The sequence below is a fragment of the Pogoniulus pusillus genome, chromosome 43 (genome assembly GCF_015220805.1).
Source record: "Pogoniulus pusillus isolate bPogPus1 chromosome 43, bPogPus1.pri, whole genome shotgun sequence".
NCBI classification, from domain to species: Eukaryota; Metazoa; Chordata; class Aves; order Piciformes; family Lybiidae; genus Pogoniulus; species Pogoniulus pusillus.
In genome coordinates, this window is record NC_087306.1 from 1,149,745 (window position 1) to 1,216,959 (window position 67,215).

Sequence of the window (67,215 nt, forward strand, 5' to 3'; positions counted from 1 at the left end):
AGAGCCAAATGAAACCCAAATCAACCCCAAATGAAGCCAGCCCCAAATGAGCCCCAGACCACAACCCCAAATGAAGCCAGCTCCAAATGAGCCCCAAACCACAACCCCAAACCAGCCCCAAATGAGCCAACCCCAAACCAATTCCAATCGAAAGAAACCAACCCCAGAACGACTCAGCCCAGCCCTGACCTGGGTTCAGTCTCACCCCTCCAAGCACTAAGCCCACATTGACCCCCCCCCCGGACCCCCCAAACCTCAATCCCCAAACAGCAAAATAAACCCCAAACAATTCAAAAGCCCCAAATCAGAGCCCCCCCCCAAAAACCCAACTCAAACCAACCCCAAATAAACCAACAGCTTCCCCAAACCAACTCCACCCCCCCAAAACTCAACCCCCCCAAAACTCAACCTCCTCCAAAACACATCAAAAGCTCCTCCCAAACACCTCAACCCCCCCAAACAATTCCAACCCCCCCCAGCAATCCCACACCCCCAAACACCTCAACCCCCCCAAACAATTCCAACCCCCCCAGCAATCCCACACCCCCCCAAACACCTCAACCCCTCCAAAACACATCAAAAGCTTCCCCAAACTTCTCCACCCCCCCCCAAAACAACTCCACCCACCCCCCCCATGACCCCTCCCCACCTGCAGCCTCCTCAGGAGGTTCCAAACCAGTTCCAATTTTTCCCTTTCCTGCCTTTTTTTCACTCCTTGTGTGGTTTTTTTTCCCCCCCTCTCCTTTCCCCCAACCCTCACCTGGACAAACAATTTCCTTCACGATAGATAAAAACAGGGACCCCCCCCTCCCCCTCCCCCATCCCTAAATTCTCCTCCCCCCCCCCCAAAAAACCAAACCCCAACCAACCTCCCCCCTCCTTTGTGTTCGTTGTTTCTATGTTACAAGTTGAGGTAAAGGAAATAAAACAACAAAGCAAAACGAAAACCAAACCCGGAGTGGGTTCGCCCCCCCCCCGCCCCCCCCCGAAAACAACCACAAACAACAACCAAAAAGATTTCACCCACAGAAGAGCTGCACAAAAATACCAACCACGGGGAGGAGCTTTTTGTCCTTTTTTTCTCTCCTTTCGAACCCAAAACTGAGACCCAAGGGGGGAGGAGGAGGAGGAGGGCAGAGAGGAAAAGGTTTTTTTTGGGGGGGGGGGGGGGTTGGGTTGGGCTTTGAGAGATTTTATCTACAGCTTTTTGCCTAAAACCCACGAACGATCCACAGGGAGCTCAGGGTGGGGGCTGGGGGGGGGGTAAAAGAAAGAAAAACCAACCCAAAATTGAGCCTTTTTGTGGTGATTGTTTGTTGGTTTCGGGGGGGGGAGGATGGGGAAAGGGGGGGGGGAGGGGTTGGGGTTTGGTCACATTTCCATCAGCTCCAAATCGGCGTCCTCGAAGCCGTAGAAGGACTCAGTCTCACTCTCCCCCTCGAAGAGCTGCTGGAGGACCCCAGGGTCTGTGGAGTCTTCAGCTTGGGTCCTCCTCCTCCTCCTCCTCCTCCTCCGCTCCTCCTGCCCTTCCAGCAGCAGGAGCTGCTCCCCGCCCCGCGGCGCTTCCTCGTCGTCCTCCTCCTCCTCCTCCTCGTCCTCCTCCTCCTCGGCCAGTTTGAGCTGCTCCTCCAAGGAGCCGATGAGCTCCTCCTGCATGTCGGCGTTGCGGGCGGGGGAGTTGGCGGTGCCGTCGGGGCCCGGCAGGACGCTGGCCACCAGGAACGACTGCTGGACCAGCTCGGGGGAGTCACTGATGACCTCCAGCACCTCTGCCAGCCAGCACAGCACCAGCTGCAGGAGGATGTCGGAGTCGCAGGCCGAGTCCAGCAGCAGCAGCTCCTTGGCCTGCTCCTTCCACTTCTTGTGCAGGAAGTTCTTCACAGTCCTTTTGATGCAGACGTCCAGGGGCTGGATCTTGGCGCTGCAGCCGGCGGGCACCACGGCGGGCAGGGTGCGGGAGGCGCTCAGCAGGGCCAGCACCTCCTCGGAGAGGTGGGAGCGGTGGCAGTCCAGCACCAGCATGGCCTTGCTGCCGTGGCACCGGGCGTGCCGCCGCCACACCCGCGACGCCCACACCTGCATCGCCTCCTCCTCGCCGTAGCCTTCCTCCCGGGCCTCCAGCACGATGGAGTCGGGCAGGCTGGCAGGCTGCCGCAGGCGCCCGCGGTAGAGCACCAGGGCGGGCAGCAGGCTGCCGTCGGCCAGGATGGTGAGCAGGACCTCGCACCAGGGCTCGCCGGCGCCCACCGTCTGCAGGGCGTTCTCCTTGCGGTCGTCGCTGCTCAGCACCTCGGCGTCCAGGAAGAAGGAGAGCTCGTCCATGGCGGCGATCATGGCCAGCGGCAGGTCCTGGGTGTGGATCTGGCGCTGCACGAACTCCAGGAAGCAGCCGGCGCTGCCCTCCAGCTCGGGGGGCAGGGGGTGAGCCACGGCCCGGCGCGCCGCGGTGCCCAGCCGGTGCCGCAGCATGAACCGCACTGCCCACTCGTAGGAGATCTCGAAGCCTCCCTCCAGCGAGCGGCCCAGCTTGGTGGCCTTCTGGAAGAGGCTCTCCTCGTTGACCGGCAGCTGCTGCTCCCGCTGCGTCAGCACCCACTCGGCCAGCTTCTCCTCGGCCTCCAGGCTCAGGTACTTGCCCTCGGCGCCGGCCCCGCGGTCCTCCTGCCGCGCCTGGAAGCGGCGCAGCCAGCGGCGGACGCGGCGCTGGGGGCTGCGGAAGTGCTCCGCAGCCTGCTCCGTGCCGCAGCAGAGGGCGAAGAGCACCACCCGCAGCTTCCTCACCGACAGCGGCTCCCGCCGGGCCCCCGCCCCCGCCTCCGCCGCCTCCCTGCCCGACGGCGCCGCCGCCGCCGCCTTCAGCCCTTCCTCCTCGTCCTCCTCCTCGTCCTCCTCCTCCTCCTCTTCCTCCTCCTCTTCGTCGTCCTCCTCCTCCTCCTCCTCGGGGCAGACGGAGGCTCTGCCGTAGGGCTGCGGTGCCAGCTGGGGCTGCAGCTCCTCCTGCGCAGCAGCCGCGGGCTGGGCAGCAGCTTTGCCCGGGGGGTAGGTGGGACAGGGGGGCCTGAAGCTCCTGTCCTGGGGCTGGAGGTGCCTTGGGGGCAGAGAGCACAGCACTGCTCAGAGCCCGCAGGGGCCGAGCCCAGTGCCCCCCCGGGGACAGGCTCGGGGAAGAGCTTACCTGGAGTGTGGCACCCAAGAAGGCCCTGGGGGGGAAAGCAGAACAGGTCTGAGCCTGGAGGGCAGCAGGAGTGGCCCTGGGCTGCCCCACGGCACCCTGCAGGAGCAGCAGAGGCTGAGGCAGGGCCGGGCTGGGGCTGGGCGAGCTCAGAGCTGCCTTCGACCCCAGCCCCTGCCTGAGCCCACTCCAGCGCCTGGCACCGCCGGGCAAGGGCACAGCCCAGCAGCCATGCCAGGGCAGCCTGGCACAGCTCCTCGTGGACACCAGTGAGGAGAGCTCAGAGGGTCCCAGCATGGTGGGCAGGGATCTCTGGAGGGCATCTCCTGCCCCCCCCCCCCCAGCTCCAGCAGGGCACCCACAGCAGCCTGCCCAGGGGCACAGTGCCCAGGGGGGTGGCAGCTCTGCACACAAGGAGGCTCCACAGCCTCTGAGCAGCCTGCTCCAGGCCTTGGCACCCTCACAACAAACAACTTCCTCCTGCTGCCCACAGGCAACCTCCTCAGCTCCTCCTGCTGCCCCTTGGCCTGGCCCTGGGCACCACTGAGCAGATGCCAGTCCCAGTCTTTTGCCCCCCACAGCCCCTTCAGCTCAGACCCCTCTGGGGCTGCTCTGCTGCAGGCTCAGCCCCAGGGCTCAGCCTCTGCTCCCCCCGGAGCTGCTCCAGGCCCCCAGCACCTCCCCACCCCCACTGGGCTCTCTCTGCAGCTGGGCACAGCAGAGGGCAGCAGAACCTCCCCTGCCCTGCTGCCCACTCTGCCCCATGCCCCCAGCAGACCCTTGGGACCTTCTAGCCCTGGGGGCACCTTGCTGGCTGCTGGTGAACCTCCTGCCCCCAGCCCACTCTGCCCAGGTCCCTGCTGCCCCCAGCCCACTCTGCCCAGGTAGGTCCCTGCTGCCCCCAGCCCACTCTGCCCAGGTAGGTCCCTGCTGCCCCCAGCCCACTCTGCCCAGGTCCCTGCTGCCCCCAGCCCACTCTGCCCAGGTCCTTGCTGCCCCCAGCCCACTCTGCCCAAGTCCCTGCTGCCCCCAGCCCACTCTGCCCAGGTCCTTGCTGCCCCCAGCCCACTCTGCCCAAGTCCCTGCTGCCCCCAGCCCACTCTGCCCAGGTCCCTGCTGCCCCCTGGCCACTCTGCCCAGGTCCCTGCTGCCCCCAGCCCACTCTGACCAGGTCCCTGCTGCCCCCAGCCCACTCTGACCAGTTCCTTGCTGCCCCCAGCCCACTCTGCCCAGGTCCTTGCTGCCCCCAGCCCACTCTGACCAGGTCCCTGCTGCCCCCAGCCCACTCTGACCAGTTCCTTGCTGCCCCCAGCCCACTCTGCCCAGGTCCTTGCTGCCCCCAGCCCACTCTGACCAGGTCCCTGCTGCCCCCAGCCCACTCTGACCAGGTCCTTGCTGCCCCCAGCCCACTCTGACCAGTTCCTTGCTGCCCCCAGCCCACTCTGCCCAGGTCCCTGCTGCCCCCAGCCCACTCTGACCAGGTCCTTGCTGCCCCCAGGCCAATCTGCCCAGGTCCCTGCTGCCCCCAGCCCACTCTGCCCAGGTCCCTGCTGCCCCCAGCCCAATCTGCCCAGGTCCCTGCTGCCCCCAGCCCACTCTGCCCAGGTCCTGGCTGCCCCCAGCCCTTCCCTGCTGTGCTAACTCAGCCCCTCGCAGGCTCTCCTCGGAGCCCAGCAGCAGCTGCTGGAGGCCTCTGGCTGTCCCCAAGGCACAAAGATGTCTCCTGGGGACAGAGGCTCTTGGCTGGAGCCCTCTGCATCATCCTCTCCCCGGGAAGGTCTCCGCAGCGTTTCCAGAGCTCAGCGGCTCCATCTCCATAACAAAGGAGACTCACTCAGAGCCTCCCAGCAGCTGCCCGAGGGCTACAACTCCGAGCCCTGCCCCAAGCTGAAGGAAGCTCTGCCAGCCCCTGCAGCCCGGGGCTGAGCTGGCACTGCCCCGCAGAGGAGCCCTCCGCAGCTCTCACCTCGGAAGATGATGTTGCTGAACTCGTGGGATGGGTTGAAGACCAAATGCTCAGCCATGGAGTCCCCCTCGGATGTGACAAAGAGGCAAGAGGAGCAGGACAGCTTCACACCGCTGCGAGGGGGGAGAGAGCAGGAGGGGAGAGGAGGAGGAGCTGAGGAGCAGTGGCAGGCATGAAAAGATCCCCAGGAGGAGCAAAAGGACTCCCCCAGGAGGAGCAAAAGGACCCCCCCAGGAGGAGCAAAAGGACCCCCCCAGGAGGAGCAAAAGGACCCCCCCGGGAGGAGCAAAAGGACTCCCCCAGGAGGAGCAAATGGACCCCCCCAGGAGGAGCAAATGGACCCCCCCAGGAGGAACTAAAGGACCCCCCCAGGAGGAGCAAAAGGACCCCCCCAGGGCTTGTGAGCAGTGTCCCCCCCGAGCTCTAGAGGTTCCCTCCCGCTGGGAGGCAAAGGGAGGCTCAGCCACAGCCCCTGCCCGACACTGCCTTAGGATCCCACCCACGGCATGGGCTGGGCTGGGAGGGGGCTCAGAGCTGCTCCAGCTGCAGCCCTGCCGTGCCCAGGGGCACCTCTCCCAGCCTGGCACTGGAGCAGCCACAGCCTCCCTGGGCAGCCTGTGCCAGGCTCTGCCCACCCTCACAATTCCTTCCTCCTCTCCCAGCTCAGAGCCATTCTCCCTCCTCCTGGCACTGCCAACCCTTGCCCAGAGTCCCTGCCCAGCTCTGCTGCAGCCCCTCCAGGCCCTGCCAGGCTGCTCTGAGCTCTCCCTGCAGCCTTCCCTCCTCCAGCCTCAGCAGCCCCAACTCTGCCAGCCTGTGCCCATCCTGGTGGCCTCCTCTGGTCCCTCCCCAGCAGCTGCAGCTCCTTGTGCTGGGGGCTCCTGGTTACAGCTCCCTCCCAGCTGCAGTCTGCCCTGAGGCTTCTCTGCAGCCCTCTCCCTGCTGCCCACCCTCACCTCCCCCCCGGCCCCAGAGCTCCTCTCGCTGGAGGTGATCCCAAGGCCCCCAAGGAGCAGAGTGGGAAGCCCAGAGTGGGCTGGGGGCTGCCCCCCGGGGGGCTGAGGTTGCCCTTACCAGGCAGTGTAGTTCTTGAACAGAGCCAAGTACTTGGGGCTCTTCCGAGGGACGTGGTTGCTGCCGGGGGGGGGAGAAGGAGGTTAGGAGGAGCCCAGCTGGGGGGGCTCGAGAGGAACACAGCTCAGAAAACCCAACCCAGGGACCCAGGCAGAGCCCAGCTGGGGACCCGCAGGGGAAATGTGGGTCTGAAACCCCCCCCAGCCCCCCCAATGCTGAACAACCTCCCCCAGCCCCCCCAGTGCTGAACAACCTCCCCCACCTGAACAACCTCCCCCAGCCCCCCCAATGCTGAACAACCTCCCCCAGCCCCCCCAGTGCCTGAACAACCTCCCCCAGCCCCCCCAGTGCTGAACAACCCCCCCCAGCCCCCCCAATGCTGAACAACCACCCCCAGCCCCCCCAGTGCCTGAACAACCTCCCCCAGCCCCCCCAGTGCTGAACAACCCCCCCCAGCCCCCCCAATGCTGAACAACCACCCCCAGCCCCCCCAGTGCCTGAACAACCTCCCCCAGCCCCCCCAGTGCTGAACAACTTCCCCCAGCCCCCCCAGTGCTGAACAACCTCCCCCAGCCCCCCCAGTGCTGAACAACCTCCCCCAGCCCCACAGGGTCTGAACAACCTCCCCCAGCCCCACAGGGTCTGAACAACCTCCCCCAGCCCCCCCAGTGCTGAACAACCTCCCCCAGCCCCACAGGGTCTGAACAACCTCCCCCAGCCCCCCCAGTGCTGAACAACCTCCCCCAGCCCCCCCAGTGCTGAACAACCTCCCCCCTTGCAGCCATGGGGAGCCCTCAGCCTCCTCTTCCTCACACTAACCAGCCCCAGCTCCTTCAGTCTCTCTTCACTAGATTCACTCTCCTGCCCCCTCCCCACCTTCCTCACCCTCCTCTGCCCTCCTGCCCTTCCCCACCTTCCTTACCCTCCTCTGCCCTCCTGCCCCCTCCCCACCTTCCTCTGCCCTCCTGCCCCCTCCCCACCTCCCTTCCTCCTGTCCAGCTCAAAGCTGAGCACAGAAGCACCTCCCTTGCCCTGCCTGCCCTGGGACAGCCTTGTCCCTCCTGGGCATGCAGCCACTTTGCTGTGCCCTGATCACAGAGTGCCAGGGGCTGGCAGGGGCCTGCAGAGCTCACCCAGTGCCCCCCTGCCAGAGCAGAGCACACAGAGCACACCCAGGCAGGGTTTGGCTATCTCCAGAGGGAGACTCCACAGCCCCTGGCAGCCTGCTCCTGGCTTCTGCCACCCTCCCAGGGCAAAGTTCCTCTTCCTGTTCCCATGGCACTTCTGTGCCTCAGCTTCCACCACTGCCTCTGCTGCTGGCATCACCCAGCAGAGCCTGGCACCAGCCTGGCACTCACCCTGCACATCTCAGTAGCCACTGCTGGTCACCTCTCAGTCCCTCCTCTCCCAGCTCCCAGCCCCAGCTCCCTCAGGCTCTCCTGCAGAGCTGCTCCATTCCCTCCAGCACCTTTGTGGCTCTCTGCTGGGCTCTCTCCAGCAGCTCTGTGCCCCTCTTGGACTGGGCACCCAGCACTGGGCACACAGCTCCAGAGGTGGCCTCAGCAGGGCAGAGCAGAGGGGCAGGAGAACCTCTCTCACCTACTGCCCACAGCCCTGCTAATGCTCCACATGGTGGCATTGCCCCTCCTGGCCCCCAGTGCACACTGATGGCTCATGGGCACCTCCCACCCACCAGCACCCCCAGATCCTTCCCCCCCTTTGCTGCCTTCCAGCAGCTCAGTCCCCAGCCTGTCCTGCTCCCTGGGCTTGTTCTTGCCACAGTGCCAGGCTCTGCCCTTGCCCTTGCTGAAGTTCATTCAACTTCTCCCTGCCCACCCCTCCAGCCTGGCACAGCCTCTTGGTGTGGCAGCCACTGCCCCCCACAGCACCACAGAGTGGAGCAGGCTGGAGAGGACCTCTGAGACCTCCCCCAGCTCCTTCTGATGAACTCAGCCCTGGCACTGAGTGCCTCCTGCAGCGTCCTCTGGAACACCTCCAGGGCTGGGCACTGCACCCCCTCCCTGGGCAGCCATCCCAGTGCCAATCACTCTCTCTGCCAACAACTTCCTCCTAGAATCCAGCCTGACCCTGCCCTGGTACAGCTTGAGGCTGTGCCCTCTTGTTCTGGCCCTGGCTGCCTGGCAGCAGAGCCCAACCCCACCTGGCCACAGCCTCCCTGCAGGGAGCTGCAGGCAGCAATGAGCTCTGCCCTGAGCCTGCTCTGTGCCAGGCTGCACCCCCCCAGCTCCCTCAGCCTCTCCTCACAGGGCTGTGCCCCCTCCCCAGCCTTGCTGCCCTGCTCTGGGCACCTTCCAGCACCTTGTAAACTGAGGGGCCCAGGGCTGGGCACAGCACTCAAGGTGTGGCCTGAGCAGTGCCAGCCCAGGGGCAGCACTGCCCTGGTCCTGCTGGCCACACTGCTCCTGGCACAGGCCAGGATGCCATTGGCCACCTGGGCACACTGCTGGCTCCTGTTCAGCTGCCACCCAGTGCCCCCAGGTACCCCAGCTCGGTGCCATCAGCAACCCTGCTGTGCCCTCACGCATCTGAGCAGAGGTGGTGCCAGGACTGCCCCCTGGGACGGCTGACGACCCCCAGCAGCCCCCAGCCCCACTGCTGCCAGCTGGCACCGCCTGGCAGCCCCTTCTGGAGGGCACCTACTTGATCATGTGGTTGGCGTAGGCGCGGGAGCAGCAGGTGCTGTAGCGGCAGAGGGAGCAGTGCACATAGGTGGGGAAGTGGTTGGGGAAGTCTGGGATCTCGAAGCTGCACTCCAGGCAGGTCTGCCTGCCCAAGGCGCTCCTGCGGGCACGGCACAGGCGGTCAGCGCCGCCAGGGGGCGCCAGGGGCGGCAGCCAGACAGCCCCGGGGGCAGCGCCGCAGGGCACCGCAGCTGCTGCCCCCTGGCACCTCCTGCGCCCCCCCGGGCAGCCTGGGCCAGGCTCTGACTGCTCCTGCCATGGGCACTGCACCACCCCCTGGGCAGCCTGGGTCAGGTCCTGACTGCTCCTGCCATGGGCACAAACTGCTCCTCATGGCCACCCTCTGCCATGGGCACTGCACCACCACCCTGGGCAGCCTGGGCCAGGTCCTGACTGCTCCTGCCATGGGCACTGCACCACCCCCCTGGGCAGCCTGGGTCAGGCCCTGACTGCTCCTGCCATGGGCACTGCACCACCCCCCCTGGGCAGCCTGGGCCAGGTCCTGACTGCTCCTGCCATGGGCACTGCACCACCCCCTGGGCAGCCTGGGTCAGGTCCTGACTGCTCCTGCCATGGGCACTGCACCACCACCCTGGGCAGCCTGGGCCAGGTCCTGACTGCTCCTGCCATGGGCACTGCACCACCCCCCCTGGGCAGCCTGGGTCAGGCTCTGACTGCTCCTGCAGGGCACAAACTGCTCCTCATGGCCACCCTCTGCCATGGGCACTGCACCACCCCCCTGGGCAGCCTGGGTCAGGCCCTGACTGCTCCTGCCATGGGCACTGCACCACCCCCCCTGGGCAGCCTGGGTCAGGCTCTGACTGCTCCTGCAGGGCACAAACTGCTCCTCATGGCCACCCCCTGCCATGGGCACTGCACCACCCCCCCGGGCAGCCTGGGTCAGGCTCTGACTGCTCCTGCCATGGGCACTGCACCACCTCCCCTGGGCAGCCTGGGTCGGGCTCTGACTGCTCCTGCCATGGGCACTGCACCACCTCCCCTGGGCAGCCTGGGCCAGGTCCTGACTGCTCCTGCTATGGGCACAAACTGCTCCTCATGGCCACCCCCTGGCATGGGCACTGCACCACCCCCCTGGGCAGCCTGGGCCAGGTCCTGACTGCTCCTGCAGGGCACAAACTGCTCCTCATGGCCACCCCCTGGCATGGGCACTGCACCACCTCCCCTGGGCAGCCTGGGCCAGGCTCTGACTGCTCCTCTTGGCCAACCTGACCCTCCCCTGGGGCACTCTGAGGCCATTGCCTCTCGTCTTGCACCTGGTTTCCTTTGGTGCCTCCATGCCAGGCCCAGCAGCCCCAGCTGTGCCCTCAGGCTGCAGCTGCAACATGGAAGAAGGAACCCAAGAGAACACAAAGGCCTCAGCCTGGGCCCAAGGAGCAGCCCAGGGCTGGGCAGGAGCCCAAAGAGCAGCCCAGGGGCTGGGCAGGAGCCCAAGGAGCAGCCCAGAGGCTGGGCAGGAGCCCAAAGAGCAGCCCAGGGCTGGGCAGGAGCCCAAGGAGCAGCCCAGGGGCAGGGCAGGAGCCCAAGGAGCAGCCCAGAGGCTGGGCAGGAGCCCAAGGAGCAGCCCAGAGGCTGGGCAGGAGCCCAAAGAGCAGCCCAGGGGCTGGGCAGGAGCCCAAGGAGCAGCCCAGAGGCTGGGCAGGAGCCCAAAGAGCAGCCCAGGGGCTGGGCAGGAGCCCAAGGAGCAGCCCAGAGGCTGGGCAGGAGCCCAAGGAGCAGCCCAGAGGCTGGGCAGGAGCCCAAGGAGCAGCCCAGAGGCTGGGCAGGAGCCCAAGGAGCAGCCCAGGGGCTGGGCAGGAGCCCAAGGAGCAGCCCAGAGGCTGGGCAGGAGCCCAAGGAGCAGCCCAGAGGCTGGGCAGGAGCCCAAGGAGCAGCCCAGGGCTGGGCAGGAGCCCAAGGAGCAGCCCAGGGCTGGGTAGGAGCCCAAGGAGCAGCCCAGGGCTGGGCAGGAGCCCAAGGAGCAGCCCAGGGCTGGGCAGGAGCCCAAGGAGCAGCCCAGGGCTGGGTAGGAGCCCAAGGAGCAGCCCAGGGCTGGGCAGGAGCCCAAGGAGCAGCCCAGGGCTGGGCAGGAGCCCAAGGAGCAGCCCAGGGCTGGGTAGGAGCCCAAGGAGCAGCCCAGGGCTGGGCAGGAGCCCAAGGAGCAGCCCAGGGCTGGGCAGGAGCTTTGGGCTGCTGAAGCTCCTCTGCTGCTCCTGCCTCAGGCTGTACCCCACAGGGCATTCCCTGCACCCCTTCAGCTGGGATTTACTGGGGCTGAGGCTCTCCTGGCACAAACTTTCCTCGGCATGTGGGAGGACAAGAGGTGCCCAGTGCCCAGGATGGGTTCCCAGCCCTGTGCCACCCCCTGCCCTCCCCTCCCCTCCCCTGGGCTGGGGCTGAGCCAAAGGTTCTGACATTTTCTTGACGGCTCTCTTCTGGACGCTCCTCGGCACGGGAGGGTACATGAAGATGGGCTGGGGGTCAGCAGAAGATGCCAGCAGGTTGGAGTCGTGCCCAGCACCCTGGGGCATGTCGTTTGAAGAGTTTGGCACTGTCCTGGGTTGTCCTCTTGATGCCCTGATTGTAACCTGCAAGGGAAGGACACACAGAGAGGGGCAGAAGGGATCCACGGCCACGCCTGGGCTCCTCCTCAGACTCTGAGCAGAGAACCAACAGGGCACAGCTGTGCCCACCCAGGGCAAGCAGCAAGCTGGGGGACAGCTGAGCTGAGCCCAGAGGGGCCTGTCTGGGACCAGTCCATCTCCTCTGCCAGAGCAGGGCACACAGGAACACATCCAGGGGGCACTGGAAGCCTCCAGAGGTGGAGACTCCACAAGCTCCCCGGGCAGCCTGTGCCAGGGCTCTGCCAGCTCCTCCTCATCCTGGTCGAGCTGATGCCCTTCAGCCCTTGGCACCACTGAGAAGAGCCTGAGCACTTCACCTCCTTCCTGCCACCAGCTGCCTCTGGTGCCAACCAAGCACTCACAGACACAGCCCAGCCCAGCCAGGTGGAACCCAGCAGGGACTGGCTTGGAAGGGACCTTTCCAGACCAGCCAGGCCAAGCCCCTGGGGGGGTTGGGTTCTTTTTAAGGCTAAATCTTGGGATTTGAAGACCTCTGCCACGAGGAGAAGGACAAAGAGCTCCAAGGAGCTGCTTCCTTGGAAGGAGCCTGCAGCAGGCCTGGGAGCTTGCCAGGCAAACATCCTGGGCACAGAGCAGGAGCTGCAAGGCAGAGTCTGGGGCAGGAGAGGTGAGCCAGGGGCTGGCATGGGCCTGAAACCCAGGACCTGAGGAGTGTGGCAGGGGAATGTGTCTGGAGCAGGGAGGGATGCAGCTGGGTTAGGGAGTGAGGAGCTGAGGAGTGTGGCAGGGGAATGTGCCTGGAGCAGGGAGGGATGCAGCTGGGTTAGGGAGTGAGGAGCTGAGGAGTGTGGCAGGGGAATGTGCCTGGAGCAGGGAGGGATGCAGCAGGGCTGGGCAGTGAGGAGCTGGCAGGGGAATGTGTCTGGAGCAGGGAGGGATGCAGCAGGGCTGGGCAGTGAGGAGCTGGCAGGGGAATGTGCCTGGAGCAGGGAGGGATGCAGCTGGGCTGGGCAGTGAGGAGCTGGCAGGGAAATGTGCCTGGAGCAGGGAGGGATGCAGCTGGGCTGGGCAGTGAGGAGCTGGCAGGGGAATGTGCCTGGAGCAGGGAGGGATGCAGCTGGGCTGGGCAGTGAGGAGCTGGCAGGGGAATGTGCCTGGAGCAGGGAGGGATGCAGCTGGGCTGGGCAGTGAGGAGCTGGCAGGGGAATGTGTCTGGAGCAGGGAGGGATGCAGCTGGGCTGGGCAGTGAGGAGCTGGCAGGGGAATGTGCCTGGAGCAGGGAGGGATGCAGCAGGGCTGGGCAGTGAGGGTCTGTGGCTTTTCAGATAGCATCAGGTTAAAAGGGACCCTCCAAGGGCATCCTGTCCAAGGCCCTGCCCTCAGCAGGGACATCTCAAACCAGGTCAAGCTGCCAGGGCCACATCAAACCTGCCCCTGGATGTCTCCAGGGTTGGGGACCTCAAGCCCAGCCCTGGACAACCTCTCCCAGTGCCTTCCCCACCCTCATGGAGCAGAACTTGTGAAGCCCACCCCCGCTCCAGAGCCCTTCCTCAGCCAGCACCTGGGAGAGGCAGAGCAGAGCTGCAGCACCCCCTGAGCCGGGGGGCAGAGCTGCTGGGGCTGGCTCGGGGCTGCTCACCTTGGTGCCAGGCTTCAGCCCCTCCAGCTGCTTGGGCTTGCGGAAGGTTTTGTGGTGCTGCAGCTTGTGCTCGATCTTGTCCTTGGCGAAGAGGAACTGCAGCCGGCACTTGTTGCAGTGGTAAACGCTCTTCTTCTGCGGGGGCAGGCCGGGGGCAGCTCCAACCTCGCCCTCCGCGGGGCCAGGGCAGCGCTGCGCCCGCTCGGTGCCCTCCAGCCCCTGCTCGGCGCCCTCCAGCCCCCACCAGCGCCCTCCAGCCCCTGCTCAGCTCCCTCCAGTCCCTGCTCAGCTCCCTCCAGTCCCTGCTCGGCTCCCTCCAGCCCCCCCAGCGCCTTCCAGCCCCTGCTCAGCTCCCTCCAGCCCCCCCAAGCTCCCTCCAGCCCCCCCCAGCGCCTTCCAGCCCCCCCCTCAGCTCCCCCCAGCCCCTGCTCAGCTCCCCCCAGCCCCTGCTCAGCTCCCCCCAGCCCCTGCTCAGCTCCCTCCAGCCCCTCCCCGGCTCCCTCCAGCCCCCCCCAGCGCCTTCCAGCCCCCCCTCAGCTCCCTCCAGCCCCTGCTCAGCACCCTCCAGCCCCCCCTCGGCTCCCCCCAGCCCCTGCTCCCCGGGCACACACTTGGCTCCCTTGCTCTGAGAGCCCTTCGGGGAGCCCTGGGACAGCTCCGGTTGGAGTGGGCTCAGAGCTGCTCCAGCCCTGCCGTGCCCGGGGGCATCTCCCCCTGCCCAGGCTGCCCAAGGCCTCACCCAGCCTGGCCTGGGACACCTCCACGGAGGGGACAGCCACAGCCTCCCTGGGCAGCTGTGCCAGGCTCTGCCCACCCTCACTCCACTATTCCTTCCTCCTCTCCCCTCTCCCAGCTCAGAGCCATTCTCCCTCCTCCTGGCACTGCCAACCCTTGCCCAGAGTCCCTGCCCAGCTCTGCTGCAGCCCCCCCAGGCCCTGCCAGGCTGCTCCCAGCTCTCCCTGGAGCCTTCTCTCCTCCAACTCTGCCAGCCTGTGCCCATGGCAGAGGCTCTGCAGCCTCTGCCCATCCTGGTGGCCTCCTCTGGACCCTCCCCAGCAGCTCCCCCCCGTGCCGGGGCCAGCAGCGGCTGCAGTGCCGCAGGGGGGGGCTGGGCAGGGCAGGGCTGCAGGGTGCCCTCCCTGCCCTGGCACCCCCGGGGCCGTACCTGGTGCCGCATGAAGTGCTGCTGGAAGGCGTTGCCGTTCTTGAACACCTTGAGGCAGTAAGGGCAGAGCAGGTGCCGGGTGTCCTCGTGCACCAGGCGGAAGTGGCTCTCCACCTCCGCGTACAGCGAGGAGCGGTACTGGCACACCTGCAACGGCGGGCACGGCGCTGGCACCGCGGGCACGGCGCTGGCACCACACCTGACCCCCCTGGGCACGGCGCTGGCACCACACCTGCCCCCCCCCGGGCACGGCGCTGGCACCGCGGGCACGGCGCTGGCACCACACCTGCCCCCCCCGGGCACGGCGCTGGCACCGCGGGCACGGCGCTGGCATCCACACCTGCCACCCCCGAGCACGGCGCTGGCACCGCGGGCACAGTGCTGGCACCCACACCTGCCACCCCTGGGCACGGCGCTGGCACCGCGGGCACGGCGCTGGCACCCACACCTGCCACCCCTGGGCACGGCGCTGGCACCGCGGGCACAGTGCTGGCACCCACACCTGCCACCCCCAGGCACGGCACTGGCACCCCCGGGCCACCCTGCCCCCCAAACCTGCTACCCCCAGGCATGGCGCTGGCACCCCCGGGCCGCCCCTGCCCCCCACACCTGCCACCCCCAGGCATGGCACTGGCACCGCGGGCACGGCGCTGGCACCCCCAGACCCTGCCCCCCACACCTGCAACCCCCGGGCCCGGAGCTGGCACCCCCGGGCCGCCCCAGTCCCCCACACCTGCCACCCCCAGGCACAGCGCTGGCACCCCCGGGCATGGCACTGGCACCCTGGGCACGGCGCTGGCACCCCTGGGCCGCCCCTGTCCCCAAACCTGCAATCCCCAGGCATGGAGCTGGCACCGCGGGCATGGCGCTGGCACCCCCGGGCCACCCCTGCCCCCCACACCTGCCACCCCCGGGCACGGCACTGGCACCCCCGGGCATGGCACTGGCACCGCGGGCACGGTGCTGACACCCCCGGGCCGCCCCTGCCCCCCACACCGCCAGAGCTGCTCTCCAGGGAGCTCACAACCGGGGCTGGGAGGTGAGCTCCGAGAGGATCCAGTCCAGTGCCAACCCATGCCCACCATGGGCACCAAACCCTGGCACCAAGGGGCATGGGCACAGCCATGGGCACTGCAGCAGCTCCCTGGGCAGCCTGGGCCAGGCCCTGACCACTCCTGCAGGGCACAAATGGTTCCTCGTGGCCAACCTGAGCCTGCCCCGGGGCAGCCTGAGGGCATCTCCTCTGGGCTGGCACTGCCCAACCCCCACCTGCCTGCAGCCTCCTGCCAGGGAGCTGCAGAGCCCAACGAGGCCTTCCTCAGCCTCCTCTTCCTCAGCCTCACCACCCCCAGCTCCCTCAGCTGCCCCTCCCCACCTTCCTTGCCCTTCTCTGTGCCCTCTCCACCCCTCAATGTCCTCCTGGCACTGAGGAGCCCAAACCTTCCCCCAGGCTTCCAGCTGTGCCCTCCCCAGTGCCAGCCCAGGGGCACAATCCCTGCCCTGCTGCTGCTGCCCAGGACAGGCTGCTGGTGCCCTTCTTGCCCAGCTGAGCACCCTCTGGCTCCTCTCCAGCTGCTGGCACCAACTCCCCCAGGTCCTTTCCCACAGGGCAGTCTCCTGGCACTGGCCCCAGCCCGGAGCCTCCCTGGGGTTGCTGTGCCCAAGGGCAGGTCCCAGCCCTTGGCCTTGGTGAACCTCCCCCCACTGCCCCCAGCCATGGCTGCAGCTCCCTCTGCAGAGCCTCCAACCCTCCCACCCAGCCTGGTGCCACCTGCACCCCCCCGAGGGGATGCCACTTTGCTCTGTGGCCTCCCCCTCCTGTCAGCTCCCCTGGGCCAGGGCTGCTCTGGCTGAGTGCAGGGCAGAGCTCTGGTGCCAAGCTGCAGAGCTGCTGCTGCAGGGCCCCTGTGGGTACCTGGCACACGTAGGGCATCTCCCCGGGCTTGTGGGTGTCCTTCATGTGCTGCAGGAACATGGGCTCGCTCTCGAAGGCCCACTCACAGATCTTGCACTTGGCTGCAGGGCAGAGCACAGCGCTGGCAGCTGGCACACAGCCAGGCTGGCAGAGGCTGGCAGCGACCCTCCGAGCTCAGCCCAACCCACCCTGGTCCTGCAGGGGCACCCAGGGCAGCTCCAGCCGGGCTGGAAGTGGAGGGAGCTGGGAGCTGGGACTGGGGAGGCAGCTGGGAGGGTGCAGGGAGCTGAGGCTGGAGGGAGCTGGGGCTGGGGGGGGCAGGGAGCTGGGGGGGGCAGGGTAGGTGAGAGTGCTGGGGGCAGGGCAAGTGAGGGTGGGGCAGTGCAGGTAGGTGGAGGCAGGGTAGGTGAGGGGGGGGCAGGGCAGGTTAGTGTGGGGCAGGGTAGGTAAGAGTGGGGGGGGGCAGGGTGAGAGGGGGGACAGGGCAGGTGAGGGGGAGCAGTGCAAGTGGGGGCGGGGGCTAGGGCAGGAGATGGGGGCAGGGCAGGGCAGGGCAGGTTGGGGGGGGCAGGGCAGCTGGGGGGGGGGCAGGGTAGGTGAGAGTGGGGGGAGCAGTGCAAGTGGGGGCAGGGGCCAGGGCAGGAGATGGGGGCAGGGCAGGGCAGGCTGGGGGGGGGGGTTGCAGAGCAGCTGTCCCAGCCCCCCCTGCTCCCAGCATGGGGGAGGGCTGGGAGGGACCTTCTGGAGCTCCCCCAGCCCAACCCCCCCCTGCTCCAGCGGGGCCCCCAGGGCAGCCTGCCCAGCAGGGCCCCGGGGGGCAGTGGCCGGGGCAGGGCTGCAGAGCCCAGCAGCGCCGGGGGGCAGTGGCTGGGGCAGGGCTGCAGAGCCCAGCAGCGCCGGGGGGGCAGTGGCCGGGGGCAGGGCTGCAGAGCCCAGCAGCGCTGGGGGGCAGCAGTGCCGGGGGGCAGTGGCCAGGGCAGGGCTGCAGAGCCCAGCAGCGCCGGGGGGCAGTGGCTGGGGCAGGGCTGCAGAGCCCAGCGGCGCCGGGGGGCAGTGGCCGGGGGCAGGGCTGCAGAGCCCAGCAGCGCCGGGGGGCAGTGGCCAGGGCAGGGCTGCAGAGCCCAGCAGCGCCGGGGGGCTGTGGCCGGGGCAGGGCTGCAGAGCCCAGCGGCGCCGGGGGGCAGTGGCCGGGGGGCTGCAGGCTGCACTCACTGGTGGACTCGTAGGGGCTGTGGACGTTCTCCAGGTGGCACTGGAGCTGGAAGGGGGTGGGGAAGTGGCGGTAGCAGTGCTGGCAGATGCTGTGCACCTCCACCTCGCCGTTCTGCTGCTCCAGCTCCACGTGGTGCTTCATGTGGTTCATGAACCTGGCGGGCAAAGGCGTCAGGAGAGGCCCCGAGGCCGGCGGGGAGGGGCTGGGGCTCGGCAGGGACCCTCAGCACCGCCCGCCCCCGCCCCCGCTCCCGCCCCGGCTCCGGCACCGGCACCGGCACAGGCACCGGCACCGGCACCGGTACCGGCACCGGCACCTCCCGCAGCTCAGCCTGCGGCAGGCAGAGGGACGCTCAAGCACTGCACCCCCAGCACCACTTCACCCCAAGCACCACTGCACCCCCAGCACCACTGCATCCTCAGCACCACTGCACTCCCAGCACCACTGCACCCCCAGCACCACTGCATCCTCAGCACCACTGCACCCTCAGCACCACTGCACCCTCAGCACCACTGCACCCTCAGCACCACTGCCCTCCAAGCAGCACTGCACTCCCAGCACCACTGCACCCTCAGCACCACTGCACTCCCAGCACCACTGCACCCTCAGCACCACTGCACCCCCAGCACCACTGCACTCCCAGCACCACTGCACCTCCAGCACCACTGCGGCCCCAGCACCACTGCACCCCCAGCAGCACTGCACCCCCAGCACCACTGCACCCTCAGCACCACTGCACCTCCAGCACCACTGCACCCCCAGCACCACTGCATCCTCAGCACCACTGCACCCCCAGCACCACTGCATCCTCAGCACCACTGCACCCTCAGCACCACTGCACCCTCAGCACCACTGCACCTCCAGCACCACTGCACCCCCAGCACCACTGCATCCTCAGCACCACTGCACCCCCAGCACCACTGCATCCTCAGCACCACTGCACCCCCAGCACCACTGCACCCCCAGCAGCACTGCACCCCCAGCACCATTGCACCCCCTGCACCACTGCCCTCCAAGCAGCACTGCACCCTCAGCACCACTGCACCCTCAGCACCACTGCACCCCCAGCACCACTGCACCCCCAGCACCACTGCATCCTCAGCACCACTGCACCCCCAGCACCACTGCACCCCCAGCAGCACTGCACTCAGCTCCGGGCCCAGGAGCAATCCTGCTCCTCAGCCACTGCGTGGGACAGCTCCAGGGGCTGAGCTGCTGCCTGCAGCTGACAGAACGACCTGGGCAGGGCTCAGGCTGGGAGGGAGCTCAGAGCTGCTCCAGCCCTACCGTGCCCAGGGACACCTCCCCCAGCCCAGGCTGCTCTGAGCCTCACCCAGCCTGGCCTGGAGCACCTCCAGCTTGGGGGCAGCCACAGCCTCCCTGGGCACCTGTGCCAGGCTCTGCCCAGCCTCACTCTCACCAGTTTTTCTTCTCCCCTCTCCCAGCTCAGAGCCATTGTCCCTCCCCCTGGCACTGCCAGCCCTTGCCCAGACTCCCTGCCCAGCTCTCCTGCAGCCCCTTCAGCTACCTCAAGGCTGCTCTGAGCTCCCCCTGAGCCCTCTCCCCGTGGCACAGAGCAGTCCACTCCCTTACCTGATGTTGTTCTTTAGCCTCTTGGTGCAGTGAGGGCACCTGAAGGAGGTTGGCACCTTGGGGAAGTTGAGGAGCTGGTTGACTTTGCCACCATCCCTGCCGTAGTAGAAGTCATCCACCAGCATGATCAGCTTGCTCTGGGTGGAGTCCACCAGGGCCTCGCTGGGCTCTGGAGCCTTGGCAGGAGGGGACAGGGCAGGGACAGGGGTGGAGGAGGGTGCAGGAGCCAGCGCTGGGGTTTTGTCCGGGGAGGGAGGTTTGGCAGCCTGCAGGTTTGCTTCGGACTCTGGAGACTTCCTTTTCCTGAGGAACTTCACCATCTCGGGGCAGCAGTACTGCAGGGGGGGCAGAGCAGGCACTGAGAGCTGCCAGCAGCTGTGCCCACCGCAGCCCCCAGCCCCAGCAGCAGCCCGAGGGCCCCCGGGGGGGCTGGGGAAGGAGGACCCAGACCAGGACCCTCATCTGTGACCTGCAGGAGGGCACTGAGCCTGCAGGGAGGGCAGCAAGCTGGCAGCAGGTGTGGATGGGTAAGAGGGCAGGAGGGCTCTGCAGAGGGAGCTGGGCAGGGTGGGCAGATGGGCACAGTCCAGTGCCAGCAGCTGTGATCAGTCCAAGTGCCAGGCTCAGCACTTTGGCCACAGCAGCCCCAAGCAGTGGTACAGGCTGGGGACAGAGTGGCAGAGAGCAGCCTGGGGGCACTGTTTGGCAGCTGAACAGGAGCCAGCAGTGTGCCCAGGTGGCCAAGAAGGCCAATGGCATCCTGGCCTGTGCCAGGAGCAGTGTGGCAGCAGGACCAGGGCAGTGCTGCCCCTGGGCTGGCACTGCTCAGGCCACACCTTGAGTGCTGTGCCCAGCCCTGGGCCCCTCAGTTTAAGAGAGCTGTGGAGGTGCTGGAAGGTGCCCAGAGCAGGGCAGCAAGGCTGGGGAGGGGGCACAGCCCTGTGAGGAGAGGCTGAGGGAGCTGGGGGGGTGCAGCCTGGCACAGAGCAGGCTCAGAGCAGAGCTGATTGCTGCCTGCAGCTGCCTGCAGGGAGGCTGTGGCCAGCTGGGGTTGGGCTCTGCTGCCAGGCAGCCAGGGCCAGAACAAGTGGGCACAGCCTCAAGCTGTGCCAGGGCAGGCTCAGGCTGGATTCTAGGAGGAAGTTGTTGGCAGAGAGAGTGATTGGCACTGGGATGGCTGCCCAGGGAGGGGGTGCAGTGCCCACCCCTGGAGGTGTTCCAGAGGAGGCTGCAGGAGGCACTCAGTGCCAGGGCTGAGTTCATCAGAAGGAGGTGGGGGAGAGGCTGGACTCAGAGGTCCTCTCCAGCCTGCTCCACTCTCTGCTTCTGGCCACTAAATGCCACTTTGTTTGCTACCAAATGGCACTTTTGGGCCCCCAAATGCTCCCTTTTGCCCTCAAAGGCTCTTTTTGACCACCAAATGTCACTTTTTTGCCATCAGTGCCACCAAATGCCACCTGTTGGCCACTAAATGCCAAGGGGTTGGCTGCCAGGTTGGACTCCAGCATCTTGGAGCTCTTCCCAAGCTGCTTCCCTCAGTGATGCTCTCACTCTGTGGCTGCTTCCTGCTACCCAAGGCTAGGACTGGGTCCAGCCCCTGGCACCAGCAGGGGGTAGAGCTGAGGCCCTGCCAGGGAAAGGCCTCCAGAGGCCTCTCCTGGTGGTGCTTTTGCCTTCCACTCCTGAAGCAGCAGACACTGCCCAGCAGCTGCTCTGCTCAGACCTCCCCTGCAGTGCTGTGCCCTGCTCTGGAGCCCCCAGCAGGACCTGGAGCTGCTGGAGAGGGTCCAGAGGAGGCCACCAAGATGAGCAGAGGCTGCAGAACCTCCCCTGTGGGCACAGGCTGGCACTGTTGGGGCTGCTGAGGCTGGAGAGGAGGAGGCTCCAGGGAGAGCTCAGAGCAGCCTGGCAGTGCCTGCAGGGGCTGGGCAGAGCTGGGCAGAAGGGCCTGGGGGGGTGGCACAAGGGGCAGTGGTTTGGAGCTGGAGCAGGGCAGAGCTGGGCTGGGCAGCAGGAGAAGCTCAGCACCAGGAGGGCAGCAGAGCCTGGCCCAGGCTGCCCAGGGCTGTGCTGCAGCTCCCAGCCCTGGGCACGTCCAAGCTGTGGCCCTGGGCAGGCTGCTGGGGCTGGAGCTGTCCCTGCTGGGGGCAGGCTTGGGCAGGCTGAGCCTGGAGGGGCCCTCCCTGGTGCCAGCTCTGGAGCTCAGAGGTCACTGCCACACCCTGGGAGGTCACTGCCACACCCTGGGAGGTCACTGCCACACCCAGAGGGTCCCTTGCACCCCCCAGAGGGTCACTTACACACTCCAGGGGTTCACTCCCACACCTCAGGGGGGGTCCCTCTCACACCCCAAGGTCACTCCTACACCCCAGGGTCCCCCCCCACACTCCAGGGTCACTTACACACCCCAGGGGTCCCCCCCACCCCCAGCCCCCCCGGGTCACTCACACCCCCAGCCCCCCCCCCCCCCGGGTCACTTACACACATGTGCCCCCCCCCCCCCCGGGTCACTTACACACATGTGCCCCCCCCCCGGGTCACTTACACACATGTGCCCCCCCCCGGGTCACTTACACACATGTGCCCCCCCCCCCCGGGTCACTTACACACATGTGCCCCCCCCCCCGGGTCACTTACACACATGTTCCCCCCCCCCCCCGGGTCACTTACACACATGTGCCCCCCCGGGGTCACTTACACACATGTGCCCCCCCCCCGGGGTCACTTACACACATGTGCCCCCCCCCCCCCCGGGTCACTTACACCCATGTGCCCCCCCCCGGGTCACTTACACACATGTGCCCCCCCCCCCGGGTCACTTACACACATGTGCCCCCCCCCGGGTCACTTACACGCATGTGCCCCCCCCCGGGTCACTTACACACATGTGCCCCCCCCCCCGGGTCACTTACACACATGTGCCCCCCCCCCCGGGTCACTTACACGCATGTGCCCCCCCCCGGGTCACTTACACACATGTGCCCCCCCCCCCCGGGTCAGTTACACACATGTGCCCCCCCCCGGGTCACTTACACACATGTGCCCCCCCCCCCGGGTCACTTACACCCATGTGCCCCCCCCCCCGGGTCACTTACACACATGTGCCCCCCCCGGGTCACTTACACACATGTGCCCCCCCCCGGGTCACTTACACACATGTGCCCCCCCCCGGGTCACTTACACACATGTGCCCCCCCCCCGGGTCACTTACACACATGTGCCCCCCCCCCCCCGGGTCACTTACACACATGTGCCCCCCCCCCCGGGTCACTTACACACATGTGCCCCCCCCCCCCCCCCGGGTCACTTACACACATGTGCCCCCCCCCGGGTCACTTACACACATGTGCCCCCCCCGGGTCACTTACACACATGTGCCCCCCCCGGGTCACTTACACACATGTGCCCCCCCCCCCCGGGTCACTTACACACATGGGCCCCCCCCCCCCCGGGTCACTTACACACATGTGCCCCCCCCCCCGGGTCACTTACACACATGTGCCCCCCCGGGTCACTTACACACATGTGCCCCCCCCCGGGTCACTTACACACATGTGCCCCCCCTCCCCGGGTCACTTACACACATGTGCCCCCCCTCCCCGGGTCACTTACACACATGTGCCCCCCCCCCGGGTCACTTACACACATGTGCCCCCCCGGGTCACTTACACACATGTGCCCCCCCTCCCCGGGTCACTTACACACATGTGCCCCCCCTCCCCGGGTCACTTACACACATGTGCCCCCCCGGGTCACTTACACACATGTGCCCCCCCTCCCCGGGTCACTTACACACATGTGCCCCCCCGGGTCACTTACACACATGTGCCCCCTGAGGGCCTCGGTGACTCGGAACTGAGCCTCGCACCTGGGGCAGACCTTTCTGCCGCCGTCCTGCAGGTCGAAGGTGGGCACAGGATTGGAGCTGACTGCAAGAGAGAGGGGCAAGGGGGGAGGCCTCCACCTCAGCAGCCTGGCACAGCCTCTGCCAGGCTCGGGCAGGGCCGGGCAGGGAACGCAGCAGCTGCTGCCCAGGCTGGGAGGGGCAGGAGGGCGCCAGGGGCTGGAGGCTGCGAGGGCAAAGGAAGAGCTCAGGGCCAGGGGAGGGACTCAGGGGTCTGAGATTGGGAAGCAAAAGGAGGGGAGGGAGGGACAGGGACAGGGACAGGGACAGGGACAGGGACAAGGACAGGGACAAGGGCAGGGACAGGGAGAGGGACAGGAGCAGGGGCAGGGACAAGGGCAGGGGCAGGGACAAGGACAGGGACAGGAGCAGGGGCAGGGGCAGGGGCAGGGACAGGGACAAGGACAGGGACAGGGACAGGGGCAGGGACAGGGACAGGGACAGGGACAAGGGCAGGGACAGGGGCAGGGACAGGGACAGGGACAGGGACAAGGGCAGGGACAAGGGCAGGGACAGGGACAGGGACAGGGACAGGAGCAGGGGCAGGGACAGGGACAGGGGCAGGGACAGGGACAGGGACAGGGGCAGGGACAAGGACAGGGACAGGAGCAGGGGCAGGGACAGGGACAGGGACAGGGACAGGAGCAGGGGCAGGGACAGGGACAGGGACAGGGGCAGGGACAGGGACAGGGACAGGAGCAGGGGCAGGGACAGGGACAGGGACAGGGGCAGGGACAGGGACAGGGACAGGAGCAGGGGCAGGGACAGGGACAGGGACAGGGGCAGGGACAGGGACAGGGACAGGAGCAGGGGCAGGGACAGGGACAGGGACAGGGGCAGGGACAGGGACAGGGACAGGAGCAGGGGCAGGGACAGGGACAGGGACAGGGACAAGGACAGGGACAGGAGCAGGGGCAGGGGCAGGGACAGGGGCAGGGACAGGGACAGGGACAGGGGCAGGGACAGGGACAGGGACAGGAGCAGGGGCAGGGGCAGGGACAGGGACAGGGGCAGGGACAGGGACAGGGACAGGAGCAGGGGCAGGGACAGGGACAGGGACAGGGGCAGGGACAGGGACAGGGACAGGAGCAGGGGCAGGGACAGGGACAGGGACAGGGACAAGGACAGGGACAGGAGCAGGGGCAGGGGCAGGGACAGGGGCAGGGACAGGGACAGGGACAGGGGCAGGGACAGGGACAGGGACAGGAGCAGGGGCAGGGACAGGGACAGGGGCAGGGACAGGGACAGGGACAGGAGCAGGGGCAGGGGCAGGGACAGGGACAGGGGCAGGGACAGGGACAGGGACAGGGGCAGGGGCAGGGACAGGGACAGGGGCAAGGGCAGGGACAGGGGCAGGGGCAGGGACAGGGACAGGGGCAAGGGCAGGGACAGGGGCAGGGGCAGGGACAGGGACAGGGACAGGGGCAGGGACAGGGACAGGGACAGGGGCAGGGGCAGGGACAGGGGCAGGGGCAGGGACAGGGACAGGGACAGGGGCAGGGACAGGGGCAGGGACAGGGGCAGGGACAGGGACAGGGGCAGGGACAGGGACAGGGACAGGGGCAAGGGCAGGGGCAGGGGCAGGGACAGGGACAGGGGCAAGGGCAGGGGCAGGGGCAGGGACAGGGACAGGGACAAGGACAGGGACAGGGACAGGGGCAGGGACAGGGACAGGGACAGGGGCAGGGGCAGGGACAGGGACAAGGACAGGGGCAGGGACAGGGGCATGGGCAGGGGCAGGGGCAGGGGCAGGGACAGGGACAGGGACAGGGGCAAGGGCAGGGGCAGGGACAAGGACAGGGACAGGGACAGGGGCAGGGACAGGGACAGGGACAGGGGCAGGGGCAGGGACAGGGACAAGGACAGGGGCAGGGACAGGGACAGGGGCATGGGCAGGGGCAGGGCCCAGCCTGGGCAGTGCTTGGGCTGGAAGGGGCCAGAGCTGCCCCAGGGCTGCTCCAACCCAAAGGCTTCCTCTGCCTGGCAGTGCCTGGAGGGCTGCAGCAGAGCTGTGCAGGGAGTCTGGGCAAGGGCTGGCAGTGCCAGGGGGAGGGACAATGGCTCTGAGCTGGGAGAGGGGAGAGGAGAAACTGGTGAGAGTGAGGCTGGGCAGAGCCTGGCACAGGTGCCCAGGGAGGCTGTGGCTGCCCCCAAGCTGGAGGTGCTCCAGGCCAGGCTGGGTGAGGCTCAGAGCAGCCTGGGCCGGGGGAGGTGTCCCTGGCACTGCTCAGACCTCCCCTCCAGCCCTGCCCCAGCTCTGCTCTGCCCAGCAGCAGGGCACAGAGCTGCTGCAGAGAGCCCACCGAGATGCTGCCAGGGCTGGAGCAGCTCTGCTGTGGGCACAGGCAGCTGGGGGGGTGCAGCCTGCAGGGGAGAAGGCTCCAGGGGCAGCTGAGAGCTGTGCCAGGGCCTGGAGGGAGCCTGCAGGGAGGCTCCGGGTCCCCTGCCAGCCAGGCCCATGCCATGCCCCCAGCAGCCCCCCGGGGCCCCTCTGCTGCCCTCACCTTTCGCCGCTGCCTCCGAGCCGCAGGAGCGCTGAGGGCCGAGCACGGAGCTGCAGTTGGGCACCCCCGGAGGGGCAGGGCCCTGTCCTGCCAGGGGAGAGGGCACTCACCAGCCTGGCACCTCTGCCAGCCCTGCCATCGTGCTGAGGGCTATTCCCCAGCCTGGCACCCTCCTGCCAGCCCTGGCATGGTGCTGAGGGCACTCCCCAGCCTGGCACCCCCCTGCCAGCCCTGCCATCGTGCTGAGAACATCTCCAGCCAGATACCCCCTGCCAGCCCTGGCATCCTGCTGAGGGCACTCCCCAGCCTGGCAGCCCCCTGCCAGCTCCTGGCATCGTGCTGAGGGCTATTCCCCAGCCTGGCACCCCCTCCCAGCCCTGGCATCGTGCTGAGGACATCTCCAGCCTGGCACCCCCTGCTGCTCTTTCAGTCCCTCCAAGCCTCTTTCCAATCCTCAGGCTCTCCACACCCCCTGCCAGTGGCAGGGTTGGCACAACCAGACTGAGAAGGAGCCACTCAGGAGCTGATCTGCTGCCAGCAGTACCCCCTGGCAGTGCCCCGTGGCAGCTGAGCCTCAGCTCCTGCTCTGCCCAGCCAGGAGGCTCCAGCAAGGGAGGCTCAGCCTCTGTCTGAGCATCTCTCAGGAGCAAAGGCTGAGAGCCCTGAGGCTGTTTTGGAGAGAGCTGAGAGGAGACCTTGGCAAAGACCTGAGGGTGGCTGCCAGGGGGATGGAGCCAGGCTCTGGGCAGTGGTGCCAGGGCAGAGGGCCTGGGAGCTGCTGCAGAGAGCCCAGTGGGGGTGGGGAGGTGCTGGGGGCCTGGAGCAGCTCCGGGGGGAGCAGAGGCTGAGCCCTGGGGCTGAGCCTGCAGCAGAGCAGCCCCAGAGGGGTCTGAGCTGAAGGGGCTGTGGGGGGCAAGAGCCTGGGGCTGGCACCTGTGAGTGGTGCCCAGGGCCAGGCCAAGGGCCACCAAGTGGAGCCGAGGAGGTTGCCTGTGGGCAGCAGGAGAAAGCTGCCAACCCCCCTGGGCAGTGCCCCTGGGCAAGCTGCTGTGGGTGCCCTGCTGCAGCTGGGGGCACAGGAGATGCCCTCCAGAGGTCCCTTCCCACCATGCTGGGACTCTCTGAGCTCTCCTTGTGCCCTTCCAAGAGGAGCTGTGCCACCCTGGGGGCTCCCTGCTGTGTGGAGAGGTCTGGGGGCTCTGGAGCTCTCTGCCAGCTCTGCCTCCTGGGCTCAGGCCCCACTGAAGCCAAGAGAAGCTCCAGGGTTGGCTTCTGCTCAGCTCACAGAGAGAAGAGGGCACAAAGGGGCACAAAGGGGCAGCTCTGCCAGTCTGAACGTGCCAGAGGCTTCTAATTGGCCTAAAGATGGCAGCCCCCAGGTGTGAACTGCTGCTGCAAAGCCAGCTGGAGGGGATGCCAGGATCCCCCTGAGCAGGATGCCAGGACCCCCCTGAGGAGCATGCCAGGACCCCCCTGAGCAGGATGCCAGGACCCCCCTGAGCAGGATGCCAGGATCACCCTGAGCAGGATGCCCTAAGGGGGGGCAGGATCATGCTAGAAGGGACACCAGCACTGCCCCGAGCAGGCTGCCAGCAGTGCCCTCCCTTGCAGGGTGCCAGCAGCTCCACCCAAGCAGGGTGCCAGCAGTGCCCCCCAGCAGGGTGCCAGCAGCTCCCCCTGAGCAGGGTGCCAGCAGCTCCCCATGCCAAGCAGGGTGCCAGCAGTACCCCTCCCAGCAGGGTGCCAGCAGCTCCCCCCTACCCCGAGCAGGGTGCCAGCAGCTCCCCCAGAGCAGGGTGCCAGCAGTGCCCTCAGAGCAAGGTGTCAGCAGTGCCCCCAAGCAGGGTGCCAGTAGTGCCCCCAGAGCAGGGTGCCAGCAGTGCCCCCCTGCAGGGTGCCAGCAGTGCCCTCAGAGCAAGGTGCCAGCAGTGCCCCCCAGCAGGGTGCCAGCAGTGCCCTCCCTCGCAGGGTGCCAGCAGTTCCCCATGCCAAGCAGGGTGCCAGCAGTGCCCCCCAGCAGGGTGCCAGCAGCTCCCCATGCCAAGCAGGGTGCCAGCAGTGCCCCTCCCAGCAGGGTGCCAGCAGCTCCCCATGCCAAGCAGGATGCCAGCAGTGCCCTCCCTCGCAGGGTGCCAGCAGTGCCCCCCAGCAGGGTGCCAGCAGTGCCCTCCAGCAGGGTGCCAGCAGCTCCCCATGCCAAGCAGGGTGCCAGCAGTGCCCCTCCCAGCAGGGTGCCAGCAGCTCCCCATGCCAAGCAGGGTGCCAGCAGTGCCCTCCCTCGCAGGGTGCCAGCAGTGCCCCCCAGCAGGGTGCCAGCAGTGCTCCCCAGCAGGGTGCCAGCAGTGCCCTCAGAGCAGGGTGCCAGCAGTGCCCCCAGAGCAGGGTGCCAGCAGCTCCCCATGCCAAGCAGGGTGCCAGCAGCTCCCCCTCCCTCGCAGGGTGCCAGCAGCTCCCCATGTCAAGCAGGGTGCCAGCAGTGCCCTCCAAGCAGGGTACCAGCAGTGCCCCCCAGCAGGGTGCCAGCAGTGCCCTCCCTCGCAGGGTGCCAGCAGTTCCCCATGCCAAGCAGGGTGCCAGCAGTGCCCCCCAGCAGGGTGCCAGTAGTGCCCTCCCTCGCAGGGTGCCAGCAGTTCCCCATGCCAAGCAGGGTACCAGCAGTGCCCCCCAGCAGGGTGCCAGCAGCTCCCCATGTCAAGCAGGGTGCCAACAGTGCCCTCCAAGCAGGGTACCAGCAGTGCCCCCCAGCAGGGTGCCAGCAGTGCCCCCCAGCAGGGTGCCAGTAGTGCCCTCCAGCAGGGTGCCAGCAGCTCCCCATGCCAAGCAGGGTGCCAGCAGTGCCCCTCCCAGCAGGGTGCCAGCAGCTCCCCCTGCCAAGCAGGGTGCCAGCAGTGCCCTCCCTCGCCCGCGGGGCTGAGCTCTTACCTGTTTTGGCGCTGGGCGCGGGGCAGGACTGGGCTGGCAGCGGCCCCGGGGGGTGCCCCAGCGGCGGCTGCGCGGGCGCGGGGGCCGCGGAGGTGCTGGGCGTGGAGCGGGCGGGCGGCGCCGGGGGCACGGCGCTGCGGATGGTCAGCGTGGCAGGGATCACCGTGGCGAAGGTGCCCGCGGCAGGGCGCACGGGCACGGCGCTGCCCGCCCGCACCTGTGCCACCGGCGAGAACACCTGCGGGACGCCCACGGCAGGCTTCACGAACTGCGTGCCCGGCGCTGGGGGGACACAGAGGGCACAGAGCTGAGCGCTCCTGCGGCAGGCACAGCCCCCAGGGTCCCGCCCAGGCTGCCAGCCGCGGAGGGGGCTGGGCTGGAAGGGAGCTCAGAGCTCAGCCAGCTCCAACCCCCCCTGCCTTGCCCGGGGACACCTCCCCCTGCCCCGGGGGGCTCAGGGTCTCATCCTGCCTGGTCCTGGCGACCTCCAAGGCTGAGGTGCCCGCAGCTGCTGTGGGCAGTCCATCCCAGGGCATCGCCACCCTCAGAGGGCACTGCTGGGCTGGGCTGGGAGGGAGCTCAGAGCTCAGCCAGTCCCAACCCTCTGCCTTGCCCAGGGACACCTCCACCAGCCCCAGGGGGCTCAGGACCTTGAGCACCTCCAGCTGGGGGCAGCCACAGCCTCCCTGGGCAGCCTGTGCCAGGCTCTGCCCAGCCTCACTCTCGACAATCTCTTCCTCCCCTCCCCCCTCGTTCTCCTCTCCCAGCTCAGAGGCAGTTGATGAACTTCAGGGATGAGCTCTGCAGCCTCCGGAGCTCTGCACCGAGATGACTCCTGAGGAGCTCTCAGCTCCTGCACCAGCACTGCCCAGGGTGGGGGCCTGGAGCTGGATGCTCCAGACTGGGCTGGAAGGGAGCTCAGAGCTGAGCCAGCTCCAAGCTGGATGCTTCAGACTGGGCTGGAAGGGAGCTCAGAGCTGAGCCAGCTCCAAGCTGGATGCTTCAGACTGGGCTGGAAGGGAGCTCAGGGCTGAGCCAGCTCCAAGCTGGATGCTTCAGACTGGGCTGGAAGGGAGCTCAGAGCTCAGCCAGCTCCAAGCTGGATGCTCCAGACTGGGCTGGAAGGGAGCTCAGAGCTCAGCCAGCTCCAAGCTGGATGCTCCAGACTGGGCTGGAAGGGAGCTCAGAGCTCAGCCAGCTCCAAGCTGGATGCTCCAGACTGGGCTGGAAGGGAGCTCAGAGCTGAGCCAGCTCCAAGCTGGATGCTTCAGACTGGGCTGGAAGGGAGCTCAGAGCTGAGCCAGCTCCAAGCTGGATGCTTCAGACTGGGCTGGAAGGGAGCTCAGGGCTCAGCCAGCTCCAAGCCCTGCCTGGGCAGGGACCTCTCCTGCCCCACTCCTGCAGTGCCCGCGGGGGAGGCTGCTCCGAGCTCCCCCTGGAGCCTTCCCTCCTCCAGCCTGACCGGCCCCAGCTCTGCCAGCCTGTGCCCACAGAGCAGCTTCTGCAGCCTCTGCTCCTCCTGGTGGCCTCCCCTGGACCCTCTCCAACACTTAGATGCCCTTTTTGACTCGGGGCAAGGCTCCACCACCTCCACTTCACATCCCGAGCAGAGAGAGCTCAGTGCCCGCTGCCAGCCACTGGCACCGCAGCCACAGCCGAGGGCAGATGCCAGCTCCTGCAGCACTGAGCCCACCCTGCAGAGCTGCTGTGCTCTGCACAGAGGGCCCCAGGGGCACAGCTTTGCCCCCCTGCAGGCCTTACCTGGGACGAGGGTGATGGGTCTGACAGTCTGCCCCTGCTGCACGTTCAGGACGATGCCAACCTGGTTCATGGTGTTCTGCACCGGCCGCACGTTGCGCACGGGGAAGCCCTGCAGGCAGAGTGCCAACCACTGCTGGCAGCCTCAGCAACACCCCCACGCACTGCCAGGGCACCACTGGGCTTGGGAAATACCTCTGACAGCAGCCAGAGCAACACCAACCCAACCCCAGCATGGGCACAGTGCCATGGGCACAGGGCAAGGCAGCAGCTCCAGCCATGGGCACTGCAGCAGCTCCCTGGGCAGCCTGGGCCAGGCCCTGACCACTCCTGCAGGGCACAAATGGTTCCTCGTGGCCAACCTGAGCCTGCCCCGGGGCAGCCTGAGGGCATCTCCTCTGGGCTGGCACTGCCCAACCCCCACCTGCCTGCAGCCTCCTGCCAGGGAGCTGCAGAGCCCAACGAGGCCTTCCTCAGCCTCCTCTGCCTCAGCCTCACCACCCCCAGCTCCCTCAGCTGCCCCTCCCCAGCCTCTTCTCCAGACCCTTGCCCACCTTCCTTGCCCTTCTCTGTGCCCTCTCCACTTCCTCAATGTCCTCCTGGCACTGAGGAGTCCAAACCTGCCCCCAGGCTTCCAGCTGTGCCCTCCCCAGTGCCCAGCCCAGGGGCACAATCCCTGCCCTGCTGCTGCTGCCCACACAGAAATCTTCTCCCAGGGCTCAGCAAATGCTCCAAGCCAGGAGGCACTGAAAGAAACCATCCCAGGGAAGCAAAGCAGAGCAGGGAAGTCTCCAGCAGGTGGAATTCCCACGGGGAGCTGGATCCAAGCAAGCAGGGAGTGAAGCTCCACCGGGCAGTGCCAGCAGCAGTGCCAGCAGCTCTGGGCTGGCTCCACAGGAGCTGCTGGGCTCTGGCCTGGGGCCCAACTTCCCCCAGGGGAGATTCCAGTGCCAAGGGACTGGCAGCAGCCTCTGCTGCCAACCCAGCTGCTGCTGAAGCCACATCCAAAGCCCAACCCCAGCAGGTTCTGGCTGAAGGCTCAAGGCTTGGAGGTGCTGAGAACAGGAGGAGCTGAGGAGCTCTGGGTCGTGGCTGGGATTTAGTCATGGAATGGGAGCTCAGAGCTCCTCCAGCCCTGCCATGCCCAGGGACACCACCCCCAGCCCAGGCTGCTCAGGGCCTCATCCAGCCTGGCCTGGAACACCTCCAGGCTGGGGGCAGCCACAGCCTCCCTGGGCAGCCTGTGCCAGGCTCTGCCCAGCCTCACTCTCACCTATCTCTTCCCCCTCTCCACTCTCACTCTCCCCTCTCCCAGCTCAAAGCTGTCACTGCTCATCCTGGCACTGCCAACCCTTGCCAAAGTACCTGCCCAGCTCTTCTGGAGCCCCTTTCAACCTCCCTGGACCCTCTCCCACCCCAGCCCAGCCTGTAGAAGGCCTTGAGCAAGCTCCAGGGAGGGCACAGCCAGAGCCTCCCCGGGCAGCCTCTCCCCAGCCTGGCTGCAGACTCTGCTGGTCTCAGAAGACCTCTTCCAACCTCCCTGAGTGGCAGCACCGCAGCAGAGGCGCAGGAGGAGCTGCAGGCAGCAGCTGAGGCGTGCCCTGGGCTCACCTGGGTGGTGATGAAGATGGGCTGGTTGGGCACAGGCGAGCTGGTGACGTGGTTGGCATTCTGCATGATCTGCACAGGGCGCAGCACCGGCTGGGGCACCATGCTGGGGCTCTGCGTGAGGATCAGAGGCTGCCCACTCTGCTGCACCAGGGGGGTGCCAGCTGCAAGGGAAGGAGAGACACAGCCCAACAGTCACACTCTGCTGAGGGGAGCAGAGCTGCTGCAGGGGAGCAGAGCTGCACCAGCAGCACCCCTGGCACAGGGAGGGGAGCAGAGCTGCACCAGCAGCACCCCTGGCACAGGGAGGGGAGCAGAGCTGCACCAGTAGCATCCCTGGCACAGGGAGGGGAGCAGAGCTGGAGCAGCAGCATCCCTGGCACAGGGAGGGGAGCAGAGCTGGAGCAGCAGCACCCCTGGCACAGGGAGGGGAGCAGAGCTGGAGCAGCAGCATCCCTGGCACAGGGAGGGAGCAGAGCTGGACCAGCAGCACCCCTGGCACAGGGAGGGGAGCAGAGCTGGAGCAGCAGCATCCCTGGCACAGGGAGGGAGCAGAGCTGGACCAGCAGCATCCCTGGCACAGGGAGGGGAGCAGAGCTGGAGCAGCAGCATCCCTGGCACAGGGAGAGAGCAGAGCTGCACCAGCAGCACCCCTGGCACAGGGAGAGAGCAGAGCTGGAGCAGCAGCACCCCTGGCACAGGGAGGGGAGCAGAGCTGGACCAATACCAACCCTGGCACAGGGATAGGAGCAGAGCTGCACCAGCAGCAGCCCTGGCACAGGGAGGGGAGCAGAGCTGGACCAATACCAACCCTGGCACAGGGATAGGAGCAGAGCTGCACCAGCAGCAGCCCTGGCACAGGGAGGGGAGCAGAGCTGGAGCAGCAGCACCCCTGGCACAGAGAGGGGAGCAGAGCTGGACCAATACCACCTCTGGCACAGGGAGGGGAGCAGAGCTGCACCAGCAGCATCCCAGGCACAGGGAGGGGAGCAGAGCTGCACCAGCAGCACCCCTGGCACAGGGAGGGGAGCAGAACTGGACCAATACCACCCCTGGCACAGGGAGGGGCGCAGAGCTGCACCAGCAGCAGCCTTGGCACAGGGAGGGGAGCAGAGCTGGAGCAGCAGCACCCCTGGCACAGGGAGGGGAGCAGAGCTGGACCAATACCAACCCTGGCACAGGGAGGTGCCCCATGGGGGCAGGGAGGTGGAGCTGGATGCCCTTGCAGGTCTCTTTCCAACCCATTCCCAGCTCCTCTGCTGGGCACTGCTGGGCAGCAGCAGAGGCTGCTCCATGGGATGAGGCCCCCAGGGCCAATTGTGCCTCCCCCCCCCAGGGGCTTTCACCTCCCCTGCCTGGGCTCAGGCCTGCTCAGGCTCTCCCCACACAGCTCTGCTCAGCACCAGCACCCACAAACACCCCCAGCAGCACTGGGCTGGGGCTGCTGGAGGGGGCTGAGCCCTGAGTCCTTCCTCCCCAGGCCCACCCCAGGCTCAGCTCAGCCCTGCCTGGCCTCGTGTCCTGCCCAGCTCCTGCTGCTGCAGCCCAGCTCCGGAGGGTTCCCTCCTGCCAGAGGGAGCTGAGACACAGAAAGGCCCAAGCTCAGCATGGGAGGGTGGGCAGGGACCTCTGGAGGGCATCTCCTGCCCCCCCAGCTCCAGCAGGGCACCCACAGCAGCCTGCCCAGGGGCACAGTGCCCAGGGGGGTGGCAGCTCTGCACACAAGGAGGCTCCACAGCCTCTGGGCAGCCTGCTCCAGGCCTTGGCACCCTCACAACAAACAACTTCCTCCTGCTGCCCACAGGCAACCTCCTCAGCTCCTCCTGCTGCCCCTCGGCCTGGCCCTGGGCACCACTCACAGGTGCCAGCCCCAGGCTCTTGCCCCCCACAGCCCCTTCAGCTCAGACCCCTCTGGGGCTGCTCTGCTGCAGGCTCAGCCCCAGGGCTCAGCCTCTGCTCCCCCCGGAGCTGCTCCAGGCCCCCAGCACCTCCCCACCCCCACTGGGCTCTCTCTGCAGCTGGGGGGAGCCCAGAGCTGGCCCTGGCACTGCAGGGGTGGCCTCAGCAGGGCAGAGCACAGGGCAGCAGAACCTCCCCTGCCCTGCTGCCCACAGGAGGGAAGATGCCAGCTGGGTGCAGGAGGAGGCTGCTGGTGCTGCAGGGCTTGGCTGCTGCTCCCAGCAGATGCTTCCTCTGGAGCTGAGAGCATCCAGGATCACAGCTGCCTGGTGCCAAACTCTTCTGACCCACTGCCAGCACAACTTCCCCTCGTGCAAGCTGCTGCCAGGGTGGCTGCTGCCAGCCTGGCACTCCTCAGGGGCCACCATCCAAGTGTTCTCCTGAGGCTGACACCAGGCAGAAGCAGTTGGAAGGTTCAGATCCAAGCCACACAGCTGCTGGCAAGGAGACAGCTCCCAGAGAGCATCCAGCAGCAGAGCTGGGCTCGGGCTGAGGCAGAGGATGGAGGGGCTGGGGCTGAGGAAGGTTGGCAGCTCCCCTTGGGTGGGGAACTGCTGGAGGAGCAGAGGGGTAAGGAATGCAAAGGGCCTCCAGAGAGCACCCAGACAAACCCCTGCCCGAGAGGGGCACTCAGGGCAGGGCACACAGGGACACACCCCGGGGGGGGGCACAGGAGGAGGCTCCACAGCCTCTCTGGGCAGCCTGCTCCAGGCCTTGGCACCCTCACAGCAAACAACTTCCTCCTCCTGCTGAGGTGAAACCTCCTGGGCTCCACTTTGTGCCCCCTGCCCTGGCCCTGGGCACTGCCAATAAGAGCCTGGCCCCTGCTTCCTGCCCCCCCCCCCCGCTTCAGATCTTCACAGACATTGCTCAGGTCCTCTCTCAGCCTCCTCCTCTCCAGACTGACCAGCCCCAGGCAGGGCTCTGCCACCCCTTCAGCATCCTCACAGCCTCTGCTGCACTCCCCAGCAGTGCCCTGTCCCTCCTGAGCAACACATCCAGGGGGGGCTGGAGCCTGCACACCAGGAGGCTCCACAGCCTCTGGGCAGCCTGCTCCAGGCCTTGGCACCCTCACAACAAACAACTTCCTCCTCCTGCTCAGGCTTCCTCCTTCTGCCTTCCAGGCTGCACTCAGTGGTGCCCAGGGCCAGGCCAAGAGGCACAAACTGGAACCCAGGAGGCTCCAGAGGAACATGAGGAGCAAATTGTTTGGTGTGGAGGCCTGGAGCAGGCTGCTCTGTGGAGCCTCCTTGTCTGGAGAGCTTCCAACCCCCCCTGGGTGTGCCCCTGGGGGACCCTGCTGGAGCAGGGGGGCTTGGGCTGGATGCCCTCCACAGGTCCCTTCCAGCTCCCCCTGGATGTGTCCCTGGGGGACCTTGCTGGAGCAGGGGGGCTTGGGCTGGATGCCCTCCACAGGTCCCTTTCAGCTCCCCCTCTGTGTGTCCCTGGGGGACCCTGCTGGAGCAGGGGGGCTTGGGCTGGATGCCCTCCACAGGTCCCTTCCAGCTCCCCCTCTGTGTGTCCCTGGGGGACCCTGCTGGAGCAGGGGGGCTTGGGCTGGATGATCTCCACAGGTCCCTTCCAGCTCCCCCTCTGTGTGTCCCTGGGGGACCTTGCTGGAGCAGGGGGGCTTGGGCTGGATGCCCTCCACAGGTCCCTTCCAACCCCACCTGATCCATGGGAAAAGAACCAAAAAGATCCTAGAGAGGGGAAAAAAAATCTTCAAACCAAACAAGCCACCAAAAAGCTTCCAGCAGGAGAAGGGAGGAGCTCTGCTGAGCCTCCCTCAGCCCTGCCCTGCTAAGGGTCTGGCTTGGAACTGATGTCAAGCACAGTGCAAGCTGCCAGCCCCAGCCTGCTGCCAGCCCCAGCCTGCTGCCAGCCCCAGCCTGCTGCCAGCTGAGCTGCCCTCAGCCACACCTCACTGCCTCAGCACTCTGCCAGCTCAGCTGGGACCCGACCCGCAGCCACTGGCCCGGCAGGAGGTGACAGATGTCCTGGTGGTGGCACTTTGCCACTCCAAAGCCTGGCTGGCACCAAGCCAGGAAGGATTCCCCTGCAAGCCAGAGCTGTGTCACAAGAGCTGGCAGGGAGCTGCAGGAGGTTGGCAAATCCTCTGCTGCAGCAATGCCACCCAGAGGAGAGCTGAGCCCAGCAGGGAGCTCCCAAAGCTTCCACTCCCAACGGGAAACACCTCCCGGGGGCTCCTTTTTTCCCTCTCTTCCTGCTGGATCCAGAAGTTTGCTCCCTGCAGGAGCTGGGCAGGGGGAGGTGTCCCTGCCCATGGATGAGCCTGAAGGTCCCTTCCAGCCCCCCCTGCTGCAGGACTCCACACTGCACCTGGCAGAGCTGCTGGGCAGCACTGCTGAGGTCAGGGAGGACCTAAGGAGGTGCAGGATGAGAGCTGAGGCTCACAAAGGGTCGCTGTGGCCAGCACCAGCTGTGCTGTCTGGGGACTTGGCCTCAAGTCCTCACCTCTAGGGGCCAAACCCCCCAAGGAGCTGCTGGGAGGCAGGAGGAGAAGAGGGAATCAGCCCAAGAGGCACCAGGAGGAGCTGAGGAGGTTGCCTGTGGGCAGCAGGAGGAAGTTGTTTGTTGTGAGGGTGCCAAGGCCTGGAGCAGGCTGCCCAGAGGCTGTGGAGCCTCCTTGTGTGCAGAGCTGCCACCCCCCTGGGCACTGTGCCCCTGGGCAGGCTGCTGGGGGTGCCCTGCTGGAGCTGGGGGGGCAGGAGATGCCCTCCAGAGGTCCCTTCCAACCCCTCCATGACCCTCCAGCAGCAACAGAGCCAAGGTCAGCTGCCAGCCTTCCTCACCCCCCAGTCCCTCCATCCTCTGCCTCAGTTTCAGTCTCCTGGAGAGCTTCCAGCCCCCTGCGTGCCCTGCCCTGGGTCACCCTGCTCGGGCAGGGGGCTTGGCCTGGATGCCCTCCAGAGGTCCCTTCCAACCCCTCCATGACCCTCCAGCCTCAGAGCCAAGGCCAGCTGCCAGCCTTCCTCACCCCCAGCCCCTCCACCCTCTGCCTCAGGGCTGGGGGTCAGGAGGTCGAGAGCTGCTCCTCAGGCTGCAGCTCGCCAGGAGCTGCTTTCCTCTCCCAGCTCAAAGCTGCCCTGCAGCAGGAAGAAAGGTCCCACCCTGGTGCCCAGGGGGCACGACCTGCTCCTCCCCCCTGCCCCCACAGAGCCTGAGCTCATTTTGCAGCCCCAGCAGGTGAGGAAAACCACAGCCCCCAACCCACATCCCAGCCCCCACCCCACATCCCAGCCCTCATCCTGCATCCCAACCCTCATCCCACATCCCAGCCCTCATCCTGCATCCCAATCCTCATCTCACATCCCAGCCCTCATCCTGCATCCCAATCCTCATCCCACATCCCAGCCCCCACCCCACATCCCAGCCCCCAACCCTCATCCCAGCCCTCATCCTGCATCCCAGCCCTCATCCTGCATCCCAACCCACATCCCAGCCCCCAGCCCACATCCCAGCCCTCATCCTGCATCCCAACCCACATCCCAGCCCCCAACCCACATCCCAGCCCTCATCCTGCATCCCAACCCACATCCCAGCCCTCATCCTGCATCCCAAACCTCATCCTGCATCCCAGCCCTCATCCTGCATCCCAACCCACATCCCAGCCCCCAACCCACATCCCAGCCCTCATCCTGCATCCCAACCCTCATCCTGCATCCCAATCCTCATCCCACATCCCAGCCCTCATCCTGCATCCCAACCCTCATCCTGCATCCCAATCCTCATCCCACATCCCAGCCCTCATCCTGCATCCCAGCCCTTATCCTGCATCCCAATCCTCATCCCACATCCCAACCCTCATCCTGCATCCCAACCCCCAACCCACATCCCAGCCCCCAACCCACATCCCAACCCTCATCCAACATCCCAGCCCTCATCCTGCATTCCAACCCTCATCCTGCATCCCAGCCTTCATCCCACATCCCAACCTTCATCCCACATCCCAACCCTCATCCTGCATCCCACTCCTCATCCCACATCCCAGCCCCCAACCCACATCCCAACCCTCATCCCGCATCCCACTCCCCTCTCCCCCCCTCTCCAGGGGGCATCACCTGGAGCAGTTTTCTCCACCGAGTTGTAATCCTCCACCACGGAGTCCTCGATGACGTCGCTGATCTTCTGCCAGGGCTCCAGCTCCTCCTCCTCGCACTCCATGAACAGGTCTGTGTCTGCCATCCTGCGCCGCGGGGGCGCCGCCGGGGCCGAGCCTGAGCCGCAGGCAGCAGGGAATCAGCTCCCGGCAAGGGAACGAATCCCCCCGGCGAGAGTCTGATCCTCCCTCCCCTTAACCAAGGAAGATGAAGATTGCATCGCCCCTCCTTAACCGAGGAAGATGAAGAGGAGAGCATCTCCTCGCCTTCATCTGCTACTCCTGGGACTCAGACTCGGTGCTGAGCCCAAAGCTCAGGGATGCAAAGCAACAGACACCACCTTGGGAACTCCTGGACCTCACCCTGGAAGCCTCCATCTCAGCTCAGCTACCCCCAAGGGCTGTGTGTGCAGGGTGTGGACAGGTGTAGCCAAGAGGGGGTGGAGGTCCTTCCCCCCCCCCCCCGGCGACGCCAGACCCCTGCGAATGCCTGAGGATGCACAGGAAGATGCCCTGGGGGGGGCTGCAGCTGGAGACGGAGCAGAAAACTGCATAAAAAGGCAGGAGAAATGCCTGCCAGAGCGTGGCATCACCAGCAGAGCAAGCGTGGCATCACCAGCAGACCAAGGGTGGCATCACCAGCAGACCAAGGGTGGCATCCCCACCAGACAAAGGGTGGCATCACCACCAGACCAAGGGTGGCATCCCCACCAGACCAAGGGTGGCATCCCCAGCAGACCAAGGGTGGCATCCCCACCAGACCAAGGGTGGCATCCCTACCAGACCAAGGGTGGCATCCCCACCAGAGCAAGGGTGGCATCCCTACCAGACCAAGGGTGGCATCCCCACCAGACCAAGGGTGGCATCCCTACCAGACCAAGGGTGGCATCCCCACCAGAGCAAGGGTGGCATCCCCACCAGAGCAAGGGTGGCATCCCTACCAGACCAAGGGTGGCATCCCCACCAGAGCAAGGGTGGCACCTCCAGCTGCACACCACCTGAAGAACCTCGGCCAAACTCCGCAGATCACCCCCGGGCCAGCACCCATCTCTCTCCCTCCCCTTCATCTGCGGCTGAGGGGAATGATCACAGCCCTTCCCCTTCCCTGCTCCTTCTCTCCTCCATCGATCTCTTGATCTCTCTCTCTCCCCCTTCTCCCCTCTCTCTCTGTTCTGATCTCTCTCTCTCCCCCTCCTCCCCTCTCTCTCTCTGTTCTGATCTTTCTCTCTCCCCTTCTCCCCTCTCTCTGTTCTGATCTCTCTCTCCCCCCCTTCTCCCCTCTCTCTGTTCTGATCTCTCTCCCCTTCTCCCCTCTCTGATCTCTCTCTCTCCCCTTCGCCCCTCTCTCTGTTCTGATCTCTCTCTCTCCCCTTCTCCCCTCTCTCCCTCTGTTTTGCCCAACCTTATCCTTTAACAGTTTCAAGGTGATCTCTGCTCTCTTTTGCACCTTCATTTCACAACTCGCAGTCCATAAGAACTGGTCCTGCTCCCCCGGACAGAGATGCTCTTAATCTCTGCTCCTCTGGACCTTGACACCCCCCCGAAGAAAACTGAGTCCCTGGAGGGAAAGAAACCCCTTGGAGAGAAGTCATTCCCGGGACAAAGGAATCCCCTGGGACAACGAATGCCCTGGAAGCCATTCCCTGGAAAACCCCTCCCTTGGAAGGGAATTAATGCCCTGGAAGGAAGGAAACTCCCTGGGGAGAGCAGCTCCCGAGGGTGGATGAACTGCCTGGGAGCAGCTGCCCGGGCGAGGGTTCACCTCCTGGGACAAATGGAATGCCTGGGAATGGGAATTCCCTGCGGGGCCAGCAGCAGAGCTCCCTGCTGGGGAGGAAGGAAGGGGCTGGAGCACCTCACACCCCTGTGCCCTGCACTGGTTAGACCACACCTTGAGTGCTGTGTTCAGTTCTGGGCCCCCCAGTTTAGGAGGGACATTGAGATGCTTGAGCGTGTCCAGAGAAGGGCAACGAGGCTGGGGAGAGGCCTTGAGCACAGCCCTACGAGGAGAGGCTGAGGGAGCTGGGATTGGTTAGCCTGGAGAAGAGGAGGCTCAGGGCAGACCTCATTGCTGTCTACAGCTACCTGAGGGGAGGTTGTGGCCAGGAGGAGGTTGCTCTCTTCTCTCAGGTGGCCAGCACCAGAACAAGAGGACACAGCCTCAGGCTGTGCCAGGGGAGGTTTAGGCTTGAGGTGAGGAGAAAGTTCTTCCCTGAGAGAGTCATTGGGCACTGGAATGGGCTGCCCGGGGAGGTGGTGGAGTCGCCGTCCCTGGAGCTGTGCAAGGCAGGACTGGACGTGGCACTTGGTGCCATGGTCTGGCCTTGAGCTCTGTGGGAGAACTCTCCCACAGCAGGACATGAGCTGTAAACATGAGAGCTTGGGATGGGAGAACGTCCTTGAGCTGGAAGCTACAGCGAGGAACCCACACACACCTGCAGGGGGCTGGACCTGCCAGCCCCTGGGGGGGACACAGCTCCAGGGGGCTGAGCCTGCCAGCCCCTGGGGTGGGAACCACAGGTTGTTTTGGCACAGGGCAACCTTGCACATGGCTTTGGGCCAATCTGTAGTGCCCACTTGTGCCAGCCCCAGGCTGTCTGGATACAGCTCCTCTGAGCACTGCATAAGAGGCTTTGCCACGCGAATAAAGCTGTGCTGCTGCAGGGAAGCTGCTGAGGGGTCAGTGCCCAGAGCTCGCCTCTCACAGCCTCCTGGCCCTGACACTGAGCTCTGTGGGAAAGGTTGGACTTGATGTCTGTGAGGTCTCTTCCAACCTTGGTGATGCTGTGACACTGTGACACTGTGACGCTGTGACACTGTGATACTGTGATGCTGTGACACTGTGATGCTGTGACGCTGTGATACTGTGACACTGTGACGCTGTGACACTGTGATGCTGTGACACTGTGATACTGTGACACTGTGACGCTGTGATACTGTGACACTGTGATGCTGTGACACTGTGACACTGTGATACTGTGACACTGTGATACTGTGACACTGTGATACTGTGACGCTGTGATACTGTGACACTGTGACGCTGTGACGCTGTGACGCTGTGACGCTGTGATGCTGTGATGCTGTGATACTGTGACACTGTGACACTGTGACACTGTGATGCAGTGACACTGTGACGCTGTGACGCTGTGACACTGTGACGCTGTGACACTGTGATGCTGTGATACTGTGATGCTGTGACGCTGTGATACTGTGATGCTGTGATGCTGTGACGCTGTGATGCTGTGACACAGTGACACTGTGATACTGTGATGCTGTGATGCTGTGGCACTGTGATACTGTGATGCTGTGACACTGTGACGCTGTGACACTGTGACACTGTGACGCTGTGACACTGTGACGCTGATACTGTGACGCTGATACTGTGACGCTGTGACGCTGTGACACTGTGACACACCTGCCCCCTCCCCAGCGCTGCTCCCTCGAACCTAGGCTCAACCCTGCACTGCTTTTGGCTCCTCCTGTGTCCAAGCTGCCCACCCCAAGGCTGGCAGGGAGGGAAGGAGGAGCCCCAGGCTGGCTCTGCCAGGGGTTGTGCCCACCCCAAGGCTGGCAGGGAGGGAAGGAGGAGCCCCAGGCTGGCTCTGCTGGGGGTTGTGCCCACCCCAAGGCTGGCAGGGAGGGAAGGAGGAGCCCCAGGCTGGCTCTGCCGGGGGTTGTGCCCACCCCAAGGCTGGCAGGGAGGGAAGGAGGAGGCCCCAGGCTGGCTCTGCTGGGGGTTGTGCCCACTCCAGGCTGGCTGCCAACACAGCCACGGGAAGGGAAGAGCAGGGACCAAAAACCAGGAGGCACCAAAGTGCCAACAGCCCTGGGCCAGCCTCAGATGCCCTCTGCAAGCAGCCCCAGGTGTGCCCACAGCTCCTGCTGCTGCCCCCCAGCCCGGGCAGCTCAGAAGAGCTCCAAGAGGAGCTGAGGGAGTTCCTGCAGCTGGATCCCTGCTCCTGCTCCTCCCGCAGCTGGATCCCTGCTCCTGCTCCTCCTGCAGCTGGATCCCTGCTCCTGCTCCTCCTGCAGCTGGATCCCTGCTCCTGCTCCTCCTGCAGCTGGATCCCTGCTCCTGCTCCTCCTGCAGCTGGATCCCTGCTCCTGCTGCAGCTGGATCCCTGCTCCTGCTCCTCCCGCAGCTGGATCCCTGCTCCTGCTCCTCCTGCAGCTGGATCCCTGCTCCTGCTCCTCCCGCAGCTGGGTCCCTGCTCCTCCCGCAGCTGGATCCCTGCTCCTCCCGCAGCTGGATCCCTGCTCCTGCTCCTCCCGCAGCTGGATCCCTGCTCCTCCTGCAGCTGGATCCCTGCTCCTCCTGCAGCTGGATCCCTGCTCCTCCTGCAGCTGGATCCCTGCTCCTGCTCCTCCCGCAGCTGGATCCCTGCTCCTCCTGCAGCTGGATCCCTGCTCCTGCTCCTCCCGCAGCTGGATCCCTGCTCCTCCTGCAGCTGGATCCCTGCTCCTGCTCCTCCCGCAGCTGGATCCCTGCTCCTCCTGCAGCTGGATCCCTGCTCCTGCTCCTCCTGCAGCTGGGTCCCTGCTCCTCCTGCAGCTGGATCCCTGCTCCTCCTGCAGCTGGATCCCTGCTCCTGCTCCTCCCGCAGCTGGGTCCCTGCTCCTGCTCCTCCCGCAGCTGGGTCCCTGCTCCTCCTGCAGCTGGATCCCTGCTCCTCCTGCAGCTGGATCCCTGCTCCTGCTCCTCCCGCAGCTGGATCCCTGCTCCTCCTGCAGCTGGATCCCTGCTCCTGCTCCTCCCGCAGCTGGATCCCTGCTCCTCCTGCAGCTGGATCCCTGCTCCTCCCGCAGCTGGATCCCTGCTCCTGCTCCTCCTGCAGCTGGATCCCTGCTCCTGCTCCTCCAGCCCAACCCAGCGCCCCCTGCCCCATGGCACAGCCCCGCAGCTCCCTGCCCCCTCAGCCACACTCACTGCCAGGCAGCAGCTGCAGCTGAGCCAAGAGGTGCCCAGCTGGGCAAGAGGGCACTAGCAGCTGGCCTGGAGCAGCAGTGCTGTGGGCAGCAGCAGCAGGGCAGGGATTGTGCCCCTGGGCTGGCACTGGGGAGGGCACAGCTGGAAGCCTGGGGGCAGGTTTGGGCTTCTCAGTGCCAGGAGGACATTGAGGGGGTGGAGAGGGCACAAAGAAGGGCAAGGAAGGTGGGCAAGGGTCTGGAGAAGAGGCTGGGGAGGGGCAGCTGAAGGAGCTAGGGGTGGTGAGGCTGAGGAAGAGGAGGCTGAGGAAGGCCTCGTTGGGCTCTGCAGCTCCCTGGCAGGAGGCTGCAGGCAGGTGGGGGTTGGGCAGTGCCAGCCCAGAGGAGATGCCCTCAGGCTGCCCCGGGGCAGGCTCAGGTTGGCCAAGAGACCTTAGAGCAACCTTCCAGTGCCTGAAGGGGCTGCAGGAGAGCTGGGCAGGGACTTTGGCAAGGGCTGGCACTGCCAGGACAATGAATTGGAGCTGGGAGAGGAGGAAGAAATCGAGAGTGAGGGTGGGCTGTGCCAGGCTGGGCTGTGCCAGGCTGTGCCGTGCTGGGCTGTGCCAGGCTGGGCTGAGTTGTGCCAGGTTGAGCTGTGCCAGGCTGTGCCAGGCTGGGCTGGGCTGTGCCGGGCTGTGCCAGGCGAGGCTGGGCTGGGCTGAGCTGTGCCGGGCTGGGCTGGGCTGAGCTGTGCCAGGCTGGGCTGGGCTGTGCTGTGCCGGGCTGAGCTGTGCCAGGCTGGGCTGAGCTGTGCCAGGCTGGGCTGTGCTGTGCCGGGCTGAGCTGTGCCAGGCTGGGCTGAGCTGTGCCAGGCTGGGCAAAGAGAGGAGGGGGTAGAAGCGCAGGCAGGGAAGGGGCAGGGGGAACTAAAAGGTGCCAGAAGCGGAGAGGGGGAGCAAGAAATGGAAGCTGCAGCTGAGAGCAGCTGGCACAGGCCACGGCTGCCCCCCCCCCGCAGCAGCCCCGGAGCTGTCCCGGCCCGGGCTGGAGCTGGCTCAGCCTCCAGGTCCCTCCCAGCCCAGCCCGCTCCGGGGCTGGCTCCATCTCCGCTGCCCTTCAGCCGGGAGCGGGAAGCAGCTGCGAGAGGAGCCCAGAGCAAGGAACGGGCCCGGAGGGGGCTGCTGGGGGCTGGATGACCTCTGAGGTCCCTCCCAACCTCAGCCACTCTGTGCTGAGCTCTGGCCCCGAGTGCCACACCTGGCTCGGAGCTCCTGCAGCGGCTCTGGCTCCACCGCCCCCCTGGGCAGCTCAGAGCTCCTCCGGCTCCATCCTCTGCCCTGCCCAGGACCCCTCCCCCAGCCCAGCCTGCCCTGCCCTGCCCTGCCCTCCCTCAGCCTGGCCCGGGGGCAGCCAAACCTCCCTGGGCAACCTGTGCCAGGCTCTGCCCAGCCTGGCTGGAAAGCAGACCACGTCCCAGAGTGCCACACAGGTGCCCAGGGGCTGAACACCCCCGGGGGGAGGCTCCACAGCCCCCTGCCCCCAGGGGACATTCACCTCACACCGCCCAGCCCCAGCCCCCTGCTGCTCCCCACTCTGCCCTGCCGCAGCTGCCCACCGTGCCCAGGGGCAGCCTTGGTGTGCATGCCAGGGAGAGGCTTCCCTGGCAGCAGAGGAGGAGAAATTCTCCTCCCCAAACGAAGCCTCAAAGCCTCAGGGAGGCTCAGGCTCAGCTTTGGACTCTCCAGTCCCAGCAGTGAACCACTGAGAGCCCTGGGCAAGAGCTCGACCCAAGCCTGCAGCCTGCAGAAGTGTCCTCAGGAGTGACCAGAGAGGCAGAACTGAGCCAGCCCAATGCCAACCCATGCCCACCACGGGCACCAAGCCCTGGCACCAAGGGGCATGGGCACAGCCATGGGCACTGCAGCAGCTCCCTGGGCAGCCTGGGCCAGGCCCTGACCACTCCTGCAGGGCACAAATGGTTCCTCGTGGCCAACCTGAGCCTGCCCCGGGGCAGCCTGAGGGCATCTCCTCTGGGCTGGCACTGCCCAACCCCCACCTGCCTGCAGCCTCCTGCCAGGCAGCTGCAGAGCCCAACGAGGCCTTCCTCAGCCTCCTCTTCCTCAGCCTCACCTCCCTCAGCTGCCCCTCCCCAGCCTCTTCTCCAGACCCTTGCCCACCTTCCTTGCCCTTCTCTGTGCCCTCTCCACCCTTCAATGTCCTCCTGGCACTGAGGAGCCCAAACCTGCCCCCAGGCTTCCAGCTGTGCCCTCCCCAGTGCCAGCCCAGCTGTGGTGTTTCTGCACTGCCTCCCCTGCCCTCTTTGCCCCCAGCTGCTGGCACTGGCTGCTGCCCCAGCCCAAGCTCCATCCTTCAATTTCCAGCGGCTGGGTCTAGTCTGGGGGGGGGCAGAGAACACCCAAACCATCACAGCAGCCCAGAGGCACAATCCCTGCCCTGCTGCTGCCCCCCAGGCCAGGCTGCTGGTGCCCTTCTTGCCCAGCTGGGCACCTCCTGGCCCCTCTCTGGCTGCTGGCAAGCAGGAATGTGGTCATGGCTACAGCAGCTTGGCTGCCCCCAAGCTGGAGGTGCTCCAGGCCAGGCTGGGTGAGGCCTTGGGCAGCCTGGGCTGGGGGAGGTGTCCCTGGGCACGGCAGGACTGCAGCTGGAGGGGCCTGAACCCCAGCACGGGCAGGTGGGAAGGGAGCCCCAGAGGTCATCCAGCCCAACTGCACTGCCAGAGCAGGAGCACCCAGGGCAGGTCCCACAGGCAGGGCTGGAGGTCTCCACCACCTCCCTGGGCAGCCTGCCCCAGCCCTGCAGCAGCCTCACACCGTGGAAGCCTTCTCCTCACCTCCAGTGCAGCCTCCTGGGCTCCTGCTGCTGCCCCCTGCCACTGGGCACCACTGCCCAGAGCCTGGCTCCATCCTCCTGACAGCCACCCTCAGACCTCTGCATAGGATCACAGAGCCAGGCAGGCTGGAAGAGAGCTCCAAGCTCAGCCCAACCTACCCCAGCCCTGTGCAGCCAACCAGAGCATGGCACTAAGTGCCCAGCCAGGCTTGGCACCAACACCTCCAGGCACAGAGACTCCACCACCTCCCTGGGCAGCCCATTCCAGTGCCAATCACTCTCTCTGCCAACAGCTTCCTCCTCACATCCAGCCTAGACCTGCCCTGGCACAGCTTCAGGCTGTGTCCCCTTCTGTCCCTGGCTGCCTGGCAGCAGAGCCCAACCCCAGCTGGCTACAGCCTCCCTGCAGGCAGCTGCAGACAGCAATGAGCTCTGCCCTGAGCCTCCTCTGCTGCAGGCTGCACCCCCCCAGCTCCCTCAGCCTCTCCTCACAGGGCACAGCCCCAGGCCCCTCCCCAGCCTTGCTGCCCTGCTCTGGGCACCTTCCAGCACCTCAGCAGCTCTCTGCAGTGGAGGAGCCCAGAACTGGACACAGCACTGCAGGGGTGGCCTGAGCAGTGCTGAGCACAGGGGCACAAGAACCTCCCTTGTCCTGCTGCCCACACTGCTCCTGAGCCAGCCCAGGCTGCCCCTGGCTCTGCTGCCCACCTGGGCACTGCTGCCTCAGCTTCAGCTTACTCTCTATCAGTACCCCCAGGGCCCTCTCTGCCTGGCTGCTCTCAGCCACTCTGGCCCCAGCCTGCAGTGCTGCTTGGGGTTGTTGTGGCCAAAGTGCAGAACCTGCCCTTGGCCTTGTTCAGTCTCATCCCCTTGGCCTCTGCCCACCCATGCAGCCTGGCCAGGTCCCTCTGCAGGGCTCTGCTACCCTCCAGCAGCTCCACACTGCTCCTAGCTTGGTGTCATCTGCACACTCACTGCTGCTGGACTCAATCCCCTGCTCCAGATCATCAGTAAAGATATTGAACAGGACTGGGCCCAGCACTGAGCCTTGGGGCACACCACCAGTGCCAGCTGCCAACTGCATGTGGCACCATTCACCACCACTCTCTGGGCTCTGCCATCCAGCCACTTCCTGACCCAGCACACAGTGAATCCCTCCAAGCCATGAGCTGCCAGCTTGCCTAGGAGCTTCCTGTGGCAGACAGTGTCAAAGGCTTTGCTGAAGTCCAGCTAGACTACATCCACAGCCTGCCCCACAGTCACCAGGCAGGAACCTGATCATAAAAGGAGATCAGGTTGGTGAGGCAGGACCTGCCCTTCCTAAACCCCTGCTGGCTGGGCCTGATCCCTTGGCCATCCTGGAGGTGCTTTGTGATGGCACCCAAGATGACCTGTTCCATGCCCTTGCCTGGCACTGAGGTCAGGCTCACAGGTCTGTAGTTTTCTGGCTCCTCCTTATGACCCTTCCTGTGGATGGGCATCACCTTGGCCAGCTGCCAGTCTTCAGGGAGCTCTGCAGTGTGCCAGGACTGCTGATAAATGATGGAGAGTGGCTTGGCCAGCTCAGCTCCAGCTCTCTCAGCACCCTAGGGTGGATCCCACCTGGTCCCATGGACTTGTGAGGATCCAAGTGTCTCAGCAGGTCCCTTACTGCTTCCTCCTGGATTAGAGGGGGACTGTACTGGTCCCTGGCTCCATCTGCCAGCTCAGGAGTGCAGCTGTGCTGGAGACAACCTGTCCCACCAGTGAAGACTGAGGCAAGGAAGGTGCTAAGCTCCTCTGCCTTCTCCTCACCCTCTGCCACTCTGTTCCCTCTCTACCTAACAAGCACCACTGAGCAGCCACTGCTCAGCTCCCCTCAGCCTTCCTCCAGACCAAACCACCTCAGGTCTCTGCACCAGCCCCACCCCACTCCATGACCCAGGTCCTGAGTCCTTCATTCCCAGGCAGCTGTGGACAGGAGGCTCTGGGGGGACAGCTGCAGGTCTCAGGGGACAGCTGCAGGCTCTGGGGGGACAGCTGCAGGCTCTGGGGGGACAGCTGCAGGCTCTGGGGGGACAGCTGCAGGCTCTGGGGGGACAGCTGCAGGTGTGGGGGGACAGCTGCAGGGTCTCAGGGGACAGCTGCAGGGTCTCAGGGGACAGCTGCAGGGTGGGGGGGGGACAGCTGCAGGTCTCAGGGGACAGCTGCAGGGTCTCAGGGGACAGCTGCAGGTCTCAGGGGACAGCTGCAGGCTCTGGGGGGACAGCTGCAGGTCTGAGGGGACAGCTGCAGGTCTCAGGGGACAGCTGCAGGGTCTCAGGGGACAGCTGCAGGGTCTCAGGGGACAGCTGCAGGTCTCAGGGGACAGCTGCAGGTCTCAGGGGACAGCTGCAGGTCTCAGGGGACAGCTGCAGGCTGCCAGCAGCTGCAGGCTCCCTGAAGGCATCTCCCAGAGCTCTGCCTGGGCACTTCCAGCTCCCCCTCCCGGCTTGCCCCTGGGCACCCACGCAGGCAGCTCCTGAGTCTCCACAGCCTCCTGCCCCCAGCAAGGACCTCAGGGTCAGGACTCCTCTCTCCAAACCCCTCCCTGCAGCTCCAGGAGCTTCCCTCCCTTCATGAGCATCAAGCAACTGGTGCTTGCCAGGCCCCTGCTGCCCTGGGGGGCATCAGCAGCCTGGCACCAGGCTGGCAGGGCAGGGCTGAAGACCAGAGGTGACTTGGTGCAGTGAGAGGCTGAGGCTGTGCTGGGTGGAGGTGGAACACAAAGGAAGGCCACAAAGTGCCAGCCCAGGGCCTGGCTGTGGCCTCCCTCCCCCATGGTGTCCCCTGGGCTGGTGAGAGGTGTCCCAGGCCGGGGTGGGGGAGGGTGGAGCTGGATGACCTTAAAGGTCCCTTCCAACCCAGGCCCCTCCATGAGCCTGCAGCCCTTCAGCTGGGGAGGGGGAGAGGACCTGAGGAGGGGAGCCCAGAGAGCAATGAAGGCTGCAGAAGACCTCTGAGGTCACCAAACCCACCCCTGAGGTCACCAAACCCACCCCTGAGGTCACCAAACCCACCCCTGAGGTCACCAAACCCACCCCTGAGGTCACCAAACCCAATCCTGAGGTCACCAAACCCACCCCTGAGGTCACCAAACTCACTCCTGAGGTCACCAAACTCACCCCTGAGGTCACCAAACCCACCCCTGAGGTCACCAAACCTACCCCTAAGGTCACCAAACTCACTCCTGAGGTCACCAAACCCAATCCTGAGGTCACCAAACTCACCCGAGGTCACCAAACTCACCCCTCAGGTCACCAAACTCACTCCTGAGGTCACCAAACCCACCCCTGAGGTCACCAAATCCACTCCTGAGGTCACCAAACCCACCCCTGAGGTCACCAAACTCACTCCTGAGGTCACCAAACCTACCCCTGAGGTCACCAAACCCAATCCTGAGGTCACCAAACCCACCCCTGAGGTCACCAAACCCAATCCTGAGGCCACCAAACACAATCCTGAGGTCACCAAACCCACCCCTGAGGTCACCAAACTCACTCCTGAGGTCACCAAACCTACCCCTGAGGTCACCAAACCTACCCCTGAGGTCACCAAACCTACCCCTGAGGTCACCAAACCCAATCCTTAGGTCACCAAACCCACCCCTGAGGTCACCAAACCCAATCCTGAGGTCACCAAACCCACCCCTGAGGTCACCAAACTCACTCCTGAGGTCACCAAACCTACCCCTGAGGTCACCAAACCCAATCCTGAGGTCACCAAACCCACCCCTGAGGTCACCAAACCTACCCCTGAGGTCACCAAACCTACTCCTGAGGTCACCAAACCCACCCCTGAGGTCACCAAAGCCACCCCTGAGGTCACCAAACTCACTCCTGAGGTCACCAAACCCACCCCTGAGGTCACCAAACCTACCCCTGAGGTCACCAAACCCAATCCTGAGGTCACCAAACCCACCCCCACGGGCACTGCCCCATGCCCCCAGGTGCCACAGCTCCAGGGGTGGTGACTCCAGCAGCTGCCTGGATGGATGCATGGAGTGGGTGGGAAGGGACCCTGGGGGTGATCCAGCCCCACCCCTGCCAGGGCAGGAGTGCAGGAGGGATCCATCAGGGATCCATCAGGGATCCATCAGCCCTGCTTGGGCACTCCTAGAGCAGGGCAGGACCCAGGAGCCTCCAGCCCCACCTCTGCCCCCCAGCGTGGCCCTGAGCTCCATTCTCTGGAGGCCCCCAGGGGAGGTCAGCGAGGGCAGAGGCAGGCAGGGCACAGCCAGCAGGCAGCTCCCTGAGCCTGGCAGATGCCACCAAGGCCTCCCCAAGCCCAAGCTCAAGCTCCAATCCTCCCCTGGGCTCCCCAGCCCAAGGAGCCAAGGGAGGTGCCCTGAGGACCCCCCCAGGCATCAGCAGCCCCAGGGAGGCCTCCTGGGCTTGGCTTCTACAGAGCCCAGTGCCAGCTGCCTCCTGCCAGACCCCCTGGGCAGGCTGAGCACCAGTGCTGGAGGGCACAAAGCTGAGGGCACAGGATCTGGGCTCTTACATCCCATAATAGCCCTGAAGGCCTTCCACAATGCAGCTGATCTCTGGGCTGGAGCAGGCTGGGGAAGCCTCACTGTGGAGGGGAGCTCAGAGCTGCTCCAGCTGCCCAGGGGCACCTCCAGCCTGGGGCAGCCTCAGCCTCCCCGGGCAGCCTGTGCCAGGCTCTGCCCAGCCTCACCCCACACCTTCTGCCTCCTCCCCACTCTCAGTCTCCTCTCTCCCAGCCCTTTCCCTCCCTCCTGGCTCTACAGTCCCTGCTCCAGGGTCCCCCTCAAGCATGCCCTGCTGAGGTGCAGGGCACCCCTGGGACAGAGGCAATGCACCAACCAAGTGCCCCTGCCCAGGCTGTGCCCCTGGCATGGGCACTTCTGCACTGTGGCCTCTGCAGCCACCACGCAGCCTCCTCAGAGCTCTCCTCCTCTTCCCCCTTCCTCCCCAGGCTCAACAGCAAGGAGAGCCCAGAGCAGGCTGGGCAGGGACCTCTGGAGGGCATCTCCTCTGCCCCTCCCCAGCTCCAGCAGGGCACCAGGAGCACATCCAGCTGGGCCTTGGCAGCTCTGCACACCAGGAGGCTCCACAGCCTCTGGGCAGCCTGCTCCAGGCCTCCTGCACCCCCACCCCAAACGACCTTCTCCTCTCCTGCCCACAGGCAACCTCCTCAGCTCCACCTGCTGCCCCTTGGCACCACTCACAGGTGCCAGCCCCCAGCCTCCTGCCCCCCACAGCCCCTTCAGCTCACACCCCTCTGGGGCTGCTCTCCTCCTCATGCTCCTCTGCAACCTCCTCTGCTCCAGCCTGCACCCAGAGCCTCTTCTCCTCTCCTGCCCACCTCTGAAACCCAAGGAGCTCCCACTCCATGCCCACGGTGCCCACCACAAAGCCTCCTGCTGCTGCTGCTGCTGCTGCTGGGGCATCCTGCAGGCAGGGACTGCTCTGGCTTGGGAGGCACCTCCAAAGCTCCTCCACTCCAGCCCCTGCCCTCAGCAGGGACACCCTCAGCTGGAGCCTTCAGCCTCTCCAGGGAGGGAGCCTCCACCACCTCCCTGCCAGCCTGCTGCAGTGCCCTCACCACCCTCATGCCCTGCAGGCTCCTCAGCAGCTTCCCATGCCCAGCCAGCCCTGGCAGCAGCACAGCAAGCAAGGTGCCAACGCTGGCTATGGCCCCAGCACCACCTTCAGGAGCAGCAGGCAGGAGGAAGGCAGGAGCTGGGCAGCTCCATCCTGCAGCCAAGGGACACCCTCCTGCTGGGTGCTGCGTGCTGGGGGGGCTGGGTGCTGAGGGTCCTGGATGGGACTGGGTGCTGAGTGCTGGGGGTGCTGGATGGGGCACAGGGCAGGGTGCTGAGGGTGCCTGGCTGGAGCTGGGTGCTGATGGGGCTGGGTGCTGGCTGGGTGCTGGAGGTGCCATCTGGGGCTGGGTGCTGTCTGGGTGCTGGAGGTGCCATCTGGGGCTGGGTGCTGGCTGGGTGCTGGGGGTGCCATCTGGGGCTGGGTGCTGGCTGGGTCCTGGGGGTGCCTGGCTGGGTGCTGATGGGGCTGGGTGCTGTCTGGGTGCTGGAGGTGCCATCTGGGGCTGGGTGCTGTCAGGGCTGGGTGCTGTCTGGGTGCTGGAGGTGCCATCTGGGGCTGGGTGCTGGCTGGGTGCTGGAGGTGCCATCTGGGGCTGGGTGCTGTCAGGGCTGGGTGCTGGCTGGGTGCTGGAGGTGCCATCTGGGGCTGGGTGCCCTTCCCAGGGCACGCTGCAGGCTGGTGAGTGGCACAGGTGGGGCCTGGCACCCTCCTGCAGGCTCTCTGATGTGTGAAGCTCCCTAATTAAGGCGCTGTTATTAACCACTTAATTAGAGAGATTCCTACCTGCCTGGGGAGGCTCCGCGGTGCAAACAAACCGCTTGGGCTGGGGGAGGGCAGGGGGGGGAGGGGCAGGGGCAGAATTTGGACTCTCTTGAAGCTTGCAGAGGCCAAAAGTTGGTCTGAGCTCAGGCTCTGCCTCGGGACCCTGAGGAGGAGGCAGGAGGAGGCAGGAGGAGGCAGGAGGAGGCAGGAGGAGGCAGGAGGAGGCAGGAGGAGGCAGGAGGAGGCAGGAGGAGGCAGGAGGAGGCAGGAGGAGGCAGGAGGAGGCAGGAGGAGGCAGGAGGAGGCAGGAGGAGGCAGGAGGAGGCAGGAGGAGGCAGGAGGAGGCAGGAGGAGGCAGGAGGAGGCAGGAGGAGGCAGGAGGAGGCAGGAGGAGGAGCTCTGCCTGCCCAGCACGGCCGGGGGGGAGGCTGGGACAGGTGGCACAGATGTGGCTGAGATGCCCACCCAAAATCAGACCTGGAGGGGGTGGCCCTGGGCAGCCTGAGCAGGGTGGCCAGGCCCAGAATGCCCAGCAGCAGGGCACAGGCCACAGAGACGCTGCCAGGGCTGGAGCAGCTCTGCTGTGGGCACAGGCAGCTGGGGGGGTGCAGCCTGCAGGGGAGAAGGCTCCAGGGGCAGCTGAGAGCTGTGCCAGGGCCTGGAGGGAGCCTGCAGGGAGGCTGCAGAGAGCCTTTGGCTGAGGGAGCCTGAGGCAGGCCCAGGGCAGTGGTTTGGAGCTGAGGCAGAGCAGGGTGGGCAGAGCCTGGCACAGGCTGCCCAGGGAGGCTGTGGCTGCTCCAGTGCCAGGCTGCATGAGGCCCTGAGCGACCTGTGCTGGGGGAGGTGTCCCTGGGCACGGCAGGGCTGCAGCTGGAGCAGCTCTCAGCTCCCTCCCAGCCCAGTGCAGCCTTTCCTGAAGCCACCATGGAGCTGCTCCTGAGTGCTGGCCCCTGGGGAGCACTTGGAGTGTCCCCAGAGCCTCCTGCTGGGTGCCCAACACCCAAACCCCAGCAGCCTGCAGCTGGGAGGAGGCAAAGAGCACCTCAGAGCTGCTGCTGCTGCTCTGGCAAGGAGGCTGGCACCAGGGTGGGCAGAGCCTGGCACAGGCTGCCCAGGGAGCCTGTGGCTGTCCCCTCCCTGGGGGTGTCCCAGGCCAGGCTGGGTGAGGCCCTGAGCAGCCTGGGCTGGGGGAGGTGTCCCTGGGCATGGCAGTGCTGGAGCTGATCTCTGGAGTCCTTCCAGCCTGGGCTGGGATTCTGTGACCCAGGTGGAGGTCTCCTGCTTGGCCAAAGTGGTCCTTTGAGGGTCCCTTCCAGCCTGATGCCAGCTGTGGAGTGCTGGCAGCTGCAGGGTCCCTGGCACAGCCTGCAGGCAGCTGTGGGCCTGGGCACATCTCAGCGCTGGGGCAGGCTGTGGGGATGCTGCAGGGAGGGAGGAGCTGCTGGGGGCAGGCTCAGAGCCCTGGGGGGGCTGCTTGGAGTGGGGAGGAGAAGGCTGAGAGGGGACCTGAGCAATGTCTGCAAGGATCTGAGGGGTGGGGGGCAAGAAGCAGGGGCCAGGGGCTGGGCAGTGGTGTCCTGGGACAGGGCAAAGGGCAGAAGGTGGAGCCCAGGAGGGGCTCAGCCACGGGAGACCATTCCAGGGCGTGAGGATGCTGGGGGCCTGCAGCAGGCTGCCCGGAGAGGCTGTGCAGATAACCCCCCCGGGGATGCTCCTCTGCCCCCTGCCCGTGGCTGAGCTCTGGAGGTCCCTTCCAACCCCAACCAGCCTCTGCTGCCCTCAACACCCACCAGGAGACCCCCCCCAGGCAGCCAGAGCCTGAGGGAGCAGCCAGAGCAAGGCCCCCAGGGCAGGCAGCCCCAGGGGGGTGGCCTTGGGGACACCTCCCGAGGGTTAGATGAGGCTGCAGGGACCCCAACTGCAGCCAGCCAAAACTGCTGAGGCAGCAGAGGGAGGTGTGAGGCAGTCCCCAAAAAGCAGCATCAGACCTCCCCTGCCCCCCCCCCGACCCCCTGCCCCCCTCCCGACCCCCTGCCCCCCAGCTCCTGCCCCGCTTGGGGCCTGGGGGACAGCAAACAGCTCCAGCTGGAGCCCTGCAGCCTCGGGGGGGCTCTGCAGGGAGGCTTCTGGTGCTGCTTGGCCTGGAGCAGCCTCGAAGCCACCTCCTGGCCCTCTGGGGGTGCAGCCCAGGGGACCCCCACCCTGCCCTGCCCCTCTGGGGGTCCAGCCCAGGGGACCCCAACCCTGCCCTGCCCCTCTGGGGGTGCAGCCCAGGGGACCCCCACCCTGCCCTGCCCCTCTGGGGGTCCAGCCCAGGGGACCCCGACCCTGCCCTGCCCCTCTGGGGGTGCAGCCCAGGGGACCCCTACCCTGCCCTGCCCCTCTGGGGGTGCAGCCCAGGGGACCCCAACCCTGCCCTGCCCCTCTGGGGGTCCAGCCCAGGGGACCCCTACCCTGCCCTGCCCCTCTGGGGGTGCAGCCCAGGGGACCCCAACCCTGCCCTGCCCCTCTGGGGGTGCAGCCCAGGGGACCCCAACCCTGCCCTGCCCCTCTGGGGGTGCAGCCCAGGGGACCCCAACCCTGCCCTGCCCCTCTGGGGGTCCAACCAAGGGGACCCTAACCCTGCCCTGCCCCTCTGGGGGTCCAACCAAGGGGACCCTAACCCTGCCCTGCCCCTCTGGGGGTCCAGCCCAGGGGACCCTAACCCTGCCCTGCCCCTCTGGGGGTCCAGCCCAGGGGACCCCGACCCTGCCCTGCCCCTCTGGGGGTGCAGCCCAGGGGACCCCTACCCTGCCCTGCCCCTCTGGGGGTGCAGCCCAGGGGACCCCAACCCTGCCCTGCCCCTCTGGGGGTCCAGCCCAGGGGACCCCTACCCTGCCCTGCCCCTCTGGGGGTGCAGCCCAGGGGACCCCAACCCTGCCCTGCCCCTCTGGGGGTGCAGCCCAGGGGACCCCAACCCTGCCCTGCCCCTCTGGGGGTGCAGCCCAGGGGACCCCAACCCTGCCCCTCTGGGGGTCCAACCAAGGGGACCCTAACCCTGCCCTGCCCCTCTGGGGGTCCAACCAAGGGGACCCCTACCCTGCCCTGCCCCTCTGGGGGTCCAGCCCAGGGGACCCCTACCCTGCCCTGCCCCTCTGGGGGACCAGCCCAGGGGACCCTAACCCTGCCCTGCCCCTCTGGGGGTCCAGCCCAGGGGTCCCCAATCCTGCCCTGCCCCTCTGGGGGTCCAGCCCAGGGGTCCCAGCCGCTGTCCCCGCGGGGTCCCAGGGTGGTCTCCGCTGGCTCCCTGCGCTGCTGCCACCGGGGGGGGGGAGGTGAGGCGGAGGAGCGGAGCAGGCAGCAGCCCCCAGCCCCTGGGCAGCGCCGGGGGGAGGCTGCCGACCCCTGCGCCCCCCCCCTCGGGCGAGACTGTGCGGGAGGGGGCAGAGAGCCACAGCGGCCCGGGGGGGGAGGCTGCAGCGAGGCTGTCCCGGCCCCGGCGCCGCCGTCGCCCCCCGGGCGCAGCCCCGGCCCGGCCGCGGCCGCATTGTGGCGGCTGAAGAAAAGGGAGAGGACAAAATAATCCCCGAGCCCAACATGGCCGCACGGCGGCGGCGGCGCGGAGGGGGGAGGCGAAGCGGAGAGGCTGCGGCCGCCCCCTCCCCGGGGCGGGGGGGAACGGCGGCGGGGGAGGGGAGGGGGCTGGGGAGGGGGGGGGGGGGGGGTCGGTCCCGCTGAGCGGCGCCGCCGAGGGGAGGCGGAGAGCGGCGGAGGGAGACGCCGCGGAGGGAGCCGCCGGGGCCGCCTCACCGCCGGCGCGGGGGGGGGGCAGATCCCTCCGCGCCGCTCCGCTCCGCGCCGCTCGCAGCGCCCGGCGGGGGCAGCGCCGCAGCTCCTCCCCGGCCCCCGCCTCGGCGCCCCCAGCCCTGCCTCTCGCCCTCGCTCTCCCCCTCCTCCTCCTCCTCCCCTCCTCCTCCTCCTCCTCCTCCTCCTCCTCCTCCTCCTCCTCCTCCTCCTCCTCCTCCTCCTCCTCCTCCTCCTCCTCCTCCCGCCGCCGCCACCGCTTTGTGTACGGAGCGCTCCGGCCTGGCCGCCCCCCCCCCCTCCACAACCACCATCTCCCCTCCTCCTCCTCCTCCTCCTCCTCCTCCTCCTTCTCCCCCAGACCCCGGCGGTTCGAACCGGTTCCAGCGGTCACCCAGCGCCCCCCGCGCACGGCGGAGACCCCCACCCCCGAGCGCCCCACGCTCACAGCCCCCCCCCGCTCCCCGTTACGTCCCGGTGCCCATCGCACATAACGGGCTCGCAGCGCCTCACCTTCGCCGCCGCCGCCGCCGCCGCCGCTCCCCCTGCTGCCGCCGCTGCCGCCTCCGCCTCGGCGCTCGTCCTTAACGGGGCCCCCTCGCTCCGCCGCTCCCCGGGCGAGGCGACAGGCAGGGGAGGAGAAGGGCAGGTGGCATCAGCCCCCCCCCGCCGCGGGACCCCCGAGCGTGGTGCTGGGAGGAGGAGGAGGAAGGAGGAGGTGGGGGGGGGGGGAGGAGGAGGAGGGCGAGGAAGGGTCTCTGTTGCCGCGAGCTCACCGCACGCTCGCGCGGGGGGCGGCTCCGTGCTTGGCGTGGGGCTTCTTCCCCCCCCCCCGCTCCTTCTCTTCTCTTCCCTTTCCCCCCCTCCCCCTCCCCCCCCCGCTCCCCGCCCCCCCCCCCCCCTCTCCACGTCCCCCTCGCCGCGCAGAGGGGAGGCAAAGGAGCGCGCGCCCGGCGCAGGCACACCACAGCCGCGCGCGCACACACACACCCCGCGAGCGGCGCCGGCCGGCGGAGGGATACCGCTGACGTCATTTCCGCCCGGGCTGAAGGGCAGCGCTGATAGGCGGGCGCGGCGGTGACGTCACCCGCGGGCCGGCGCTGCCTCGGCCGCGGCCCCGCTCCAGGCTCGGAGCGGCAGCGGCGGCGCCCCCGGGCCCGCTCCCGGCCCCCTCCCGGCCTCCTCCCGGCCCCCTCCCCCCGCCGGCCCCTGCGTGCCCCCCGCGCTCCCCCCCCGCACCCCAGGGCGTGCAGCGTCTCTGGGGTGCTTTCAGTCTCCGCTAGAGGCGGTAGGAGCTCGGGGGGGTGGCGGCGAGGCCTGCCCGGGGCCTAGCGCTGCTTGAGGGCTCCGCCGCCGCCCGGCGCCGTCTCCGCAGGTGGGGCCTGGGGGCGAGGAGGCTCAGGGCAGAGCTCACCGCAGAGCTCGCTGCGGTCTGCGGCTGCCTGCAGGGAGGCTGTGGCCAGGCGGGGCTGGGCTCTGCCGCCAGGCAGGCAGCAGCAGCAGCAGAAGGGGACAGAGCCTGGAGCTGTGCCGGGGCAGGCCTAGGCTGGCTGTGAGGAGGAAGCTGTTGGCAGAGAGAGTGATTGGCACTGGCATGGGCTGCCCGGGGGGGTGGTGGAGGCACACAGAACGAGAGGGCACAGCCTCAGGCTGGGCGTGAGGAAGGAGCTCCCCGCAGCAGAGTGCCTGGCGGTGGAAGGGGCTGCCCGGGGGGAGGTGGAGTGTCCGTCCCAGAGGTGCTGAAGAGTGCAGGGGTTAGGGCCAGGGGGTAGCTTGGACTCGGTGATCCTGCAGGTCTCTCCCAGCCTGGTTCATTCTGGGTCTCTGACTGCGTTGTCCCAACCTGCCACCCCCCCAGGGCTGCTGGAGGGAACCACGGAGCCTTCCTCAGCCTGGCCGAGGCAGGAGGCAGCTGGCCAGAGCGTCTGCAGCCGAGGTCGCCCACCCGCAGCCTGTGCTGCCTTTGGCTTCGGCTGTGTCTTGGGCATTTGCCACCTTCTGGTAGTGTTGGTTGCATCTTGCGCTCCCCAGGCCCCGCGGCTTGGCGAGGGCTCGATGCTACCATCTATAGGTGTAGCCTTAGCTAACAACCTCCTCCTTCGGCCCCCGGTGCGAGGTGGTTTAGTGCTCAGCAGCGCTGGCAGGAGTCAGTCCTGCAGCCCTTTGCCCTGTCGCCTTTAGCTCCGGGGGGAGGTGAGGAGAGAGCAGCTGTGGTTAGACCCTGAGGCTCATCCATCCAGCACCCGAGGGCCAGTGATGATCAGATGCATCTTGCTGCCCCCAAACAAGCAGATGGTATCAGTCAGGAAGGAGACTTTGGAGGTACAAAGCCTTTCAGAAGCCTTTTTGGGTGAAGCTGTTCCTTTTCTCTCTGGTTTATGTCCCTTCTGGGAGAGTCACCCCAAAGGTTGGCACAGATTTTATCCCCCAAGGGAGGTGAAGAATTTAAACTGCTGTCAACTTCCCCCCCACCCCTGCCCCCCTCCAGCTTCTCTGGAGCTTTCCTGGCAGCCAGGACAGAGGTGGATGGGCATGGCCGTGGTCAGGAGCAGTCCCCTCGGGTGGGAGGTTTCACTGAGCCTGAGTGGAACTTGAGGGGTTTCAGCACTCTGAGCTGAACGAGGGAGGGGATCCTGCTCCTCTGCTGTGCTTTGTGGAGGCTCTGCAGCCACTGCTGAGCCCCCAGCACAAGGACCTGAGCTGCTGGGGAGGGTCCAGAGGAGGCCACCAGGATGAGCAGAGGCTGCAGCACCTCCCCCGTGGGCACAGGCTGGCAGAGTTGGGGCTGCTGAGGCTGGGGAAGAGAAGGCTCCAGGGAGAGCTCAGAGCAGCCTGGCAGGGCCTGAAAGGGCTGCAGGAGAGCTGGGCAGGGACTCTGGGCAAGGACTGGCAGTGGCAGGAGGAGGGAGAATGGCTCTGAGCTGGGAGAGGAGGAAGGAATTGTAGAGAGTGAGGATGGGCAGAGCCTGGCACAGCTGCCCAGGGAGGCTGTGGCTGTCCCCTCCCTGCAGGTGTCCCAGGCCAGGCTGGGTGAGGCCCTGAGCAGCCTGGGGGAGGTGTCCCTGGGCACGGCAGGGGGCTGGAGCTGGAGGAGCTGTGAGGACACTTCCAACCCATTCTGTGAAGCTCTGGAACAGAACCAAGGCAGGCAGAGAGGTGCTGAAGATGCTGCATGTCCTCAGGGACCTGTCTGGGCTGCTGCCACCTCCCTGCTGGCTCCTGGGTGGCACAGCTCTCCCTGGCAGTGCCCATGGGGTATGTCCTTAGTGATGAACTCCCCTGGGCTGAGAGCTCTGAGCAGGGAGAAGAGGCTGGGGAGGAGCAGCTGAGGAAGAGGAGCCTGAGGAAGGCCTCGTTGGTCTCTACAGCTCCCTGGCAGGAGGCTGCAGGCAGGTGGGGGTTGGGCAGTGCCAGCCCAGAGGAGATGCCCTCAGGCTGCCCCGGGGCAGGCTCAGGTTGGCCACGAGGAACCATTTGTGCCCTGCAGGAGTGGTCAGGGCCTGGCCCAGGCTGCCCAGGGAGCTGCTGCAGTGCCCATGGCTGGAGCTGCTCCAGAGCCCTGTGCCCATGCTGGGGTTGGTGTTGCAGGGGATGCCCCCAGAGGTCCTCTCCTGACTGGAAGCTCCTCTCTGAGGTTGGGCCCCCAGGGACAGGCTGAGGCAGAGCAAACCTCAGCATCTCCCTTGGGGGGGACTCCAAGCATTGGAGTGGATGCTGAAAGCTCTCCTGGTCCAGCTCCTGCAGGTGTCTGCTCCAGGCTGGAGAGCACAGCCAAGGCATGGAGCAGGACTCCAAACAAACCCTCTCAGCCCCCACTGAACCCCAGGAAATGTGTCCTGACAGCTGCTGACACAGGTCCTGAGCGGGTGGCAAAGCTGAGCAGCAGCAGGTCAGCTACTGACTGCCAGGCTGCTGCTGAGGAAACCTCCCCAGGGGGAGGCCTTGCTAAAAATAGCTCTGGAGCCTCCAGGAGCCTGGGATTTGGCCCAGGCTCAAGATGCTGCTCGGCAGGAAGCTGTTGTGGCTGTAAAAGTGTCTGACTTTTAATCACTGCCTTTTGTTTGTCTTGTCGAGGCCCAGCTGAGGTTTCCCTTCCCAACATCTGGTGGTTGGTGTTTGGCTCCAGAGAGGGGTTGGGAGAGGCTGGAGGGAAGGGGAAGGGCTTGAGGCTGGGCAAGGGCAGCTGGGGAGAAGGAGGAAATCCCTGCCAGGGAGGGTGGGCAGAGCCTGGCACAGGCTGCCCGGGGAGGCTGTGGCTGCCTCCTGCCTGGAGGTGCTCCAGGCCAGCTGGGAGGAGTCCTTGAGCAGCCTGGGCTGGGGGAGGTGTCCCTGGGCATGGCAGGGCTGCAGCTGGAGGAGCCTGAAGGTCCCTTCCAGGCCTGCTGAATCCTCGAGGCACAGGTCTGGGCTCAGGAGTGCTGCACTGCTGCCAATTGATGCACTCAGAGCAGAGCAGCCTGGGGAGAGCTCCTGCCAGCAGCTCTGCAGAGAGCCTCGGAGGGGACCTCTGCCAGGGCAGGGCACCAGGAGCACATCCAGCTGGGGCTTGGCAGCTCTGCACACCAGGAGGCTCCACAGCCTCTGGGTAGCCTGCTCCAGGCCTCCTGCACCCCCACCCCAAACGACCTTCTCCTCCTGCCCACAGGCAACCTCCTCAGCTCCACCTGCTGCCCCTTGGCACCACTCACAGGTGCCAGCCCCAGCCTCCTGCCCCCCACAGCCCCTTCAGCTCACACCCCTCTGGGGCTGCACTGCTGCAGGCTCAGCCCCAGGGCTCAGCCATTACTCCTCACAGAGCTGCTTCAGGACCCTCAGCACCTCCCCACCCCCACTGGGCTCTCGCTGCAGCTGGAGGGAGCCCAGAGCTGGCCCCAGCACTGCAGGGGTGGCCTTGGCAGGGCACAGCAGAGGGGCAGCAGAACCTCCCCTGCCCTGCTGAATGCCTCCAACAGGCACTGCTGGGCACTGCTGGGCACTGCTGCATGCGGCTGGAATGCTGCAGGCTGCCAAACCTGCCCTCACCTTCCTGGGCTGCTGCAGAGCCTGAGACCCTGCCCAGGGTCAGGAGCTCAGCACAGCTCTGGGTCGGGAGCTCAGGCACAGCTCTGGGTCAGGAGCTCAGCACAGCTCTGGGTCAGGAGCTCAGCACAGCTCTGGGTCGGGAGCTCAGGCACAGCTCTGGGTCGGGAGCTCAGGCACAGCTCTGGGTCGGGAGCTCAGGCACAGCTCTGGGTCAGGAGCTCAGCACAGCTCTGGGTCGGGAGCTCAGGCACAGCTCTCGGTCAGGAGCTCAGACACCGCAGAACCTCTCCCTCGCTGGCAGTGAGCCGCGGGGTCGCCCCGCAGCGGGGCAGTGCCCGGGGGCTGTGTACCGCTCCCCCTGCGAGCTGCAGGAGCCGAGCAGCAGCAGGAGCCCAGCGGCAGCAGGAGCCCAGCGGCAGCAGGAGCCCTGCAGGAGCCTAGCAGCAGCAGGAGCCCAGCGGCTGCAGGAGCCGAGCGGCATCAGGCGAGGGCGCAGCGGCGCAGGCAGGTCCCAGCGGCGCAGGCAGGTCCCAGCGGCGCAGGCAGGTCCCAGCGGCGCAGGCAGGTCCCAGCCGATCCCTGCTCCGGGCCCCCCCCGCGCTGGATCCTCCCCCTCGGCCGCAGCCTCTCCAGAGCCCTGCCCACGGCCGTGCCCCGCCGGGGCTGACCCTGCCTGGGCACTTCTCCTCTCGCAGCTCCTGCGGCAGCAGCTTCGCTTCCTCCTGCCTCCGCCATGGGTAAGAGCTCCGCGGCGGACCCGGGGGGCTCCAGCCCCGGGAGCCAAGCGGCAGGGAGCGGGGAGGGGGTGGCGGTGCTGGGGCGGACTGGGGGGGGGACAGAGACGAGGCTGAAGTTCAGCTTGGCACCGCTGGCACCCTGCCAGCTCCGCGGGTGCCCGCAGCCAGCGCCTCAAACGCCACTCTTTGGCCGTTAAATGCACCTGGGGTTGCCCTCAAATGCCACCTCCTGCCCCCAAATGCCACTTTTTTGCCACTAAATGCCACCTCCTGCCCCCAAATGCCACTTTTTTGCCACTAAATGCCACCTCCTGCCCCAAATGCCACTTTTTTGCCACTAAATGCCACCTCCTGCCCCCAAATGCCACTTTTTTGCCACTAAATGCCACCTCCTGCCCCCAAATGCCACTTTTTTGCCACTAAATGCCACCTCCTGCCCCCAAATGCCACTTTTTTGCCACTAAATGCCACCTCCTGCCCCCAAATGCCACTTTTTTGCCACTAAATGCCACCTCCTGCCCCCAAATGCCACTTTTTTGCCACTAAATGCCACCTCCTGCCCCCAAATGCCACTTTTTTGCCACTAAATGCCACCTCCTGCCCCAAATGCCACTTTTTTGCCACTAAATGCCACCTCCTGCCCCCATATGCCACTTTTTTGCCACTAAATGCCACCTCCTGCCCTCAAATGCCACTTTTTTTGCCACTAAATGCCACCTCCTGCCCCCAAATGCCACTTTTTTGCCACTAAATGCCACCTCCTGCCCCCAAATGCCACTTTTTTGCCACTAAATGCCACCTCCTGCCCTCAAATGCCACTTTTTTGCCACTAAATGCCACCTCCTGCCCTCAGTTGCCACTTTTTTGCCACTAAATGCCACCTCCTGCCCTCAGTTGCCACTTTTTTGCCACTAAATGCCACCTCCTGCCCTCAAATGCCACTTTTTTGCCACTAAATGCCACCTCCTGCCCTCAAATGCCACTTTTTTGTCACTAAATGCCACCTCCTGCCCTCAAATGCCACTTTTTTGTCACTAAATGCCACCTCCTGCCCTCAAATGCCACTTTTTTGCCACTAAATGCCACCATTTTGCCACCAACTGTCACTTTCTGGCCATCAACTGCCACTTCTGTAGCTATCAAATGCCACCTTTTGCCCTCAAATGCCACTTTTTGGCCATTAAATGTCCCCTTTTTTGCCATTAAATGCCTCTTTTGGGGCATTCAGTGCCCCTTTTTGCCATCAAATGCCACTTTTTGGCCATTTAATGCCACCTTTTGCCATAAAATTGCACATTTTTGCCCAGAATGCCACTTTTTTTGCCATTAAATTCCACTTTTGGGGCACTAAAAGCTACCTTTTTGCCACCAAATGTCTCTTTTTGCCACCAAATGCCATTGCTTTTGGCCATCTGATGCCACCTTCTTGCCTTTAAGTGCCCCCTTTTCACATCTGATGCCACCTTCTTGCCTTTAAGTGCCACCTTCTTGCCTTTAAATGCCACCTTTTGCCATCTGATGCCACCTTCTTGCCTTTAAGTGCCCCCTTTTGCCATCTGATGCCACCTTCTTGCCTTTAAGTGCCACCTTCTTGCCTTTAAATGCCACCTTTTCCCATCTGATGCCACCTTCTTGCCTTTAAGTGCCACCTTCTTGCTTTTAAATGCCACCTTTTCCCATCTGATGCCACCTTCTTGCCTTTAAGTGCCACCTTTTGCCATCTGATGCCACCTTCTTGCCTTTAAGTGCCACCTTTTCCCATCTGATGCCACCTTCTTGCCTTTAAGTGCCACCTTTTGCCATCTGATGCCACCTTCTTGCCTTTAAGTGCCCCCTTTTCCCATCTGATGCCACCTTCTTGCCTTTAAGTGCCACCTTTTGCCATCTGATGCCACCTTCTTGCCTTTAAGTGCCACCTTTTGCCATCTGGTGCCACCTTCTTGCCTTTAAGTGCCACCTTTTCATCCTCAGGTAGCTGATAGAAACCTTTGGACTTGCTGCTGTGGTTGGGTGGGAGCCTGGGGGGGTCCTGGGGGGGTCTGCAGAGCCTGGGCAGAGCTCAGCAGCTCTCTGGTGGTGCTTTGGTGGTGCCAGCCCCTGGGTGTTGCTGTGGCCATTGGGTTTGGGTCCAAGGGAAGGAAGTGGAGGGAGGGGACTGGGGGAGATGACTTCTGCTGATAGCACAAGGGGGAGGGCTTTGGGGTGGCAGGAGGGAGGCTGAGGCTGGAGAGGAGGCAGAAATGGTTGAGAGTGAGGCTGGGCAGAGCCTGGCACAGGCTGCCCAGGGGAGGTTGTGGCTGCCCCCAAGCTGGAGCTGTTCCAGGTGGGATGAAGCTTCAAAGCTCCTCCAGCTCCAATCCCCTGCCAGGGGCTGGGACACCTCCCCCCAGCCCAGGGGGCTGAAGGCCTCTAGCAAAGCCTCCATCTGGGGTTGTGCCCTGGGGTGGTGGCAGCTCTGCCACCCTCTGCAGGGCACCTGGCAGCAGGTGAAATGCTGCAGCTGGTGCTGGGGGGGAGGCTGGGGAGGGGCAGCTGAGGGAGCTGGGGGTGGTGAGGCTGAGGAAGAGGAGGCTGAGGGGAGGCCTCGTTGGCCTCTGCAGCTCCCTGAGAGGAGGCTGCAGCCAGGTGGGGGTTGGGCAGGGGCAGGTTGGCATCAGAAGAAAGTTCTTCCCTGGAAGGGTTCTCAGAGCCTGGCCCAGGCTGCCCAGGGGTGGTTGAGTGCCCATCCCTGGAGGGGTTCCACAGCTGCAGGGTTGTGGTGCTGAGGCCAGGGCTGAGCCTCAGCCTGGGCAGAGCTGGAGGCTTAAAGAGCTTCTCCAGCCACAGCCACTCCCTGAGCCTGTCACAGTCCTGTCCCCAGCTCCCCTGCAGGCTTGGGGGGCTCAGGGGCAGCACAGCAGCAGGGACAGGCTGGGAGAGGTGAGGCTGGAGAGGAGGCTCCAGGGAGAGCTCAGAGCAGCCTGGCAGTGCCTGGAGGGGCTGGGCAGAGCTGGGCAGAAGGGCCTGGGGGGGTGGCACAAGGGGCAGTGGTTTGGAGCTGGAGCAGGGCAGAGCTGGGCTGGGCAGCAGGAGAAGCTCAGCACCAGGAGGGCAGCAGAGCCTGGCCCAGGCTGCCCAGGGCTGTGCTGCAGCTCCCAGCCCTGGGCACGTCCAAGCTGTGGCCCTGGGCAGGCTGCTGGGGCTGGAGCTGTCCCTGCTGGGGGCAGGCTTGGGCAGGCTGAGCCTGGAGGGGCCCTCCCTGGTGCCAGCTCTGGAGCTCAGAGGTCACTGCCACACCCTGGGGGGTCACTTCCACACCCCAGGGGGTCCCTTGCACACCCCAGAAGGTCTCTTGCACCCCCCAGAGGGTCTCTTGCACACTCAGAGGGTCTGTTGCACACCCAGAGGGTCTCTTGCACCCCCCAGAGGGTCTCTTGCACCCCCCAGGGGGTCTCTTGCACACCCAGAGGGTCTCTTGCACCCCCCAGAGGGTCTCTTGCACCCCCCAGGGGGTCTCTTGCACACCCAGAGGGTCTCTTGCACCCCCCAGAGGGTCTCTTGCACACCCAGAGGGTCTCTTGCACCCCCAGAGGGTCTCTTGCACACCCAGAGGGTCTCTTACACCCCCCCAGAGGGTCTCTTGCACAGCCCAGAGGGTCTCTTGCACCCCCCAGAAGGTCTCTTGCACCCCCCAGAAGGTCTCTTGCACCCCCAGAAGGTCTCTTGCACCCCCCAGAGGGTCTCTTGCACCCCCCAGAAGGTCTCTTGCACCCCCCAGAGGGTCTCTTGCACCCCCCAGAAGGTCTCTTGCACCCCCAGAAGGTCTCTTGCACCCCCCAGAAGGTCTCTTGCACCCCCCAGAGGGTCTCTTGCACCCCCCAGAAGGTCTCTTGCACCCCCCAGAAGGTCTCTTGCACACCCCAGAAGGTCTCTTGCACCCCCAGAAGGTCACTTGCACCCCCCAGAGGGTCTCTTGCACCCCCCAGTGGGTCTCTTGCACCCCCAGAAGGTCTCTTGCACCCCCCAGAAGGTCTCTTGCACCCCCCAGAGAGTCTCTTGCGCACCCCAGAAGGTCTCTTGCACTCCCAGAAGGTCTCTTGCACCCCCAGAAGGTCACTTGCACCCCCCAGAGGGTCTCTTGCACCCCCCAGTGGGTCTCTTGCACCCCCAGAAGGTCTCTTGCACCCCCAGAAGGTCTCTTGCACCCCCAGAAGGTCTCTTGCACCCCCCAGAGAGTCTCTTGCGCACCCCAGAAGGTCTCTTGCACCCCCAGGGGGTCTCTTGCACACCCAGAGGGTCTCTTGCACCCCCCAGGGGGTCTCTTGCACACCCCAGAAGGTCTCTTGCACCCCCAGAGGGTCTCTTGCACCCCCCAGAGGGTCTCTTGCACCCCCAGAGGGTCTCTTGCACCCCCAGGGGGTCTCTTGCACAGCCCAGCAGGTTGGCTGCAGGAGGGAGCTCTGCCCCAGGAGCCTGCTGGGGCAGTCAGAGCCTGCCCTGAGTGCCCCCCCAGGCCCTTTGCCAGCTCCATGGCTGCTGGGGCAGGGCTGGGGGCAGCAGGGAGCCCCTTGGCAGTGTTGGGGATCAGCTCCCCAAAGCTCCCTCAGCTGGGGCAGGGCTGCCTGCAGGGCTGGGTGCTGAGGGTGCCCTGCCAGGACCTGCAGCTGGGCTGGGGCTGCCTGGGGCAGAGCTGCTTCCTCCCCTGCAATTTTCCCTGCTTTCTGCCTCCTTCAGCAGCTTGCTTGGAGCCTTCCCAGCCCTCCTCTCCCTCCCTCCATTGTCAGCCTTTAAGCAGCTCAGGTCCACACCTCAGCTTCAGAGGCTTTGCTGTTTGCTCAGGCCCTGCACAAGGTCCACCCTGGCCCAGATCCACTCCAGCTCAGCCTCCCAGCAGAGCTGCCTCAGGCATTGCCACCCTGCAGAGAGCCCTGGGGCTGCTGCCAGCTGCCTGGAGAGGGCTGGGGGAGGCTGCCACAGCAGCACAGCCTCTCCTGCTCCCCTCCCTGTGCCCTGCTGGCAACCCCAAGCTGGCCCAAGAATCCCAATGCCATTGGCTCATGGAAGGGAGTTGGGTTGGAAGAGACCTCCAGGCTCATCCAGTTGGGTTGGGACCTCCAGGCTCATCCAGTTGGGTTGGGACCTCCAGGCTCATCCAGTTGGGTTGGGACCTCCAGGCTCATCCAGTTGGGTTGGAAGAGACCTCCAGGCTCATCCAGTTGGGTTGGAAGGGACCTCCAGGCTCATCCAGTTGGGTTGGGACCTCCAGGCTCATCCAGTTGGGTTGGAAGGGACCTCCAGGCTCATCCAGTTGGGTTGGAAGGGACCTCCAGGCTCATCCAGTTGGGTTGGAAGAGACCTCCAGGCTCATCCAGTTGGGTTGGGACCTCCAGGCTCACCCAGTTGGGTTGGAAGTGACCTCCAGGCTCACCCAGTTGGGTTGGAAGGGACCTCCAAGCTCATCCAGCTGGGTTGGGACCTCCAGGCTCATCCAGTTGGGTTGGGACCTCCAGGCTCACCCAGTTGGGTTGGAAGGGACCTCCAGGCTCACCCAGTTGGGTTGGAAGGAGCCTCCAGGCTCACCCAGTTGCAGCCTCCTTGCCAGAGCAGCAGCAGCAGCTCTGAGGTGCTCTTTGCCTCCTCCCAGCTGCAGGCTGCTGGGGTTTGGGTGTTGGGCACCCAGCAGGAGGCTCTGGGGACACTCCAAGTGCTCCCCAGGGGCCAGCACTCAGGAGCAGCTCCATGGTGGCTTCAGGAAAGGCTGCACTGGGCTGGGAGGGAGCTGAGAGC

General features: G+C 66.1%; 2 protein-coding genes across 2 annotated transcripts in view; one reads left to right on the top strand and one right to left on the bottom strand.

Moving 5' to 3' along the window:
• Positions 1 to 1,061: 1,061 nt before the first annotated feature.
• Positions 1,062 to 56,563, bottom strand: POGZ (pogo transposable element derived with ZNF domain). The gene is made up of 18 exons (XM_064176036.1): positions 56,204 to 56,563; positions 37,759 to 37,914; positions 31,721 to 31,881; positions 30,113 to 30,221; positions 28,352 to 28,633; positions 25,430 to 25,516; positions 22,841 to 22,950; positions 19,022 to 19,356; positions 17,428 to 17,582; positions 16,216 to 16,316; positions 14,301 to 14,447; positions 13,136 to 13,270; positions 11,327 to 11,499; positions 8,874 to 9,014; positions 6,213 to 6,272; positions 5,139 to 5,251; positions 3,176 to 3,200; positions 1,062 to 3,088 (listed from the first exon to the last, which is right to left on the bottom strand). Exons 2-18 carry the CDS (start codon positions 37,880 to 37,882, stop codon positions 1,372 to 1,374), a joined length of 3,975 nt encoding a protein of 1,324 aa, XP_064032106.1. The 5' UTR covers positions 37,883 to 37,914; positions 56,204 to 56,563; the 3' UTR covers positions 1,062 to 1,371.
• A 4,600-nt stretch (positions 56,564 to 61,163) lies between these two features.
• Positions 61,164 to 67,215, top strand: part of LOC135192657 (methanethiol oxidase-like) — an 18,312-nt gene continuing 12,260 nt past the window's right edge. The window contains exon 1 of the mRNA XM_064175930.1: positions 61,164 to 61,449. Within this exon, the coding sequence (XP_064032000.1) occupies positions 61,446 to 61,449 (4 nt within the window). The 5' untranslated portion in view covers positions 61,164 to 61,445. The remainder of the gene's footprint in view (positions 61,450 to 67,215) is intronic.

Bases quoted from the DNA above. Each gene is read 5' to 3' on its own strand.
- POGZ (XM_064176036.1), bottom strand. From the start codon at position 37,882: ATGGCAGACACAGACCTGTTCATGGAGTGCGAGGAGGAGGAGCTGGAG. The intron at 17,583-19,021 runs GTAAGGGAGTGG...TTTGCCCGCCAG, and splicing joins AGGCTAAAGAACAACATCAG to GTTCATGAACCACATGAAGC. The intron at 13,271-14,300 runs GTACGGCCCCGG...CTGCCCCCGCAG, and splicing joins AGCACTTCATGCGGCACCAG to AAGAAGAGCGTTTACCACTG.